Raw genomic sequence first — 72,089 nt, forward strand, 5'->3', positions numbered from 1 at the left:
AGAAAGACAACTATGTTAAATGATAGAAGATACATGAATGTATGCTTGATTAAATATTTCAAACAACACAGCCAAAGTCAAAATTTCACTTCATCAAATCAATATCACAGTCTTCTCAAAGATAACAACTGTTTTGGCCTTTAATTTTTCCAGATCTCTTTCTCTCTATATATATGTGTGTGTGTGTGTGTGTGTGTGCGCACGTGCGTGAGCGCACGCATGTGCACGCACGTATATATTAACAAGAAATAGCTTCATTTTTTAAAATATAAATAAGACCATAATATATAAAAGCAACTTGCTTTTTTTAAAGTTTATTTACAACATTGTGTTAGTTTCAGGTGTACAACAATGTGATTCAGTCATCATATAAATACATGTTCTCCTTCAGATTCTTTTCCATTATAAGTTATTACAAGATATTGAATATAGTTCACTGTGCTGTACAGTAGGTCCTTGTTGTTTATCTATTTTATATATAGTAGTGTGTACCTGCTAATCCCAAATTCCCAATTTATCTCCCCCCCATCCCCACCTCAGCTATCCCCTTTGGTAACCATAGGTTTGTTTTCTATGCCTGTGAGTCTGTTTCTGTTTTGCAAATAAGTTCATGTGTATCATTCTTTTAGATTCCACAAATAAGTGATATCATATATTTGTCTTTCTCTTACTTCACTAAATACGATAATCTCTAGGTCCATCCATGTTGCCGTAAATGGCATTATTTCATTCTTTTTTATGGCTGGGTAATATTCCATCATATATATGTGTATCTATATACCACCTCTTCTTTATCCATTCATCTGTCAGTGGACACAAGTGGCTCCCATGTCTTGGCTATTGTAAATAATGCTGCAATGAACATTAGGGTGCATGTATCTTTTTAAATTAGGGACTGCTGGATCATATGGTATCTGTTTTTAGTTTTTAAGGAGCCTCCATAGTGACTGTATCAATTTACCTTCCCACCAACAGTGTAGGAGGGTTCCCTTTTCTCCACACCCTCTCTAGCATTTATTGTAGACTTCTTGATCATGGCCACTCTGACCGGTGTGAGGAGATACCTCATTGCAGTTTTGATTTGCAATTCTCTAATAATTAGCAATCCTGAGCATCTTTTCATGTGCCTATTGGACATCTGAATGTCTTCTCTGGAGAAATGTCTATTTAGGTTTTCTGCCCATTTTTTGATTGGGATTTCATTTTTATTCTTTTTAATTGAGCTGTATGAGCTGTTTGTATATTATGGAAATTAAGCCCTTCTCAGTCACATTGTTTGCAAATATTTTCTCCTGGTCCACAGATTGTCTTTTTGTTTCGTTTATGGTTTCCTTTGCTATGCAAAGTTTGATTAGGTCCCATTTGTTTGTTTTTGCTTTTATTTCTTTTTCCTCGGGAGACTGACCTAAGAAAACACTGCTATGACTTATGTCAGAGAGTGTTTTGCCTATGCTCTCTTCTAGGAGTTATATGGTGTCTTACATTTAAGTCTTTAAGCCATTTTGAATTTATTTTTGTGTACGGTATGAGGGCATGTTCTAACTTCACTGATTACATGCAGCTGTCCAGCTTTCCCAACACCACTTGCTGAAGAGACTGTCTTTTCTCCATTGTATATTCTCACCTCCTTTGTCGAAGATTAATTGCCCATAGGTGTTTGGGTTTATTTCTGGACTCTCTATTCTGTTCCATTGAGCTATGTGTCTGTTTTTGTACCAATACAATGCTGTTTTGATTACTGTAGCTTTGTAGTATTGTCTGAAGTCTGGAAGGGTTAGGCCTCTAGCTTTGTTCTTTTTTCTCAGGATTGCTTTCACAATTCTGGGTCTTTTGTGGTTCCCTGTAAATTTTAGGATTATCTGTTCTAGCTCTGTGAAAAATGTCATGGGTAATCTGATAGAGATCACATTAAATCTGTAGATTGCTTTGGGTAGTATGGCCATTTTTACAATATTAATTCTTTGCAATTTGCCTTTTTACCTTATCAAGGTATCATGGAGATATATCTATGGTTGTATATAGAGCTCTACCTCATTCTTTTCACTTGCTACATAGCAGCATTTAGGTTCTTGCTACATTTAAGTTCTTCAAATATTTTGCTAGTACAAACCATACTACAATGAACATCCTCACAAATGAGAAGTTTTCCAGGATAGAGGATCTCAGAATATATTCATTAAGTGCATAATTTATTGAATGTCTCCTACTTGATGGTCAAAAAGGAATAAACTATCTCTGCATGATTTAGCAAACTAACTACATTTGATGGCTCTTTCTTTGTTATGAATTTTCTTATGTTGTTTGAGGCTTGAATTCTGAGGAAAAGCCTTCCCACATTCATTACATTCATAAGGTTTTTCTCCTGTATGGATTTTCTGATGTTCAGCAAGGCCAGAGCTATGCCTGAAGGATTTCCCACATTTCTTACAGCAATGGGGCTTTTCTCCAGTAAGAATTCTCTGATGTTCAGTAAGGGCTGAGTTCTTGCTAAAGGCTTTCCCACAGTCATTACATTGATGTAATGGGGTTTATTGATGGGGTTTATTTCCACTATGAGTTTTCTGATGTCCAGCAAAGGATGAGCTATACCTGATTTTCCACATTTACTACAGAGATAAGGTTTCTCTCCTGTATGCATTCTTTGATGACTAACATGACTTGAGCTCTTCCTAAATAAAGCATTTTCCACATTCATTACACTGACACTGTTTCTCACCAGTATGTATTCTCTGATGTTACAAGACAGCTGAGTTATCCCTGAAAGTTTTCCCACATTCATTATATTTAAATGGCTTCTCTCCACTATGTATTTTCACATAATGAGCAAGGCCTGAATTCTGAGCAAAGGCTTTCCCACAATCATTATATTTGTAGGGTTTCTAACCAGTATGAAGTCTCTGGTGACTTAAAAGAATAGAATTATTTCTGAAAATTTTCCACATTCATTGCATTTATGGAGTTTCTCTCTAGAATGAATTTTCTGATGATTAACAAATGTTGACTGCTTCTTGAGGAAATTTCCCACATTTAACACATTTGAAACATTTCTTGCCTATGTAAATTTTATGATGATTTAAAAGGGATGAGCTGCTCATAAAGGCTATCCCACATTCTTTACATTTATGGGGTTTCTCAGCAGTACGATTTCTCTGGTGGCTAATACAGGAGGAATTATATTTGAAGACTGTCCCACATTCCTTGCATTTATAGTGTGTCTTCTCTATGCAACTTCTGCCTTCCCAATCCAGGCCTCTTTCCATCATGACACTTTTTGTTTGTTCTCCCAAATCAGATCTCTCAGAAGTATTTTGCTGTAGGGCTGACATCTTTGTTTCAAATATGTACTCCTGAACTGAAAAAAAATTTTTTAATTCAAATGTTCTCTATGTTGAAATACTGAAAATGAGAGCTGCACGTGGATAAGAATAACATTCTATTCTATACAACTAAAGGTTATGTAAAATTAATTCATCCCACTTGTGATTCTTGCTAAGAAAAGATGGCAAGACTAAAGATGGGAGAAGTAAATAGGATCTAAGGAAATAGAAGTTATAAATATTGTGTTTGAAGAATGCAAGGAGCATCTAATAAGTTGGTAAGTTAGGAAGGTAACACAGGCAACACCAAAAAAGAAAAAAAGATAAAAATTTGAGGATAAACACAACTTTGGGGAGAAAACCAAGTATCACAAAGCAAGCCAGGATTACTAGGACAGACTCCTATAGGGTGGTACATTTGAGAACATTGTAATATAACACTGTACATCTCCAAGAATTTGAGAATAACATTCCTCTGTGAGAATTTAGCAGAGAACCAACATTTAATGGCTCAGAGATAAAGATATATACATACACACACATACACATGTATTTATATTTTTATTTTTATATACATTTATATTTATTAGCTTGAAGAGAAATTCCATTCATCAGATACTAGAGCTAAGACTTATGTTTTTAAATGCAAAATTGGAGGTGAAGTCTGGTAATAAACAGCCCAGATGCTTCAAATGGCCTTTGATGGGATATGTATTTAATGTGTAATGATTAAGCTAGAGAAAATTTCAAGATTCTGATTGTAAAGGTAAGTGGAAGCAAATCAGTCATATGAAGAGAAAGGCACCCTTATGGATTCATGTTCTGTGACAAAGGTAACTTTGCAGAGCACCGGTGAAAAGGAGACTACACTGGCATATTGGGGGGAGGGAGGAGTAAACATGAACCCTATCTCATACCATGCACAAAAATCAATTCTAACAGGATGGCAAATGTAAAAGACATTCAATAAAGCCTCTAAAAGTTAACACAGAAGAGTATCTTTATAAACTTGAGGAAAGGAAAGATTTATTAAACAGTACACAAAACATAATGACAATAAAGGAAAAGATTAATAAAATAGAGCTCATTAAAATTAAAACCCCTATTCATCAAAAGGCCACTGTTAGTGAAAAGCAAACCACAGAGAGAAGGGCAATACAACATATATAATCAACAAAGAGTTTTTTTTAGTAGACACTCCATAAAAGATGACATATAATGGCCAATACACATTTGAAATGTCCTCCTCCTCATTAGATATCAGGGATATGGATATTAAGACAAAATGAGGGACTTCCCTGGTAGCACAGTGGTTAAGAATCTGCCTGTCAATGCAGGGGACATGGGTTCAAGCCCGGGTCTGGGAAGATCTCACATGCTGTGAAGCAACTAAGCCCGTGCACCACAACTACTAAGCCTGTGCTCTAGAGCCTGCGAGCCACAACTACTGAAGCCTGCGCGCCTAGAGCCCATGCTCTGCAACAAGAGAAGCCACTGCCATGAGAAGCCCATGCACCGCAACAAAGAGTAGCCCCCGCTCTCTGCAACTAGAGAAAGCCCGCGCGCAGCAACAAAGACCCAACACAGCCATAAATAAATAAATAAATAAAAGTAAAATAAAATTCTAAAAAAAAAAGAAATACACTATGAGATACACGATACACCCAAAGAACAATTAACTTCAAAGGACTGACAATATTAAGTGTTGACAAGGATACGGAACAATGAGTACTCTCACACACTGATGATGGAAATATAAATAGGTACAAAACTTTGAAAAACTATTTGGCATTATGTACTAAAGCTGAATATATGCATATGCTATAAACTAGAAATCCCACCCCAAAAGAAATGTATCCACGTATGAACCAAGCAATAACATATATGAAACGTTCATACCATTTGTAATTCTCAAAAGCTAGAAACATCCCAAATATCCATCCAAAATATGAGATAATGAAATACTCTATTGCAGTAGTTTTAAAAGCCTGGTCTCCAGATCAGTCACAACAGCATCAACATCACCTAAGAACTTGTAGAGATTTTCAGTCCACATTTCAGACCTAATGAATAGGAAGTGCTGAGGGTGGGGCCTAGCAATTATGTTTAAACATGCATTCGAATGATCCACAGGAAGGACAATGCATGAAAATGAATGAATCTCACAAAATGTTATGCATAAAAAGCCACATCAAAAAAATATATAGTTCCATTCATATAAAGTTAAAAAAACAGGCCAAAATAAATACAGTTTTAGTTCAGGGGCAGGAGGAGAGTGTGGCTAATGATTGGAAGGGATCAGGTATGATTTAGTAGAGTACTGCCAGTGTTCTCTTTCTTGAGCTGAGTGCAGGTTACATGAATATTCATTTCAAAAATACCAATTTAGACCATATTTTTATAAAATCTACTCTTCTATATATGTGTTAAATTTTAAAAAGGTTTTAAGAAAGAAAAAGGAAGGTTAGCTTATGACTCTCTTAATATTTTGATCAGAGAAATCAAATTGCAAAATATCTAAAAAATTATGACAATAAAAACTACAATACAACCAAAACACTACACAAACAGAAGTTTACAGCTTTAAATATTTATATTACATAAATAAGAAGAAAAATCAATGAATTAATTAATCAACTATAAAAGGTTAGAAAAAGTAAATAAACCTAAGGGAAAAAAAAGAAAAAGGAGTTAAAGATTAAAATCAGAAAACAGTAACACTAGTAAATACATCTAAGAGTCTATAAAAAGTAAAACAAGCTAATGAAGGAGGGAAAATGGAAAAAAAAAACAAATAAATAATGTAAATCATAAGAAAGTAACCATGAACATATAGGATAAAAGTAACCGTAAATGTAAAGGATATATGTAGAATCATAAAAGTCTACTTTGTTCAATACTATGCAGATAAATTTAAAACTTTAATTACTGGATATTTTTTAGGAAAATGTAAATTACCAAAACTGTTTCAAGAGAGAGCAAAAATCTAGTTGGCCAAGTTACTATATAAGAGAGAATACTGCTAAAGAATTACCCCCCAATTCCTCTCCCCTGCTCCCTACCACACAAAACAAGTTAAAAAAAAAAAAAACACCCAAACCTTCAGGGAACCAGTTATCATGTGAATTAAATTATAACGAAGAATGAAAATAGGAAGGATCAAAAATTTTCACAAAAATTATTATAAAATTTAAATCAAAACTCAATGAAAATGGCCCAATGAAAAAGAAAAATATAAAAAATTTCTTGTAAGTATCAATGCAAAAACTTAAATAAAACATTAGCAAAGAGTATCATCTACTGACATGTTAAAAGAATAATGTAATATGCCATGACCAAGTGGGGTTCTACTAAGAATGCCAAGTCATTAAGAGAATTAAGAATAAAATGTACCATATTAACAACGAAAAGGGAAAAGACAGATGTCATCTCCATATATGTTGAAAAGGCATTTGATAAAATTCAATATCTATGCTGAATTTAAAAGAACAAAAATTTCTTAATAAAAGACATGGATTAAATACTTCCTTGTATAATAACATATATCTATCACAACCCAATACCAAAATTTAAACAGAAAGATTAAAGAATAAGGAAGACTGAGTTACTACTGTTACTCTATAAAGAATCTACACAAGCACTTAGGGGGGAAATGTTCAACATAGTAAAAACAAATGGAATTACTGAAAAGCATTAAAACACACACACACACACACACACACACACACACACACACACACAAAATTCCAGTTATAAAATAAGTCATGGCAACTCTAGCTAATAACACTGTAGTGCATATCTGTAAGTTGCTAAGACAGTAAACCTAACAACTTCTCATCACAAGAAAAATAATTTTTGTAACTATGTATGGTGACAGATGTTAACTAGACATATTATGGTGATCCTTTCCCAATATATTAAATCATTACATTGTACACCTGAAACTAATATAATGTTATATGTCTATTATATTTCAATTTTAAAAAAGAATAGTTTAGAGGTCTAAAGGAAAAAAAAAACAGTTTAAGCAAGATTATGCATCACTGGTATTTTCCATGAAACACAATTATAAAAGTTTTCCTGAAGATGATATAAGAAAAATGACAATTCACGTTTTAAAAGAAGGATACACATTTTAGGTGAGAGAAATATCCATGTTTAAAGATTCAGAACTGAACAATGACATGGAGAAAGTGACATACATAAATTTATGCAAAGTATACACAGAAAAAAATGAGAACCAAGAGCAAATGATAACAGAGAAAAGAAATAAAAGAAGACCAGAGGGAAAGGGAAGAAAGTGCTTCCCTATCAGTTTCTTTGCCAAAAATAGTAATCACCTGTCAGGAAAATATGCTTATAACTGGAATCTGCCACTGTCCCACTGTATGACCAGGGATATGGATATTAAAACTAGAAAGGGTTAAATAGCCATTCGTCTAGCTAACCATAGGAGAATTTGGAAGACACTGAGAATGGACAGAAGGTAGAAACAAAGTGTAGCCTGACAAGTGCCTGAAAATGGGGAGGGAAACAACACATAAAGAGACTGATTTCAGGGTGTGAAGTCAGAGGCCGGAGGCCCTTGTGAAAGGAGCAGGAGTAGAAAGAATGAGAAAAATGGCAAGTCATTTGACATGAGGATGACGTTAAAAAGAGGCAACTAGTGTCAACTGCCACAGCCCTTCTGCATGGACGTGGACTCTCTAAGATGAGCCTTCTGACCAAGAACTTCCTCCTCACTGTTCTGTGTGCTGAGCTCTGGACTCACTCACCTGTATAGGTACCTGATGGAACCCCTTATACTTCCATCCATGGCTCTTCCATCCAACTGGGTTATTAGCTTGGGTTTGGAAGAGAGAAGCCCTGTTCACAGAGAAAGAAAAGGAACATGACTGTGGTTATGAGCACAAGGAGTTATCCCAAATCTCAGTCTCAACTTGGGGGTCTACACAGAGCATGGATATGTCAGGAAGGCCTAGAGGGTGGTATCAAGGACATCCAAATCAGTCACAGAAATGAAGGAGTGGAAGTCAATTAGAAAACCAGGCCTCTTTGAGGACAGGAAACTCCTATTGTTGGTGGCAGATGAATGGTGACATGCAAAATTTAGAGAACTGGGCTAGACTGCACACAAAGCTGCCCATCTTAAACTCTGTATGGCTCTGACCTTTCTGACTGAAAGGAGCATGAACTCCAGCCTCTAAGCCCATGGTAAAAACAAACAAACAAACAAAAACCTCCCATTTTAAGAGTTTAAATACCCCCAAATCATTAACGCTGTGAAAATGCACAGTTGCCCAGCAGACCAATTTTGAGTTAAAGAGAAAATAATCCTTACCCACAAACACCAGATTCCCATAGTTCTCCAGTATCACATCCCTGTACAGGGCCCGCTGAGCAGCATCCGGGTGTCTCCCTTCAATCTGGGTAAAGGCCACAGCCACATCCCCAAATGTCAGTGATCCCTGCAAAATCAAACCCAATTCCGTTTACCCAGGAACCGTTGACTCCCTTGCCCCTGAGGTAGGGAGCCAGGAAGGCCTCACTGGAGAAGGAAGGCAGGACATTCAAAGTCAGCTTCCGATAGCTCAGATTGTTTATGAGGAGAAAAGTGGGACACAGTTAACGAAAGGACCAACGAGGAACGTATATGACATCCTTGGAAAGCAGACTTGTTTCAGAGGAACGAAATATTAAAAGATAAGAGGCTGCAAAGTGAAGTGATTCGTGACCCCTCATACTTCAATCACACTGCCCTCCTCGTGTTCTTCCAATATGCCTATCATGCTCGTTCCTCCAGGCCTGGTGTTTGCTCATCCCTCACTTAGTAGGGATGAAGTGAAATTGCTTAAATGTCACTTCGTCAGAAAGTTCTTTAATCTTCTCCCATCTTCTACTACTTTCTATCCCATGACCCACTTTATTTTTTTTTTTCCACAGGGTTTCTCACTGCCAGGCAGGAGAGGTTTAGATTTATGGTCAGTACACTCTATAATGAGAGCTCCAGGAGGGCAGGGACCACTTGGGTCACTGCTATCTCCCCAGCCTAAAACACTGCCTGACACATGGGCATGTTCAAGGATGTGTCATTCAACAAATGAATAGAAACACTGAAAGACATGCAAAATGATACTGGCTTTATCCTAGAATTTACAGCGATAAATATGTATTTGTTAATTGCCATTCATAGCAATAACAACCTAATATGTACCAGGCACAGTGCTGAGCCCTAAGACATACAACATCTCTCTGTATTTCCACTAGAAATGTATAAAGTGTAAGGAACAGCACCAAGAAACGGAGGAGAGCTTAAGCAAGTTTAATTTGGGACCGCTCCTGGGTGAGATTCACTGGTCCGAGAGAAAGAGGCCAGAGAAGTTGCGCCCGGGGGAGGGTTTGGGCAGAATTTATAGGGGAAGAAGGGAAAGGGGTGTGGTGAATCCGGAAGGGCGCAGGTTATTCCTTATTTGGTGGTCTCTTCGGGTATCGTGGCAATATCTGGTGCCGGTTGCATCAGTCTTGGGACCGTTAGTTCCGCCCCTCGAAAGGCGGGAAGACTGGGCTGGGTGGAAAGTTCCCAGGTCAGTTCCTGGAAATGGGTGGTCCGGAAAATCCCCAGGTCAGTTCCTGGAACTGGGTGGTCCGGGAAGTCTCGGTCTGATGCAACCTGTGAGTCTGACTGCGTTCCCCTGCCTCAGGCCAGTTGGCCTTACATAAAGTATATCTATTTTACAGCTAAGAATACTAAGGCTCAGAGAGTTGAAAGAACTTGCTCAAGGTCACAAGCTGGTTGAGTACACAATATCAAAAAGGAGCTATAAAAAGTGGTAATGAAACTATGGAGCAAACTAGAAGAAATAGCTACGGCATATTAAAAGGAAAAAATGGGTAAGCCTAAAAAATACACATGCAAAGGTGTTTCAAATGAAATAATTTGATTCACTAAGGTGATAGGAATATGGGTAATCTTTAATTTTTAAAAATTTTTGTTACTCTTAGTTTGCATAATAAATACTCAACTATTTACTACTTCCTTCAAAATGTTCATTACCTCCTGTCAACTTCTCAAAGTCCTTCAAAACCCAGTTTTCTCCAGGATTAAGGCAAATTCCAACCTGGCATTCTAGACACTGAACGTTTCCAACTTTCTCTGGGGCTAGCTCATTCATGGTTCAGATGTAACAGCTTCACTCATGTTGCAGCGCCTTCCCCTAGTCACCCCAAACTCTCCAAATATGCAAATTTCATTTATTCTTCAGTAAGAACCGTAATGATCACCACCACTACCACCACCCCACCCTAAAGACTCCTCTGACCCCTGAAGGTCAAGAGAGCACTACCATGGCTGTGTCATGTGTATCATTCATGCTTAACGTAAAGCCTGTTACATCTTTTTATGCTACGTGTCTGTTTTTCCATTATCTCTGAGTTAGCAATGTCTTTGAGATAACAGCTGTACCTTATTACAAAGTATGTTTCACTTTCTAGCACTCTAGAAAGCATGGGTACCAACAATCTATTTGGTGAATGACTCTGTAATGGGTAGAGAGAAGGACATGAAGGGATGACAGTGGGGAGAGGGGCCCCGTCTCTGTAGAGCTACACCACTCCAGGATTGGCTCAGGCAGCTTGGTCCACATGTTAGACCCAAACGGTCTCCGAGGGATTCCAACTCGCCCAAGAACCGCCAAGAGTCGAGAGCCGTTGCAACACGAAGTATGGCTAACAGACCATATTACATCTCCAATTTGGGAAACTACCTGCCAGGTTAAACGCTGGGGCAGGTGAGGACTAAAATTACTCACAGTCAGTAGGGAGGTTTTATTCACTCATAGGGCGGGTATATTTCATAATGATTGGGTAAATGGGGTGACCTTTAAGCTTATTGGCTTATGCATTCTTGCCTCAGCTGTACTTGTTTGTTCATCAGTTTGCGGTTAGGGCATGTCCTGTATTTCAAGCCTATTTCTCAGAACTATTATTTCTTGAGCCCCCTTTTTCTCGGAACTGTTTTTGCCCAAAGGGATATTTCAGTATCTTACTCACCAGCTGGAAAGTCCAGAAAGGTTTGGGTATTGATAGGGAAATAGGGGTGTGGATATAGTTGGGGCCCTTCACATACACTGGTCAGAGCATTTTCCAAACAAGAGGCATAAACCCAACTTCATTCTGAAACAACAGAGATTTCTCAGGAAAAGGAAAAATCAAACTTACCTGGATCTGGGTTCTTGGTAGTCTTGGGGCCGTCTGTCCCGTGAACTGTTCTCCCAGGCAAGGACAAAGAATCTTGACTACGCCAACCTGGGAAGAAGAAAGGAAATATGAGGAAGTCCCTCCATGTTCGGTACTAGCTAGAACTCGCTCTCTGCACATTGAACGAGAACAGTCCGCCACCCTTCCTACTCCCCACAAAGGTCGAGAGGTGAAGGTGGTTGAGCTCAGGAAGAAAGGGCACGGAACGCCTGCCTGGAGTCCGGCCTTGCAGCAAGCTCCAGGCCAAGCTCTGACTGTGAGTCAGTCAGGCAGGCACCTTCGCCAAAACATGCGGAAAGTCTCGTCGGAGACTCAATCCCTGGGTCTCAGCGCAAGCCTTTAAACCTTCTGGGACAGCACGCCTCCTGGGGTTGGGGCCCCGCTCACATCTGCCCGCCCCTCCTAGCCCGCTCTTTCCTCAACTTGCCCCTCGGGGTAAGGAGGAGCTCACCAGGTCTTTGTGCCCCAGTCCGGCGGCGGCCGTTCACGACCTAGCTGGGAGGGTTGGGCCAGAAAGCCGCGCACGCTGAGGAGCCGTGACCACCCTCACTGTATTCACTGAAGAGACACAGGTGCAAGCCGAGCACGCCGGTGCCGCGCTCTACTCAAACGGAGGCGGGCGGGGACCGGAAACGGAAGTGACCGCGGAGGCCTCTGGGAAATGTAGTCTTGGATACAGTCCGGCGTCTTAGGTTCTTCATCCTATATGTGCACGTTGGCATCACCTGGAGAGACCGAAAAATTAATTGCGCCTTGGTCCCAACTCCACAGAATTTGCGTTAATGCTCTGGGTGTGGTCCCGGCATCGGACCACACCCAGAGCTCCCAAACGATTTTAATATTCAGCCAAGATTGGCACCCACTGCTAGAAACTGATTTGGATCTGAAAAACATGTTTTAGGTTACTTTGGGGAGCTATTTATGGTTTGTTCATTTGTTTGTTTCCAAGTAATCCTGTTTTACTTTCAAACAAAGAAAAAGCATGTTAGAAAAGTATAGCACCCAGAACATTAAAAATTAGTTTCTCACCATTAACTGACACAGAAGATGGAACAAGATTGAATCAGTTTTAACAAATGTATTATTAAAAAATTCTACTTATGGGCTTCCCTGGTGGCGCAGTGGTTGAGAGTCTGCCTGCCGATGCAGGGGACACGGGTTCGTGCCCCGGTCCGGGAAGATCCCATATGCCGCAGAGCGGCTGGGCCCGTGAGCCATGGCCGCTGAGCCTGCGCGTCCGGAGCCTGTGCTCCGCAACGGGAGAGGCCACAACAGTGAGAGGCCCGCGTACTGCAAAAAAAAAAAAAAAATTCTACTTATAAAATCCAGCAGTTTGACAGCTTAGGAAGGAAAAATATATCTTTCATTCAATTAGGACTTTTCATTTAAAAGAAAAGTCCTCTGAATGGAGCATTTATTCACCAACCAAACAATGATTAACCAATGCCCCAGTATGTGCCACTCACTTTTCTAGATGCTAAGGATAAAGCAGTTGTCAAGCACTCCCTCCTTCACCAAACTTTAGTCAGGATCCTGCGAATCCTCTTCTCCTCTAGACCTTGTCTTTGGCCTGCTGAATCCAATTTTAGTAAAGAATCCTGTGAAGCCAGTTCATCAAAAATTCTCCCACCCTTCGTATCTAATCAAGTTCCTTTCTACCTCCCCTTGATAACCTAACCAATTTCTTAGTAATTTTCCATTTACTCCCTCACCCTGCCAGTTGGCTATAAATCCCCACTTGTCCCTGTTGTACTGGGGGTAAGTTCAAGCTCTCTCTCTACTGCAGTAGGCTTGAATAGAGTCTTCTTTGCAGGTTTCAACAAGTGTCAGAATAATTTCTCTTTAACACAGTGAAAAAATAATGTTCCTCCCCTCAAAGACCTTACATTCAAATAGGGGGCAGGAAGAGAGAGATTAAACAAAAGCAAGGTAAGGAGATGGGAGGAGGATTCTTATTCAATACAGAGCTGTATGAACTGCCCTCTTTGATAAGAGATCATACAAGCAGAGTCCGAAGGAAGTAAGGTAACAAGAAGGAGTGTATCTGTGGGAAGTCTGGTCCAGGCAGAGGAAACAGTAGATGCAAAGCCACTACAGAGAGCGTGCTTGGTTTATTTGAGGAACAGAAACAGGTCAATGAGGTTGGAATACTAAAGACATAAGAAAAAACCAGATCATGTTTGTGATGACTAATTTCATGTGTCACCTTGACTGAGCTAAGGGATGCTCAGATAGCTTATAAAATATTATTTCTGGGGGCTTCCCTGGTGGCGCAGTGGTTGAGAGCCCGCCTCCCGATGCAGACCTATGAGGGTGTTTCCAGAAGAGATTAATATATGAATGGTGAACTGAGTAAAGCAGACTGCTCTCCTCAGTGTGGGTGGGCAACATCCAATCTACTGAGAGTCTGAATAGAATTTAAAAAGCAGAGGAAGGGAGATTGGTCTCTCCACTTGAGCTAAGACATCTATCTTCTCCTGCCCTCAGACCTTCAAATTTGGTCTCTCCACTTGAGCTAAGACATCCATCTTCTCCTGCCCTCAGACCTTCAGATGCTGGGACTTACGTCAGCATATCATTCCTCCCTTCTCAGGCCTTCGACCTCCAACTGGGAGTTATGCCATTGGCTCCCCTAATTCTCAGGCCATCAGATACAGACTGAACCACACCACTGGCTTTCCTAGTTCTCCAGCCTGCAGACATCAGATCATTGGACTTCTAAGTCTCCATAACCACAGGAGCCAATTAATAAATTAAATACACACAGTATTGGTTCTGTTTCTCTAGAGAACTCTGCTTAATACAATGTTGGTCCTTTCAGTCCTCTATAAAGACACTGGCTCTTATTTCAACTGAAATAAGAAGCCATCAGAATGTGGAGAAATCAGAATCCTCACTGGTTGTTAGTAGGGTCATAAAATAGTGCAGTCACTTTGGAAAATGCCTGGCAGTTCCTCAAAATGATAAATATGGAGTTACCATATCACTCCGCGATTCCATTCCTAGATACCTAACAAAGAACAATGAAAATATACATCCACACAAAAATTTGTATATAAGTGTACATAGCAGTGTTATTCATTAGAGCTAAAACTGGAAACAACACAAATGTACAACAACCGGTGAATGGATAAACAAAATATGGTATATCCAAACAACGGAATAATATTTGGCAATAAAGTTAATGAAGTACCGATACATGCTACATAATCAATGAACTTTGAAAATATAATCCTAAGTGAAAGAAGACAGTCACAAAATATAACATACTGTATGATTCGACTTATCTGAAATGTCCAAAATGTCAAATTCCATAGAGACAAAAATAGATAAATGGTTGCTAGCAGATGGAGGAAAGGAGGAATGGAGAGATACTATTGCTGGGTATGGAGCTTCTTTTGGGAGTAATGAAATGTTGTAAAATTAGATAATAATTATATTAGTTTCCTAGGGCTGCTGTAACAAAATGCCACAAACTTAAACAATAGAAATTAATTTTGTCACACTTTTGGAGGCCCAACGTGTCAGCAGGGTTGGTTCCTCCTCAGACTTTGGGTAGAAGCCTTCCTTGACTCTTCCTAGGTTCTGGCGGTTGCCATCAATCCTTGGCTTACATTCTCCCTGTGTGTCTCTGTCTTTATGTGGTACTTCCTCTTATAAGGACAGCTAGTTATATTGGATTAGAGCCCAACCTAACAACCTCATCTTAACTTGATTACATCTGCAACAACCCGACTTCAAATAAGGTCACATTTTGGAGTACTGGGGGTTAGAACGTCAACGTATGAAGGCGGGTGGGAACACAATTCAACTCATAAAATTTAGCTTTGTGTTTTGTTCCTTAATGTTTTGCCTTTAATACTCTGTAATGTATTCTTTACAGTTCACATCTTATGAGATAGTATCTAAGTTTGTCTCAAATGGATAGATAACTTTTCAGCACCATTCATTGAAAAGTCTTTTTGTTCCTCCACTAAATTGAAATGCCATCATTACCTTATGTCACACTATACAGTCTCCTAAACAAAAGTTGTGGGGATTTCTTAACCTGTGGTGTTTTCTAGAAGCAAAGGGCTCAGATAAAGTTCAACACTCTTACTATTAATAAGGAGTGGTTAAATATATTATAGTAAATCCATATGACAAAATACTAGGCAACCATTAAAAATATCAACATAGGGCTTCCCTGGTGGTGCAGTGGTTGAGAGTCCGCCTGCCGATGCAGGGGACGCGGGTTCGTGCCCCGGTCCGGGAAGATCCCATGTGCCGCAGAGTGGCTGGGCCCGTGAGCCATGGCCGCTGGGCCTGCACGTCGGGAGCCTGTGCTCCGCGGTGGGAGAGGCCACAACAGTGAGAGGCCCGCGTACCGAAAAAAAAAAAAAAAACTCTAAAAAAAAAATCAACATAGATATAGACATATGTTACATAAATGTGCTGACAAAATATTGTTGAGTGAAAAAATCAGTTTCCAAGACAGCCTGTATAGTTTAATTCCACATACTACCTCACATAATAATGAGAAATGCCAGAAAAGTACTCAGCAAAGATCTCCTGCAAGATGTGACTCAACCTATGCGAAGTCCTGTGATAAACCTTCTATTTGAATTATCTCTTTTAATCCTCAAAGCAACCCTATGAGGTAGGTACTATTACTATCCTCAATAGCAAAAACTTTTTGTTATAGAAATTTCAAATTATACACAACATAGAATAATACGAGCCACTATGTATCCATAACCTAGATTCAATAAATATCAAGATCCTGCCCATTTTCTTTTATCTATCAATCTCCCCTCCCTTTTGGTATTCTGGGAAAACTGGACAGCTACATGTAAAAGGACAAAATTAGAACACTCCCTAACACCTTATGCAAAAATAAACTCAAAATGGATTAAAGACCTAAATGTAAGGCCAGACACTATAAAACTCTTAGAGGAAACCATAGGCAGAACACTCTTTGACATAAATCACAGCAACATCTTTTTGACCCACCTCTTAGAGTAATGAAAATAAAAACAGAAATAAACAAATGGGACCTAATGAAACTTCAAAGCTTTTGCACAGCAAAGGAAACCATAAACAAGACAAAAAGACAACCCTCAGAATGGGAGAAAATATTTGCAAGTGAAACAACTGACAAAGGATCAATCTCCAAAATATACAAGCAGCTCATACAGCTCAATATCAAAAAAACAAACAATCCAATCAAAAAATGGGCAGAAGACCTAAACAGACATTTCTCCAAAGAAGACATGCATATGGCCAACAAACACATGAAAAGATGTTCAACATCACTAATCATTACAGAAATGCAAATCAAAACTATAATAAGGTATCACCTCACACCGGTCAGAATGGCTGGCCATCATCAAAAAATCTACAAACAGGGGCTTCCCTGATGGCGCAATGGTTAAGAATCCGCCTGCCAATGCAGGAGACCTGGGTTCGAGCCCTGGTCCGGTAAGATCCCACATGCCGCGGAGCAACTAAGCCCATGTGCCACAACTACTGAGCCTGTGCTCTAGAGCCTTTGAGCCACAGCTACTGAAGCCCGTGTGGCTAGAGCCTGTGCTCCGCAACAAGAGAAGCCACTGCAATGAGAAGCCCACGCACCGCAATGAAGCGTAGCCCCTGCTCGCCGCAACTAGAGAAAGCCTGCGCACAGCAACGAAGACCCAATGCAGCCAAAAATAAATAAATAAATTTATATATATTTTTTAAATCTACAAACAATAAATGCTGGAGAGGGTGTGGAGCAAAGGGAACCCTCCTGCACTGTTGGTGAGAATGTCAATTGATACAGCCACTATGGGAAACAGTATGGATGTTCCTTAAAAAACTAAAAATACAACTACCATATAACCCAACAATCCCACTACTGGGCATATACCCAGAGAAAACCATAATTCAAAAAACCACATGCACCCCAATATGCATAGCAACACTATTTATAATAGCCAGGACATGGAAGCAACCTAAATGTCCGTCAACAGAGGAATGGATAAAGATGTGGTACATATATACAATGGAATATTACTCAGCCATAAAAAGGAATGAAATTGGGTCATTTGTAAAGACATGGATGGACCTAGAGAGTATCATACAGAGTGAAGTCAGAAAGAGAAAAGCAAATATTGTATAATAACGCATATACTGGACTCTAGAAAAATGGTATAGATGATCTTATCTGCAAAGCAGAAATAGAGACACAGACATAGAGAACAAATGTATGGATACCAAGGGGAAAGGGGTGGGGCAGGAGGAATTGGGAGACTGGGATTGACACATATACATTATTGATACTATGTATAAAATAGACAACTGATGGAAACATACTATATAGCACAGGGAACTCTACCTAATGCACTGTGGTGACCTAAATGGGAGGCAAGTCCAAAAGGGAGGGGATTTCTGTATGTGTATGGCTGATTCATTTCGTTGTGCAGTGGAGGCTAACACAACATTGTAAAGCAACCATACTCCAATAGAAATTAATTTTTAAAAGTTTAAAATCTTTTTTTAATTTAAAAATTAAATAAAATTAAATAAAAATAAATTTCAAAATATACACAACATAGAATAATACAACAAGCTTCTAGGTATCCATAACCCAGATTCAACAAATATCAAGATTATGCCAATTTTCTTCTTTTTTTAAAATTTTATTTATTTTATTTTTGGCTGCTTTGGGTCTTTGTTGCTGCACACAGGCTTTATCTAGTTGCAGCTAGAGGGGGCTACTCTTTGTTGTGGTGTGCGGGCTTCTCATTGCGGCGGCTTCTCTTGTTGCAGAACACGGCTCTAGGCGCATGGGCTTCAGTAGTTGTGGCACGCAGGCTCAGTAGTTGTGGCTCACAGGCTCTAGAGTGCAGGCTCAGTAGTTGTGGCACACGGGCTTAGCTGCTCTGCAGCATGTGGGATCTTCCCAGACCAGGGATTGAACCCGTTCCCCTGCATTGGCAGGCGGATTCTTAACCACTGGGCCACCAGGGAAGTCCCGTGCCCATTTTCTTTTATCTATCAATCTCCCCTCCCTTTTGGTATTCTGGATTTTTTTTTTTTATTTGGACATGCCACGCAGCACATGGGATCTTAGTTCCCCAACTAGGGATCGAAGCCGCACCCCCTGCAGTGGAAGTGCAGAGTCTTAACCACTGGACCGCTGGTGAAGTCCTGGTTTTCTGGCTTATTTAATAATGAGGTATACACCTGACTCAAGGCATTTTATTTTATTTTTTACATTGTACCATTGTCACACTGTAAAAAAAATAAATACTTTGAGAGACTGAATATGCAAATGGACAACAGCAAGACCACATAAAAAACAATCTGCAGGGCTTCCCTGGTGGCGCAGTGGTTGAGAGTCCGCCTGCCGATGCAGGGGACGCGGGTTCGTGCCCCGGTCCGGGAGGATCCCACATGCCACGGAGCGGCTGGGCCTGTGAGCCATTGCCGCTGAGCCTGTGCATCCGGAGCCTGTGCTCCGCAACGGGAGAGGCCACAACAGTTAGAAGCCCGCGTACCAAAAAAAAAAAAAAAAAAACAATCTGCAGCAACCAGCCCAGAAAACCAACCCATTACCTACAGTAACTAGCCCACGAAATCAGCCTGCTGTAAGTCAGACTTGTAAGAAGTCAGGTCACCATCTCTAGCACAATCAGTCCAGGAAGCCAAACTATCCATCACCCCCAAAATGTCTGGTCTTGATTAATAACTGTGAGTATCCCTAATTTTTGTGCCCACTTCCAACTTAGGACCAACCAAAGAAAACCAAATATACTCCCCAACCAATCACATAAGATGCCCTCTTGTAGTCAGCCCCCTCTAGTTTCCTTTCGCCAACAACCTGCAAACAGGGTGTACCTGAAGCCATTTCCCTCTTTTACACTCTAAAGCCTTCCGACTCAGCTGCCTGCCTTTGAGTCTCTGCCAAAATGCAAATCATGGTGGCTGACTCCCTTGCCATTAGCTCCCTTGCCATTAGCAAGCTCTGAATAAACAGCCTTTGTTTATTCTCATTTGGTTGGTCATTTTCCCCACAAATTCTTTAATATCTAATATCCAGCCCATATTCAAATCTCCCTAAGTGCCTCACACATTTTTCTACCTGGTTTGTTTGAATCAGATAGGGGAGCACTTCAGGTTGGCCCTGGGTCCTTATGACATGATAGTAGTCATCTTTCACTCTCTGGAAGACAAGTTGTCTCAGGATAAAGCTATGCTTTGCCATGAAACAGCCATTTCTCCAGAGAGCCCTGGCTTCTTCAGTTTCCTGCAGTTTTGTGGATTCGTCCACAAACCGGAGCTTGTGGAGGAGCTTGTGGAACCTTAGCCATGTTTCAACAGTGTTCTCAGCTTCTTGCTGATGATTCCACTCAGAATGGGAAGCTAGGCTATTTGTTGGCAGTTTTGAGGTTCTGGGTTCCACGACCCTCACTATCTCAGCACAGCTGCTGAAACCTAGTGGTGGTTTGACCTGACCCATTCTGGAATTTGAGGGGAGACCCTGACTCTGGCTTTGTTAAAGATATTGTCCAGTGGGATGTTTCTCTGCTATACTGGTGACTCAGCCCATTTTTATGAGTGACTTGAGGAGATTCAAAAACTCTGCTGCCAGCAACATGGATGAACCCAGAGATTATCATACTAGGTGAAGTAAGTCAGAAAGACAAATACCATACGGTATCACTTACATGTGGAATCTAAAATATAACACACATGAACATATCTACAAAGCAAAAACAGACTCACAGACATAGAGAACAGATTTGTGTTTGCCAAGGGGGATGCAGGTTGGGGGAGGGATGGATTGGGAGTTTGGGGTTAGCAGATGCAAACTATTATATATAGAATGGAAAAACAACAAGGTCCTACTGTATAGCACAGGGAACTATATTCAGTATCCTGTGATAAACCATAATAGAAAAGAATATGAAAAAGAATATATATATATATGTTTACATATGTATAACTGAATCACTTTGCTGTACAGCAGAAATTAACAAAACTTTGTAAATTAACTATACTTCAATAAAATAAGATTTTAAAAAACTCTGCTGCCATAAGGATCTTTCCCTACTCCCCATTTTTTGTTGTTGTTGTTTTTGTTTGTTTGTTTGTTTTAGCAGATGAGGAAGGTTTAGAGAGGCTAAAAAATGTAGCCTCAGTTTGCTCACATGCAAAACAGTTAATAATCTCTGCTTGCTTACTTCCCAGGGCTGTTGTGAGAATTAACCGAGATAACGGAAATGAAAAGTCAGAGATTCAAGGAGAGGGACGCCGCAGACAGCAAGCGCAAGGGCAGACACACCTGGAGCAGGTGCAAAACATCCTCCGTGGTGCCTCGGTCTCCAAGGGCATGCCCCTAATGACTGCTGCCACCCGAACATCAATAATGAGAATGGTACAGCTAACTTATACTGCCCAGCACGGTGATAAGCACCATTCACACATTATTTTACGCAGTCCTCACCACAGCCTGAAAGGGGAGAGTATCGTAAGCCTAAAAGGGGAAAGTATCGTAAGCCTCATTTTATGGAGGAGGAATTCAGGGCTTAGTGACTCATACACTTGTTCACAAGGGTGCAGTTTTCTGTTGGCAGAACCTGTATTTAAACCCAGACTGTCTCATCCACAGCCCCTGCCTTCAGCTGCTCTGCTTTGGCTTCTGAAATGGAGAAGGTGGGAGTTTTCACTGAAGATGATGGAAAGACAGAGGACAGAGGACAGGATGAGCCAGAAGGGGCTGGTTAGGACTCTCCCTGTTGAAAGGTTTTGGGCAGCTAGCTGCAGAGCCTCTTTCTCTGAGGCAGGTGACTGAGTTGAAGGCAGGGCTTAGCACATCTTTTGGGTTAGCCTACAAGAGATCAATTACCCACTTAGAGTCTTTCAAGGAGTTCTTGGAAGCACACCCCTCCTCTAGGGTTGCCAGATAAAATGCAGCATGCCCAGTAACATCTGAATTTCAGGAAAACATTGCAGGGGACACATATTTTCTTAAAAACTATTCATTGTTTATCTGAAATTCAAATTTAGCTGGGCATACTGTATTTTCATTTGCTCAATCTGGCAACCCAACCCTCTTCACTCCATACAGATCTTTGTTTTAAAACATCTCTATTATCCTAATACAACATCTAAAAAGCCACAGTTTTTTGGTTTAAAGATTTCTAGATCTTTAGGGATATCCTACGATACATTTAACCTTGGACTGAGGGGACAACCTTTAAGTTGTTATCTACTCATTAGAGTCCTTAGTTGGCTATACCCAACATCTTTCAGAAAGTCAACGTGTGGAGTGTGAATAAAGGTGAGAAGCTCAGCAACAGCACACAATAAGGGAGAAGAGGATGGGAGAGAAGAGAGGATTCATAACACTGAAAACCACTGAAACCCTCCTCATCCCCAGTGCTAGTGGAGCCCTGCAGAGAAACATCGTTTCATGTGACAAGGTAGAAAGAATATACTCACTGAGTGGTTTCGAATGAGTAAGTGCAGGAATGATGCTGAGTTGCTCCTAGCAGCATGTGAACTATAATGATGAGTTTCTACAGCCCTGAGGCCATCTTTCCTGAAGTCCTAGCAGGGCAGCACCAAGAGCCCTTCATTACTGGGCAAGATTAACTTCCCTCCTCCCTCCCCTCCTGCTTGCCTGGGTGCACCTGAACAATTCTCTTCTCCTCTCTGGGCCTCAATCCTCAGTCTGAAAAGTGAAGGCAGCTGGATGAGACCCTGCTTATCACCCTCTCCATTTCCATGGCTTTTGAGGACATTTTGGCAACAGTATGGGTAATAGAGCTCGAGACATTCTTAGAACTCACAGAGATCTGGACGGAGGGAGCTGTGTGCCCCTGCTCCAGTCAGAAGCCAGCCTGGTTGCGGAAAGGGCTCAAATCTACATAGGAGCCCTGGACCCCCTTTTCCAGCTCCAACTATGGTTTCTCCAGCTTTCCTAGAAGTCCACTATGGCCAGAATTGCATCTGCCACCAACCAGCTTGGTCAGGTGCATTTCTGTGTCAGAGTGATCCCTAGTAGGCTGGACTGGGAGGCAGCGCCCAAGGGGGCCAACAGAAACTCCTTTCCTCATCTCTAACCTGCCCTGTTCCAATTGTGATTACCTTGAAAAGATGAAGAGACAGATGTGCTATAGTGAAAGTGACCCCAGTTCAATACCCAAGGTGCTGAGTTTGGATCCTGGCTCTGCCATTTACCAGAAGCAGGATCTTAGGCAAGTCACTGCCTCTCTCTCATTTTAAGAATAGTGAGGAAGAACCCTACTCCACAGTACTGTTCATCCGCAAGGATGAACTTTGGGCCATGAGCCCAGAGCAGGTCATCCAGGAGGAAATGGAAGTGCCTCCACCTTTCTTTCTGTGTGTCTCCCAAGGGCTCCCCAGATAAGACCTAAAGACTCAGGTGCTCCCTGACTAGTGTGCCACCAGATCCCAAGACCTTAACATGTAGAAGATGTAGGCCCCAAACGAAGACCTCCCAGGTTTTTATAGAATGAAAATTGATAATAGAGAAGAGAGATAGGAATGCCCTGATGTGTGGGAAAGGCGATAAGATTCAGGGTACAAATGGAGAGTTTTCTTAAATAGAAACTGGGGCTGTTCATTCAGAATAGAAAGTAGAGCATACAGACTCCATTGGAGAGAGGTGGGCAGATGAGCTTGTGTAAAGGTATAAAAGCTCTCTTTTCTCATAGAAAGCAAAAGTCATCAGCTGTGAGCGAGATGGAAGGAGTTGCTGGAGGCTTGAAGAAACAGGAGAAACTGTGAGATAGTCATTTCGGAGAATGGATGGACTAAGAAAATGTAATAGGATAGCTGGGCAGCATTAAGGGCCCACTTGACCTTAGCAGTCATAAATTGAAAGTGAGACCAATCATCAGAGCCATGTGTTTTTCTCAGGCCACATCTGCTACACAGGTACAGGTGTGGAACAGGCAGGGAGTGGGATTCAACTAGATTTGGTGTGTGATCAGGAGAATAAAACCAAGTAAGTTAGGGTCAAGAGACTGATCATAATGATAGGCCACTACCTCTAAACTGGGTGAGGTGGGAAGCGAGAACATGAAGGAGTGACAGTCAGAGCAAGAGTGATAGAATCAATGGATAGAGAAGCAGTAGGTCCTGGCGAGACAGTTTGTGTTCCCCAGACAAAAGGCAGAGGAGCCTCAGAGATATGTCTTAGGCCCCCCAAAAATGTCCATGTCCCAATCCCCAGAAACTGTGAATATTACCTTATAGGGCAAAAGGAACTTTGCAAATGTGATTCAAATAAAGGTCATGATGTTGAGAGATTATCTTGGATTAACCAGGTGGGCCTGATGTAATTGCATTAGTCCTTAATAGAGGGACACAGGAAAAGTCAGTGCCAGAAAAGGTAATGTGATGAGGGAAGCAGAGATTGGAGTCATGGGCTTTCAAGATGGAGGAAGAGGCCACAAGCCAAGGAATACAGGTTGTGAACGTACCTTGGAAAAGGCAAGGAAACAAATCCTCCTCTAGAGCCTCAAAAAGGAACCAGCGGTGCCCACATCTTGACTTTACTCCAGTGAAACTGATTTCAGACTTCTGATCTCCAGAACTGTAAGGGAATAAATTTGTGTTTGTTGTATGTCACTAAGTTTGTGGTAATTTATTACAGTAGCAGTTGGAAACTAATACACCAAGAAGGGGAAAGATACAGAGGAGAGGTCTAGGTAACAGCTCTTTCACCCCCAGGATAAATCTGCAGGGAAAGTATTCTGGAAAGACCTAGTGGCCCTGTGTTACTCAGTGAAGGGTGAATGCAAAAGCCAGTGGGGAGAATTTTGGTGCCACTTCCTTAAAGGCATTAGCAACTAAAAGGGTCTCGGTGAGCAAGGTTTCTATGTAAATCAGTGATACACAGTACTATCAAATTTTAAAAAGCAAACTGCAGGCCTGTATACACACAGCATGACCCCGTTTTTGTTTAAAAAGTGTATCTGTTTGTATAAACAGTTATGTCTATGTATGTTTAAGAAACAGTTCTGACTGCTGAGTGTCACAGGACTGATTCCCTCATCTCCTCAGTCTTTGTTTCAATATCCCCTGTTTAAAACTGCAAGGCAACGACTTCCCTCGTGGCGCAGTGGTTAAGAATCCACCTGCCAATGCAGGGGACACGGGTTCCAGCCCTGGTCCAGGAAGATCCCACATGCTGCGGAGCAACTAGCCCATGTGCCACAACTACTGAGCCAGTGAGCCACAACTACTGAGCCTGCGTGCCACAACTACTGAAGCTCGCGTGCCTAGAGCCGGTGTTCTGCAACAAGAGAAGCCACCGCAATGAGAAGCCCACGCACCACAACAAAGAGTAGCCCCTGCTCACGGCAACTACAGAAAGCCCGCGGGCAGCAACGAAGACCCAACACAGCCAAAAAGAAATAAAAATAAAATTGCAAAGCATATCCCAACCTACATACCCTAGCACCATCACCCTCAATGCCCTGACCCAACTCCACTTTTTCCATAACACATAACCTTGTAACACACTATACCTTTTATCATAATTACGTATTGCTCTAGTGGGAAATGCCACTAGAATTTAACATCCACAGTGATTTTTTTTGTTTAAGTGTCGTGAACAGTTCTTGGAACATAGCAGGACCTCAAATAATGTTTGCCAAATGAACTTCAGAGGTGAGAAGGGGACACTCATTCCAGAATATTTTTTAGGGTAATGCGAAATTACGCGTGATATTTACGTTCTTTTCCCCCAGGAGCACTTTACCTAAACAAAAAACATTTTAATGGGCATTTCTAATATAGTTCTTACGCGTTTGCAATAAAAACCAGGAGAACAACCTGACGGACCCAATCGCAGGCCTCACAAACTGTGAAAAGCACTCGGCTTTGGACGGAACCCTACCCTTGGACTCAGCGCCTCGCGAAGCCTCAGGGTCAACGCCGGAAGTTGGCGCGGCCCACCCTCTGCTTTCTGGGACTTGTAGTTCGGCGCTGTAGGCGGCGGAGCGGGGCCGTATAGCGAATCCTGTGCTTCCAGGTGTCGGATTCCACGTGGGAGGTGAGGTCTGTATGGCCGCTCGCGCAATCCGCGCGGCCTGCAGAGAAGCGTCTGGCTGTCGAGTTGTGGGAGTGCCGCGGGGGAGGCGCTGGGCCAAAGGGGCCCGGAAGGCTGGCGGGCGGCCGGGGGAGGGCGCTTATCTTGGCGGAGGTGCGAGCACGGGCCGCACGTGTGTCCGCTCGCCGCGGCCGCCGCAGCGTTCGCCGGTTCTGGCCGCGGTCACCTGAGACCAGGCGGCCCCTAGCGCTAAGCCGGCCGCGGCTCCGAGAGGCTCTCCTCTCGCCTGCCTGAGCTCCGGCCTTGGCCGGCCTGGGAGCTTCGCAGTTGGCCACACCGGCCTTTTCCGCGCCGGTGACTGGCCTTATTCGAAGGAGGATTTCGGTGGACGTTAGGGAACCGAGAGGGGCTCCTGTGAGAGATCGAAGTTTCCGTCCCCACAGGCCTGTCCTCGCTGAAAAGAGATTGCGTCAGAGCCCCCGCACCCCAGAAGCGAGTCAGGCCTTCAGGCGTCTCGGGCAGCCGAAATCTCTGCCGAGAGGCGACACACACATCCTACCGGAGAGCTCCTACTGCCCTAACTAGAGCGTTAGGGCAAAAATCGCAAAGCCTGGGGAAACGGGCACATCTTAGAGCTGCTGGGGCCAGTGGGATTTTCTTACCCCCATGGGTTTGCGGGGGAGGCTTGGCCTGTTTGGTCCAAAGCCTAGTGGAGAGATGCGAGGGAGGTGCAGCTTGGAAAGACAGAAAAGGCACCCCGGGAGAGGGTGTGTGAAGGTAGCAGGAGCTGATTAACTTTTTTCCTACAGTCTTGCTGGACTGCTTAGTCTGTGTCCTGCAAGGTGGACTTGATTTTCATGGTTTTTTCGCTTTCTCTAACTCTACTTTTCCAGGAATCTATCCTTCTTGAGAGGAGGAAATGACCAAGTTCCAGGTGAGTTGGGGTTTCTCTTTTCTGAGAATGTAAATAACCTTTCTTTCTTGGGAAGGACATCAGCATTAATTGAGTGCGTATCTGGTGTCAGGTCCTGTCTTGGTTGTGTGGTTTTTTTATTTATTGTCGGATTTCAGCGTGAGACATACATTATTTTATAAATATGGGTGTAGAAACATTAAGATACTAAGAGCATATAGCTATCATATGATGTCACTAGAGTCTGCACAGATAATCTGCTGACTTTAAATTCCACCTCAGTTTTCAGTGTACCACTCTGCTTCCATGAATTTGGCCCACTCCCCAGAGCACTGGGCTATGCTCTTTTATTGAAAGACTCCACACAGCATCTTTGTCTGGTCCTGTTTCTCAAAGCATGCCTTTTCCTGCCAGGCATTTCATGCACATTGAAAGTCATTCAAAGCTGTTACATGCTCAGTCCAGTGCCAAGTGGTCTCAGGAAAACAAACAGAATTATAAACTACGGTGCTGGGCTTCCCTGGCGCAGTGGTTGAGAGTCCGCCTGCCGATGCAGGGGACACGGGTTCGTGCCCCGGTCCAGGAAGATCCCATTTTCTTCATGAGCAGGTGATGTATATGAAAAAAGGTATGCACGTTACCAATAATCATTTATTAAACCTGAATGAGTTAAAGACATGAGAAAATTTGTTATGTAACAACACCGAAATTACCATATCACTCCCAGAAATGCTCCTCAACCAGGCTGTTCATCAGAATTATCTGTGTTCTTTTAAGAATTAAAGGTTCCTAGGCACCATTCCCCTAGACCTACTAAAAGAAGAATTTCACTTTTTTATCCCTTTGACCTTTTGTACATCCAAAGATTTATTGCATTTATTGTGAAATACTTCTCTACATGCTTGGCAAAAACAATCCTCACATCCATAGGAAAACAGCATGAACTCTTATAAAAATTGGTTTGTTTAGAGGACAGTAAGCTGCTTCAAGGTACTGAAAGCGTGACATCTCTGTGCCTTGAAAATAATTGAGAACGTCAGCAAAGATTGACATAAGTAAAACCCTGTGCTCTTTTTATGTTCCTTCTCTTCTTTCTCTTCCCTAATGAAGATTATTCACGGTGATGAAGTTGGGGATTGCTAGTATAGTGAAATTTTGAGATTCTGGCATATGTTAATAATTTTTTGAATTTAAAGAAAGGACTTCATTTCCACCAGTACTTACTGTTTTCTGTGTACCAGGAGTTGTCTTTGAGTCTGCTGAAAGGCAGGACTCCCATTTAACGCCCCCTCTCCCTCTGTGACCTTGGATAAGTCACTTCACAGTTATGAACCTTAGTTTTCTCATCTTTAAAATGAGAGTGCTGAGTTTGATGATCTCAAGTTTTATTTCATTATTTAAATTGAATGTGAATTTATAAATATTTACCATTTAGATTTTGAGTCAGTTGTGCTAGTTGCTGAGGATTTAAAGGTTAGTTGAGTGTTGCCTCTATCCCTGAGAATCTATCTTATAGCCAATTTGGGAGACAAATTTAATAGCTATAGTAGAGGTATATGCAAGATACTGTGAGATCTATGAGAAGGAGACATTTAACATATCCTTATGCTTCAGAAAGGAGGTTGTTGATTGTCCTGAAACTGAAGTGGATGGGACTATGGGAGAAATATAAGTCAGGGCAGGAGCAACATGTAAAGGGCTCTTCTAGACTAGAGCATGACATTCGGATGACTACAGGTAATCCAGGGTGATGACAGCTCCTGCCCATCACTGCCTTCTGGATCACTGTTTCCTGCCCCTAAGTAAATTGTTGGATCTAGCAGGGGTGGGCTCTGGAAAGGAAGTGCTAAGCTATGTAATACATGTAGTTTCGAGGAGTTTGACATTTACATTAGTACAGAAACTACTATCCTGTAGCCTTATACTTTGGTTGGCCTTCAGGATACTGAGTCCATTCTCCCACAGGAAGCACAAGTTCCACCTTGGAGTGACTGAATAGCTCCACTGGTACCTGAGGAGATATTCATTATTCAGATTCTTTCATTTCCAACTTTGTCTTGCTTTAGCAAGACCACTGTTTCCTCTTTTTCCTTTCCCCTGACACACTGAGTCCTCTAATTTGGTCCACTGTCATACCATTTCTCATCTTGGAATTTTCAGCCTACTACAAAGTTGGTAGTCCATCAACATATCCTTTCTGTTTTCAACATGGAATTCTCCCTACCACTTTATCTGTGGGGTCTTAAAAAATTAATAACTTTTGACTGTCCGATCCTTGGATTGAAACATGACAAAACTTGTATTTTGAAGATTTGGTAAAGAGTTATTGTGGCCTAGCTAAGAAATGAGGGCCTTTCCTAAAATAGTAGGAGCAGAGATAAGAAGAAGTAACATGCTGGAGGGAGATTTAGGAGATAGAATTGACAAGAAGTGGTTTGATTATGGTCAAGGTAGGAAGGGAGTCTTAGACATCTCAGATGACAAGGTGGAAGATGGATTAAAAAATAGAAGAAAGATCATTGATGGACTTGAATCTCAAAAGGGAAGGAAGGATTCCATCCAGAATGTGTAAGGAGAGGTTAGCCATGGACAGAAAGAAACCTGTTGTCTCTGAAAAGAAAAAGTCCAAAAGAGGAGTAGCTAATCTGCTGATACTCCCCAGCCGTGTTTTCCTAACAGGTGTGTTTACGCCTCTAAGGCCACAGCCTCTGCTTCTGCTTCTTCTTTGTCCCACCTTTGCACAGGGCCTTGCAGCCTTCTCTAGTCCAACCTCATCCCTCTTCCTCAGACACAGTGGAGACTGTGACCTTTAGAGGAGAGCCTGGGAGGAAACAGCTGCTTCTCCTTTGTTGACTAGTGGGGTAGAGTCGTTCCTGCGGGGGGACCTGGTTGTCCTCAGTTTCCTGAGGAGGGTGTGGGTGGTGCCCCTTCAGGCTGAGGCTTATGGTGTCAGCACTTCTGAAGGTTACTGGGTACTCCCCTGGCCCCAAGTTGAACCGCTGCTTTAGGCTTCACTGGCTCTCAGTTGTTTTGTGTATATTCCATCCTCTGCTTTTCAGAGTGTGGCCTGCAGACTGGTGCCAGGCAACAAACTGCTTGTTACCAGTCTATAAAGATATAAGGACAGGGCTTCCCTGGTGGCGCAGTGGTTGAGAGTCCGCCTGCCGATGCAGGGGACATGGGTTTGTGCCCCGGTCCGGGAAGATCCCACATGCCGCGGAGCGGCTGGGCCCGTGAGCCATGGCCGCTGAGCTTGCGCGTCCGGAGCCTGTGCTCCGCAACGCGAGAGGCCACAACAGTGAGAGGTCCACATACTGCAAAAAAAAAAAAGATATAAGGACAGAAATTGAGAGTTTTTTTTAATTTTATATCTGTTGAATCTAATTTTAAAAATTGGCATTGGTATTTTATATGTCTGCATTATTTTCTAGTAACTTTTTAGAAAATGTATTTTAAAAAATATGTGACATGTTAGAAAAATCTTAAAAGAAACTGGTCCTTCACCAGAGGTAGTTCAAGAAGTGTTGCTCCATCAATAGAACCTTGGAGGGAACCAGACTCACTGTGAGGTTAACTAAATAAGTACTTGGACTCTTTTTACATGCCAGGCCCTGCTTGAGGCCTTGGGGATGCAGCCATGAACAAATCAGGCAGCCTCTGTTCTTGGGGAACTTAGTAGGGAGAGACAGACTGTAAACAAGAAAAATGTATAGATTAGAAAATGAGATAAGGCATAAGTACAAAGATAATAAAACAGGGAGAAGTGATGGTTACTGGATGCACCCATGGATTAGTCAGTCAAGGAAATGCTTCTCTGAGGTGGCAGCGGTTCGACTGAGATCTGAATGATGTAGAGAAAGAACATTCTGGGCAGAGGGGATAGCCAGTGCAAAGGCCATAAGTGGGATGAGTTTGATGTGGTCACAGGGGCCAGGTGACTTGTGAGGGAGGAGGGACTCAGGCTGAGATTGGAGAATTGACAGGACCCCAGTCTGCAAGGCCTTGCAGGCCAAGATGAAGAGCCTGGATTTTACTCGGTGTCCATGGAAACGCCTTTGGGGAGTTTCATGCCTTGAGTGGTATGTGTTTTGAAAGATCACCCAGGCTGCTGTGTGGAAAATCCGTCACGTGGGGGAGCAAGAGATACAAATTTAGGAGGTTAGTGCAGGTGGAGAGTTAATGAAGGCTGGGACTTGTAATGATAACAGTGCAAGGTGAAAAGAAATGGGTAGCTTCAGATATGTTTCAGAGGCAGAGTTGAGAGGACTTGGTGATGGATAAAATATGAGGAAGTGAGAAGAGAATCAAAATGACTTCCAGGATTTTGGCTTGAGCAATTGGGTGTGTCGTGTGGCTCTTTACTAAAATGGGGACAACAAGGGAAGACCAGATACTGATGGAGATTGTTGGGAGCAAGAATTCTATTTGGGGCTTGGTGAGTCTTAAGTGCCTTTTAGCCATCCAAGTGTAGATGTAGGTGGGAAATTGGAGCCTGGAGTTGAGGAGAAAGGTTAGGGCTAGAGGTATATGGGAATACCTAAGGAGAATATTTTTTGGTTGTGTGTAAATGTGCTATTTTTATTTCTTCCAGGAATGGTCAACTACTTAGTTTAGAAGAAGAAAGGACATATGATTTATATGACTAGGGAAAAAATTGAGATCAGAAGTGTACTTTGGCTGAGAGGAAAAAAGAGGAAGGATCAAAGGATGGTGATCTTGATAAAGCAGATGTCATGGAGGAGGAAGAGGAGAAAAAATAGGAAGATGTTTTTAAGGTGTGAATTTTGAGATATTAATATTTCAAAAGAACAGTGGTCCAAATAGTGAAATGGCCCTAATTATGGTTGTTGAGGCAGAGATCATTGGCATTAAAGAGATTAAGAGGGACTTCCCTGGTGGCACCGTGGTTAAGAATCCGCCTGCTGATGCAGGGCACATGGTTTCGAGCCCTGGTCCGGGAAGATCCCACATGCCACGGAGCAGCTGGGCCCGTGAGCCATGGCCACTGAGCCTGCGCTCTAGAGCCTGTGAGCCACAACTACTGAAGCCTGCGTGCCTAGAGCCCATGCTCTGCAACAAGAGAAGCCACCGCAATGGGTAGCCCGCACACTGCAATGAAGAGAAGCCCCCGCTCGTTGCAACTAGAGAATGCCTGCCTGCAGCAACGAAGACCCAATGCAGCCAAAAAAAAAAAGAGAGAGAGAGAGAGAGAGATTAAGAAATGTGAGGTTAGCGTGTTGGGTAATTTGTTCTCATGAGTGTTGAGGTTGTCAGGATAACAGTAGGAATGGGGCAGAAAGGCCAACTCAGCAGTGACCATGATATGACACTGATAAGGAGAGATTCAGTAGTTGGATAGCTTGAGCTTGGGTGAGTTGTGGGCAGGAGGGGAAGTATTGGGAAGGAAGTAGCAAAGAAGATGAGAAAGGAAAGGTTTTCCATCCAAACTTGGATCACCCTGATCCTTGAACTGCACACTTCCTCTGTACCCTTCTCCCCTCTTCCAGTGCTCCCAACCTCACCTTCCTTCTGGGGCATTTGTGCAGATGGTTGTCAGTTGAGGAGGAATGTGCTTAATCTTTTAGGAACCAGTAACCTTCAAGGATGTCTCTGTGGATTTCACCGAGGAGGAGTGGGGTTGCTGGACCCTGCTCAGAGGAAGCTGCACACAGCTGTGATGCTGGAAAACTACAGTCACTTGGTCTCAGTGGGTAAGAACATGAACCTGGACACCAGTGCACTGCAGTCTCTGTTTCTTCAATTTTAAATATCATTTGGGCTTGGGCCCCGGGAGCTGTAATTCAGGAATCAGTTTCCTAATTTCTTTTTGGCAGAAAAGGATGTTTCTGATTATTCTAAGCAGCTAAATAACTTTACTTGGTAAGAATTGGAGAATGGTAACCTTACTGAATTGTCCAAGAAACCATACCTGGTCCATCACTTATAAGCCAGAGTTTGGGACTGAATTTTTTTTTTTTTTTTTTTTCCCCACACAGTCACCCAATCCCTGTGTGTTTCTCAGATGTGCTCTCTCAGTTGGAGCAAGTTGAAGATCATTATATAATGGAGAATTCTCCATGCCCATTACCTTTAGTTCCTGGTGTAAAGCCTCTAAACTCCCGACCTGGCTTTCAAGGCCCTTCATGCCCTACTTTTACCTATAGAGCATTATTCTCTGCTGCCCCAATGTCACCCTCCTTTCCAGCTAAGCCTGTTTCCCTGAGGTCCTCTATGCTTCCTTGTCCTGGGACCTTTGATTACCATGCTCTGGTTTCTGGTTACTTTTGTCCGTTAAGATTTTATTTGAACTCCATTACCTGTGTGAAATCTTTGACTACCCCTCCCTTTCGACCTCCTTCTTTTCTCAGAACTTTCAATTTATATCTCACACAGCCTCAGACCTGATTATTTTATATGCTTTTATTTTAACCATTGGATCTGCAAGTCTGATTTATTTTCTTGTTTCCAGCCAGGTTTCTGGAGGGAAAGCAACGTATCTAATACTTCTGCTGCTATATGTACATAGTCAAGATTTAAAAATTGACTGCTGTAGAGTTTAGCAGCAAAGAAATATGTCTTACAGTCTTGTAAAAGAGACATTATGGTAAACACAGTATGTTACTGTAAATAAATTCAATAAGTCCTATGAAGCACAGAGAATTATGCTCTGAGAGAATGAAGGCATGGGATGGGACAAGGGTGAAGTATGTATTGTTGAGAGTTTCAAGGCAAGCTTCTGAAGTGATATTTAAACTGAGTTCCAAAGGATTAATGGGCATTAGACAGGTGACTGGGTAGGGGAAGAATATTCCAGGCAAGAGAATAGTGTGAGGGAAGACCCGAAGACCTAAAAGAAGGAGTGTGGCTAGAATACGGCGAGCATCTGGGAAGAATAGAGTGTGGCCTGGCTCATTCATGGCATTAAAGGCATGGATAAAAAATGTGAATTTGTGTTGAGTTCAGTGAGAAGCCATTAGAACAATGAAATGGTATGAACTGATTTACCCAGGATCACTGGGACTGCTTTATAGACTGGTTTGCAGAGAGGCAAAAGTGAAGTAGGATCTATGCTTACAGTTTCAAGCTCTGCTCTAGGTTTTCCTTTTTCTTTGATATAAAATTGAACATAGTTTTCCAACATTTTTTTATGCAAGTAAGATATAAAAATCACAAAATTCAAAGAACACAGATGAAGATTATGAAGTAAAATCACTAATAATAGCTTGTGTATCCACTTTTTCTGTGTTATCCATGTATGCATTTTACAAATACGTGTTAAAATTTTATGAGGTTATACTGTATGTATTTTTCAACTGGGTGTTTTACATCATATGTCTTAGAGATCTTTGTTACATCATATTAACTCCCTGTGAAAGGACCCCTTTTCTCATTACATCAGCATTGTCTTCTACTATTACATACTCATTCTTGATAATATTTAAATATTTTAAAACAGTTATCACAAGATTTCACTACTGCTTATAAAACCTACCATTAATACAGTTCCTCCTCCACTGATTTTCATAGACCTGTCATTTCTGCAGCTGTTCCCAAGTATTGTACAGCAGGGATGTTGAAGCAGTGTCCTTTGGCCATTTAATAACTTCAGCCCACTCCCTGATTTAACTGCTCCAAACTGCACAGCTTTTCTCAGTGTTATTTTTTTCCTTTTTCTTTTTGCCACTACTTTTAAACTTTGCAAACTGTGCACAAAAAGTAATACATTCACCTAGGTAAAACAAATCCTATTGAAAGGCTTATAATACAAACGAGTTTCCCTGCTCTGCTGCTCTTCATGCCACAGAGTGGCTTCTCAAAGCACTCAGTTTGAATCCTTTCACTTGTTCTTTATGGTGTTTGCCTTCATATTTACAAATATGCTCATGCAGCTACTTATTTTCCTTTTTTTAAAGAATAAATGCACTCACATGGTTAAGAAAAGAAGCATTAAAATATGCACAATGTTACTTGCAGTTATGCCTAAAAAAGCCGGGAAAAAATGTACACTGAGGATTTTGGACAAGCTGGAGAAGGGCAGAAAACAAATTATAGATGAGTAGCAAAGAAAAGATTTGCAAATGTACTAAATGTTTTTAAATGATTAAAGTTATACTATAAAAACAAATTAAAAGGTGCACAGTGAAAACTCTTTCATGTCCCTGACTCCACTCTACCCAGGTTCTGGTCATTTGCTGTCACAAACTGTCTGCAGTGACCTAAATCTTGAGCAAGTATCACTTCACAGCTGTGCCAGGAAATCTGAAGAATAAAACCCCCAAGCTAGACTGCTGAGTGCATGCATTTGTGACTTTGATACATAATTGTTAAAATGTCCTTCTGGGGGGGAGGGTGATACCAATTTACACTTACAAGCTGTGTCACCACGCTTTGGGTTTTTTCCAGTGTTAACAGGTAGAAAATGGCACCTCATTATAGTTTTAATTTGAATTTATTATATTATGGTATACTGCAATTTTTTTCAGTTTATCAATATTTGATATTTTGTATTGACTTCTTTATGTCATAGATGAAGATTTAGCTCTTTTACATTATTTCTCCCAACATGCCCATCTTTCCAACAATTTGTCAGTCGCATCAGTGATTAATGCTTAGTTGCTTTGTCTTCATAATTCTTGTTCCTGCAGAGTCAAATAGTATAATATGATTACAGTTCCTTTTTTTTTGTTTGTTTTTTCCCTTTCCTAAAACTAATACTTGCTTTTTAAAATATATTTTATTTGGGGTTTTTTCCTTTCCATTCTTTACAGAGTTTTGGTTGATTTGGTTAAGTATTGTTTTCTTTTATATATCAACGATTGATTCATCTTGTCTGTTTTCTTGACTTCTTTGCTCACTGCTATTTATTGTATATCATCTTATTGTTAAAGTAATTTAAAAATTTTTTGCAACAGTACATTGCTGAATAATTGTTTCAGTAATTGTTTAAATCCTTTCTTATCTGACAAAGTGTCTGTTCCTCCCACTGAAATGTTTGATTGGCTGGGTATAGAATGGAATGCTAATTTCACAATCACTTTACCTCCAAAATTAGAAGATATTGCTCAGTTGACTTGAGGTATACAATATTGCTGTTTAGTAGTTCATTGTCAATATAATTCTCATTTATATTTGCACATAACCTGGCTTTTCTGTCTGGATGCTTTTAGCATTTTCTGGGTTTGTTTAGGGTTTTTTTCCTTGACGTCCTGAGGTTTCACATTTAGTGACCTCTGAATCTTGAATTCTAGAAAACATTTTTTTCCTGTTAGTTCTTTGATCATTTCTTTCCCTTCATTCTACCTCCACTATATTCATCGAACTCTTACAAGATGGGCTTTTAACTTTTAATCTTTGCATCTGTCTACCCTTTACTCTTCATTCCAGGAGTACCCCTCAATCTTCCACCTTAGCCAGATGTTCATTTTGCTCTTCAGCCCATCTAGATGGCAGGCCTTAGAATCAGACTGCCTGACACCTGGTAGCTATGACACAAGTTACTTGATCATTTCAACCTTGGTTTCTTCTGGTGTAGAATGGGTGTCCTAATAGTTCCTCTCACATAAGATCATGCAACCAGTATCTGAGTGCTTCAAATGAGCATAGTAGATCTTAAATATTATGATTATCATCTTTTTCAATCCTTTCATTAATTTAGAAGAATTCTGATTATCCTTCATAGCAATGTGTTTATATTTTATTATTAATTGTCCCGGTTTTTTTTTTCATGTTTTTTTGCGGTACGCGGGCCTCTCACTGTTGTGGCCTCTCCCGTTGTGGAGCACAGGCTCCAGACACGCAGGCTCAGCAGACATGGCCTACGGGCCCAGCCGCTCTGCAGCATTCCCAGACCGGGGCACGAACCTGTGTCCCCTGCATCCCCACTGCGCCACCAGGGAAGCCCGATTGTCCCATTTTTTTAAGATGTGATATCCCCTCAGATTTCTCTGGGATTTTAATTATGAACCTTTTAAATTCTGTTTCCTCTGTTTGTTGAGTTTGTGTATCTCTTTATTGATGTTAGTTTTCTGCATTTTTTTTTGTCTCCTTATGTTTTCTCAATTGTCTTTTTTTCCCCCCCTCCCCAAAAGTCTTATGTTCGCAGTATGATACTGGAGTGTACATCCTCAGCTGATGCTCAACCCTTTTTGGTGCATGCGTGTTCTACTTACAGGGGACACATCTTCTGACTGGGCTTGGGATGGATCTAATAAGAATCCAGATGGTGAGTGATGTAGACCCTTTTTTTTTGATGTTACCTGTTCAGGCCAGTAAGTTATCTGGGACATGCCCTGCTTCAGTCTCCAGCTCTGGGGTGTCCTCCTTGTCAGAAATTTCACTTCACAGGTTTTCTTGAGGCTTTATCCTGGGTACATGTGGAGTCAGTTGTTTCTTTTTGTACCTCAATCCTGTCATTGTACAGGTTTGGCATTACTTCTGCTTCCCTCTTCAGCCCAAATAATACTATTAGGAGTCCTTGTTTGGCGGACAATTATTTTGTTTTTGAAGCTTTATACGAGGCCGCTACCCTTAGCCTCCCAATATTTCATTTTTTGTGGGGAAGAGGGTCATTGGGAGAGTGGTGCTGCAGCAACTAGTTGAGCCATTAGAAATGCTTAACATGATTTGATAAACCTCTTTCCAGAATAAACCTCTCTTACTTCATAATTGTTGATTCTGAGCTTGGAATTTCTAGGACTTCTTGAGAATTTCTCCTACTTCTTTAGGAGGCTTTTTCTGTACATAATTTGAGCTGTGCATTTGTTTTTTTCCTACTTTCTCCATTAGACCTCATCCATCTACACTCTATCACTAGGAGTTCCCCAGCCTTCTAGTGATGACAACCTTTCTTTTTTTCCCAGGACTATTGTGGTTTTGTTTTTGTTTTTTTGTCATTTCAGTGTAATATGAGGATCTTCATGCTAATTGTTTTGAGTAACATACATACCACAGATCTTCCTTGACTTACAATGGGGTTACATTCCCATAATCCCATTGTAAATTGCAAATAGTGTTAAGTCAAAAATGCATTTAATACACCTAATCTACTAGCTTAGCCCAACCTACCTTAATCATGCTCAGAACACTTAAATTAGCCTACAGTTGGGCAAAATCATCTAACACAAAGCCTATTTTATAATAGTGTTGAATATCTCCTGAAGTTTATTGCATACTATACTGAAAATGAAAAACAGAATGGTTATAGGCATATTGCTTGGAGCTGTGGCTGCTGCCATTGCCCAGCATCATGAGAGAGTATTGTCCAGCATATTGCTAGCCCAGGAAAAGATCAAAATTCAAAGTACTGTTTGTACTAAATGCACATCGCTTTCACACCACCATAAAGTCGAAAAATCCTAAGTCAAGCCATCGTAAGTCAGGGACCATCTACAGTAAGTCTAAAATCTGTATTCCTAGCACAGTTCTCTCCCAGGAGTTCCACACCCATGTATCTCACTGCTTACTGAACAGTGCAAGAATGTTCCACCAACACCACAAATTAAACAAGTCAGATTCTGAGTTTGTTATCTGTCACCCTTCCCCACTCCAGCCTTGGAGATTGATTCCCTATGTTATGGTATAGTAACCCCATACCTAAGTCACTCAAGGAACTTGAGGATCATGCTTGGTGCCTCCTTTCCCTTTTGAGTTTAATCAGTCATCATGTGATTTAGAATGAATCTCTCCCTTTCTCTCTTAGAATGAATCTCTCCCTTTCTCTCTGTAACTATCCTCCTTATCACTTTTCTTCTGATTCACTACAGCAGCGCTCTCTCTCTCTCTCTCTGCCTTAAAGTCTTGCTCATTTTTGATGGTGTTTATAATCATAGTCAGTCGTTTCATTCCCAGTTGTAATCCTTTAATAGCTTTACATCTCGGAGGAGTCTCTGAGTACACACCAAGCCCTTTGAACATGTCATATTTTCTCTCCGCATTTCACTTTATTTTTTTCCTTACATTTGCTCCCAGAAATCTTCCCCAAGGTTTGAGCTGAATGCCCCTACTCTGTGCTCCTGTGACTTGCTGCGCATGCATCTACGGTAGCACTTACATGGTATTATTGTTGACCTATTGGTTCTTCTTCCCAGTAGACTGTAGTGTGTCAAGCAAAAGGATTTCTATTTTCTTCTTTGTATCCCCAGCACCTATTAGATTACCAATTAAATGCAAATTTAATTAAAATAAAATGAAGTAAAGTGAAATGAAATGTGGCAAGGATGTGGGATCCATAGCCATCTGCAGGGCTGGGGTATGAATACTTTTATTGGCTTTACTTAAAAGCAGAGACAAGATTTCTGTCTTGTGTACCCACGCCCTCTCCCTTCCTGACATTAACCCAAAGGACATGACTATACGGACAAGACTGAACTTTTTGCTAGCTACCTTAGGCACTGCAGTTCTGAAATCTTGAAATCTACCCTTTGTCTGTTATCATTGAATTCTCTTTGTTCCCTAGGAGACTTGAATGAAAATTCTGTGGAGAATCAACAGAAAGGACTTAGGTTATCTCTTGCCTGAATAGCTTTCCTCCTGGCAAATATTGGAAGAGATGTCCAGTACAATAACTGGGAGTCAGGATTAAATTGTGAATCTTCAGTGTACAGGAACACTGAACTAGATGTTCCCCCTTGTCAAAAGTGGGGAGAAGCATCTTCTCATATTTCCAAAAACAAAAGCAGTTTGGTGACTCTTCAGAGTGATGATTTAAAAAACATGGAAAGTGAAGAATATTTGTCTTTGAAAGTCCCAAGCCAAATGGCCACACAGGACTCAGTGACGTTCTGTAAGAGTGAGCCCCAAGATCCTCAGGAAAGCAAAAGTCTGTTTGTAACTGAAGAAAGCACTGAGAGGAAAATCTCAGAGAGCAAAAGTCCTCCCATCGACCATTGTTCAGAGAACCTTCAAAATAAACTTGTGTCTGATGTAAAAGAAGTGGTCTCGCCCTCATTCAGAGGTGAGACAATATGCCAGATTGGCCAGTCGAAAGAATCCTTGGACCCCTTTGACTGTAAACACAAGGACATTTGTGGTTGGAAGTCATGGGTGATCAGTCGTAGTCATCAGAGAGCTCATACAGAGGAGAAGCCCTGCACCCATTATGACTGTGGGAAAATACGTACCACCAGCCCAGGTGGTCACCCAGGTGAGAAAATCCACACTGCTGAGAAACTATACAGATGTAGTCAGTGTGGTAGGGACTTCAGTGAGCGCTCAGAGCTAGTCCTTCATCAGAGGGACCACACAGAAGAAAAGCCCTACAGATGTGATCAGTGCGGTAAGGGCTTTACGAGAAGCTCAAGTCTCCTTATCCACCGCGAAGTCCATGCAGAAGAGAAGCCTTATAAGTGCGACAAGTGTGGGAAGGGCTTCACGAGGAGTTCAAGTCTGCTCATTCATCACTCAGTCCACACAGGCGAGAAGCCTTACAAATGTGACAAGTGCGGGAAGGGCTTTACTCAGAGCTCCAAACTGCACATCCACCAGCGAGTGCACACTGGAGAGAAGCCCTATGAGTGCGGGGAGTGTGGTATGAGCTTCAGTCAGCGCTCCAACCTGCACATCCACCAGCGCATCCATACGGGGGAGAGGCCCTACAAGTGTGGAGAGTGTGGGAAGGGCTTCAGTCAGAGTTCAAACCTTCACATCCACCGATGCTCACACACGGGGGAGAAGCCTTACCAGTGCTATGAGTGTGGGAAGGGCTTCAGCCAGAGCTCAGACCTCCGCATCCACCTCAGAGTCCACACTGGGGAGAAGCCCTATCACTGCGGCAAGTGTGGGAAGGGATTCAGCCAGAGCTCCAAACTCCTCATCCACCAGAGAGTCCACACTGGAGAGAAGCCCTACGAGTGCAGCAAGTGTGGGAAGGGCTTCAGCCAGAGCTCCAACCTCCACATCCACCAGCGGGTCCACAGGAAAGATCCCCATTAAATGAGGTCTTCAATCGCATGCTTGTACTCTAAAGACTTAAATATTTTTAACATCACTCTTAGTTTTATATTCTCAGGATATAGTAAGAGTTATTCCGATAACTTCCCTCACTGGAAAATCATTTAAAGTATTTAACTACCAAGCACTTTGTTATGCTACACAGTGAATTGATTGCCCTTGTTCCTCAGATGGGTAGAGTGAAAATGTCTATACTGTGCTGTTCAGTCAATGTTACTAGAACTACATACCCTACCCAGCATTTTTAAGTGCAAGAACCTTATATTTCTCCAAGCAGAACATGTTTCCTTTGTTCACATTCTCTGAGAAACTGGAACTTTGGCTTCTCTTCAAATCACGTGCCTTGTGTTTTCCTATTTCCTTCCAGCCCTGAGTAGCCCTCTCTAAATTCTGGTTATACAATATGTTAGTTTTAGGTTGAGGGGGTGGTTGGAGGTATAATGGGCATGGAAATCTGTTATTGCACACACGTACTACAGCCTGTGGCCTCACAAGAACGTGGAGAAGAGCTACTCGTGCAGTACACCCCACACACTACAGGATGTGGGAGCCCTCCCCCTCCTCCCCACAAGGCAACTGCTCAAGAATGTAAGTAGTTCTTTTTCCTGGGTGCAGTTAAGTCTGTTGGGGTGCTTCCAGGTCTTGCCATCTCAGATGACACCCCCACCAAATTAAAGCCAAGTAGGGTACCTACACCATGTTGAAACATGTTAAATGAAGTTGAAATATATTTAAATGTATTTAATTTGTCTCTCAACACTGAACCTCTCTTATTTCCTTAAATTTCTTCACCATCCATGTTCTGAACCAAACAAAGGAGTCAGGAGAGAGAGTTCTGATATTTTTCTCTTCAGACTCAACTTGTTTTAATATTTGATATACCCCCAAAAAGTCATTTGTTTTTGCAGCATTGTTATTGAACCAGACTTTGGTCTGCTTGCCCATGCACAATAAAGCCAATCTACTTACACTGGGTTGTGAAGGAAGTGCACCATTTATTGCAGGGCACCAAACAAGGGGTCCAAGCAGCTAGTGCTCAAAAGGCCTAAACTCCCTGATGGCTTTCAGGGAAAGATTTTAAAAGGGTGAGGAAGGGGGGACTGGGGTGCATGATCAGCTCGTGGACGTTCTTCTGATTGGTTGGTGGTGAGTTAATCGAGAGTCAACATTGTCAACCTTCTGTTTCCATCCTGTCTGGGGTCTAATTGCTTGTGGGCAGCATACTTCTTCCACCTGGTGGCAGATTCAGTGTCTGCAAAACAGCTCAAAGGACATTGCTCAGAATATTATCTATAGCCCTTCAGGAGGAACTATAGGTCCTTGACTTTATTTAATGGCTAAACTATTGTTATTTTGTCTTGCTTGACTGTTTTCCTTTCTTTCTGCATTTTCTCACTTCTCTGATTAAATTTACTCTTTGGAACTCTGGGAAGGCTTGGAGAGTATGTTTGGGATGACCAGGCTTAAAATATGCACAAATAATTCACTTGGGGTGTGGAGCTAGGACACCGCAAAGGGTTAAGCTAAAACAAGAAGTTAAAACAAGAAGCTTGTGCAACAGTTGAGAGAAACGTGATTGGAAATACATAACTAGAGTGGAAGTTACTATACAATGGACTCCTAATTGCAGCCCTGATTTTCTAAACAATGACTGATGATTCCCCAAGCAGTGCTCAGGAGGCTGCCCAGTCACCTATATTTCAGTTATCCACCAATGACTAATATCCATACATGAAGAATGGTGGGGGGGATATGGATGCAATATTTATTACCTTGAGAAGGTGGGGTTGTAACTGGTTTATCCTCATCAAAGGTAACCTGAAGCAGTTAACTGGACATAGATAACAGGGAAGTGACATGTTAGGGGAAATGTAGTTAATCTCAAAGAAGGAATGGAGGAGGGCCACAGATTGAGACTTGCCTTCCTTCAAGAGATAGTCCCAGAATATTTGACTCCAACTCAGAGCAGCCCACATGGAATGGTTAGGGTGGTGACCCAGCATCTGCCCTTCAGCATTGTATAATACACTCACTTGTTTGGATACCGTAAGATGGCATCACAAGTGATGTGATTCTGCTTCAGTGACCTCTAGAATGATGAATGCCTCCCAGTTTCTCCTGCCTTCATAAGATTATATCTGAGCATCTGTTCTGGATTTGACTCGTTTATCATATATGTCTTCTAATTGGCTGATGTATATAATCTATCTGGGACTTGGAGTCAAATAAGATCACAAGAATCCATGTGCACTGAGACCAGAGGGTAGATTTGAAGTCCAAGTTTCAAACGCGTATAAATTAGCCTGTTTTTCCAAGTCTCCTTTTATACGTACCTTAAGTTATCAATGTTTTCAATTATGGTTAGCTTTTACTGTTCTCTTTTAAGCATTACCTTCCTTAATACAACTGAAGTGTGATCAGAGTCCTTGGGAAGCATTTCACTGATTGTAGTAAGGCAGTCTGGGGGAAAAAATTAGTTAGAAAAAGAGACTTTTGCATGAAAATGCAGGAAGAACAACAGGGGATGTGTCACATTTCATCAGATCTTAAAGATGCCAATGGATTGACGAAGAGAAAACAGTTTGTTAATTTTTAAGACACACACACCCCAGTTTCAGAGATGTGAACATGAAAAAAAAAGGATATGTTGCAAAATGGTTCCTTTTCAGAATTCAAGGGTTGCCCTAGGATTGATCCTTTACCAGTACTTGACTTGAACAAAGAGCTTTGGAAATTCAGTAATTGTATTCAATTGATAATTCTAACACTAACTTAGCAAAGAATCTAGGTTACAGATTACTTGTTGAGTACTTGAGACAAGATTTTACAATTCTTAAAATTCTTACCGGGCTTCCCTGGTGGCGCAGTGGTTGAGAGTCCGCGGGCCAATGCAGGGGACATGGGTTCGTGCCCCAGTCCGGGAGGATCCCACGTGCCGTGGAGCGGCTGGGCCCGTGTGAGCCATGGCCGCTGAGCCTGCGCGTCCAGAGCCTGTGCTATGCAACGGGAGAGGCCACAACAGTGAGAGGCCCGCGTACCGCAAAAAAACATGAAAAAATAAAAATTCTTACCTATTCGGTAGGTGCTATTTACTTTCTGTGTGGATCATTTAAGATCTTAAGGTCAAAATACTGGTGAATATGTGATCACTACTTGTAGTCACACTTCTAAATTATAACCTTTTAAATTCTTCCTGTCTCATCCCCCACCATGATAGCCAGAGTTAGGGGATAAAATACGGATGTTCACTTTTGCAGCTCCATGACCTTTCTCACTGTACTTTCATTGAAAAGAAAGGCACATAACAGCATGGAGGGCAAGGCTGAACCATAGGTAATGAGGACCAGGAAAAGTCCAAAGCAACATGCCCGAAGTAGTTGCAAGAGTAAAACTGACATTGAGTTGGTACCTGAGAGCAGGTGATACCAACAAGTAGATTCAAGAGGTAGAGCTGGGAAAAGCTAAGACAGGGAGTGTGTGGCAACTGATCGGCAGGGGCTACGAAAATCATTCAGGGTTTAGTCAGCTAAGCAAAATGCTTAAGGGGAAAGGACTAGAAAGTGTGCTTTTGTTAAACATCTCTCTGGAGAGCATTAAAATCCTAGAAAGTTTTTACATTTATAATACCACAGCAATAAAGAGAACAAATGAAAAACCACCAGTAAATAGGAGGTCTCAATAAAAATTTGAAATATGGAAGGAGGACAGCTACTGTATCAGAGCAGAAACAGAGACCATTTATACTACCTGCATTAAGGACAAGAAGGAACCAGCTTGGCTCCAGACTCAGAAATGCTTAATACTGCGGAGGACAGCAGTGAGACATGAAGGGAAAGCAGTGAAATTAGTGGCCAGTCGTATACGGGACATTCCCCTCATTCCATACACACTTGCCCTCCTCCGCAACCCCTGTGCATTGTCAACCAGGGACTTACCCTCCAGCAAGAGATGGGAAATTTCTTCTCTGTAGAAATGGCCCTGTTGAATGGCCCCTAGAGACCTGTATTTTGACTTTTGTGAATCCAACAGCAAAGCAGTTATCTTCTAGCTCCAATACATTTATAACAGGGCTTCAAAATTCATGAAATAAAAACATGAAATAGGTGTAGGCAGTTTATCAATTATAGATATTTCAACACTCTCAGGTAATTGATAGCACAAATGGACAGAAAATGACTATCAACTAACTCAACATTTATAGAATACTCCAACAATACTCCAATAATACACATTCTTTTCAAGTGCACATAATACGGGCTATAAAACAAGTTTCAAACGATTTAAAAGAATGGAAATCATACAAGGTATATTCTAGCACCAGAACAGAATTAAATTAGAAATTGCTAACAGAAAGATACCTGGAGAGTCACGAAACATTTGGAAATTAATGGCTCCTAAATGTGCCATGGGGTAAAGAGGAGGTAACAGTGAAAATCTGAAAATATTTTGAACTGAATGAATATATAAAACTTTGTGGGATGCAGCTAAAGCAGCATGGAATTTTATTAATAATTATGTCAATAAATTCAGCAACTTAGTTGAAATAGAAAAAGTCCTTGAAAGGTACAACTACCCAAGTTCACTCAAGAAGAAAGAGAAAACCTGAATAGCCCTATTTAAACGATTTGTAGCTGACCACTTTCCCACAAAAACAAGTACAGGCCAGATGGCACAAGTGAATTCTACCAAACATTTACGGAAGACCTAGTAACAACTGTACACCAACTCTTCTAGGAATAAACATTTTCCAACTTATTTTACGAGTCAACATTACCCACATACCAAAGCCAGACAAAGACATCACAAGAAAAGAAAATCATAGATCAATTACTCTCATGAACATAGATGCAAAAATTCTTTTAAAAAATAGCAAATTGAAACTTCTAATCTATAAAAGATGGTAATGCATCGTGCCCAAATAGGATTTATCCTAGAAATGCAAGGTTGCCTTAGCATTCAAAATCAATGTATTTCATTATATTAACATACTAAAAAAGAAAAACCATCTTTATAATGTAGAAAAAGCATTTGAAAAAATTCAACACATTCATGATTTAAAACTGTCAATTAATTAGGAATTAAAGGAATCACCCTCAATCTAATAAAGGGCATTTATGGAAGAACATATATCTGACATCATATTTTATGGTGAAATAAAGAGCAGTTTCCTCCTAAGACTGGGAACAAGACAAAGATGTCTACTCACCACTTGTAGTCAACGTTGTCCCAGATGTTTAGCCTGTGCAACAAGGCAATAAAAAGAAAAGACCCCCACCCTCCGCACACCTTGTGCTGCCGTCCCAGTGTTACCAAATCAGGTCTGGATGTTTGCTGCTCAGAAATCAATACTCAAGAGAGACAAATGTTGGTAGAAAGGAAAGTTGCTTTTAATCAGAATGCTGGGGAGATGGTGGACTCCCCAAAAACCACCTCCCAAGATTCTGCTCAGCCATGAGAAGTTCTTAAAGGGAAAAGGTAAGTAATCTCAGTTAATCCTTGAGATAGGAGGTCAGAGGCATCGCCATCCCCCATTGCATGCAGGCTTGTCATGCAGGCTTGTTGACTTCTTACGATCTTTCTTTCAATACTGTCTTGTTCACACAGTTCGTTCGCAAGATTACTGAAGGGGAAGCTAGGGAAGAGATCGGGTCATGTGTTAATTACTTATTCATTTCTACTTCTTTGATCTATGGAAAGAACCAACAGATTAGGCAAGGTATTATGTGATCAATAGGGCCAGAGATGAGTAGAGCATGGGGGCACCTGGTTTAAGGTTAGTGACAAGACAAAAGCGGCCTCCGGCAGAGAGCTCTTTCTGGCAAAGAGCTTTTTCCTGCCAAAAGCTGCTTACTAACCCCCACTTGTTAGAACATCATTCCATTTTTATTGGATTATGGTCAAAGGTCTGTCTTCTGTAACTTCATGCTGACATAGGGCACCATATTCTTAGAGTGGAAGATGTCGACATGGGTCTGTAGTATGTCTTTACTGACAATTGTAGTTGACCATTTACATATACGGGCAGAACAAGCTACAATTATTTTGATGCCCACAAAGATACAGATTATTATGAGCAACAGTGTTAATCCCGTTCTCTTAAGGCCAAGTTCTTGAAATTGTGCTAGCCATAGATCTAGTACCTTTTCGTAAATAAGAGGCAGGGGATATGGAGGGGCCTTTGTCCTTGGCAGGGGGATAGGGGTGGGTGCAGGGTTCTGCTCAGTTCCACCAGTGCGTGCTGCGCACCGGCAGGAGCTAGGTTTGAGGCAACTAGGCTGCGCCTGAGGTTCTGGGCAAGCAGACAGGGCCATGGCCTTGCTGGCTCCAGAAGGGGCACAGAGACCTAGACACAGGAAGGGAGAATGCATGAGTCAGTGGAGACAGAGATTGGAGTTATGCAGCTGTAAGCCAAGGAACACCAAGGATGGAGAGCCACCACCAGAAGCTGAGAGAAAGGCATGGAAGAGATTCTCCCCGTGAGCCTTCAGAGACTGCATGGCCCTGCTGACATCTTGATTTCGGACTTCTAATCACCAGAACTGGAAGAATAATTCCTATTATTTTAACCCACCCAGTTCGTGGTACTTTGTTACTGCAGCCCTGGAAAACGAATATACAGACCTTCAAAAGTGGCCCTGAGACAACTGACTTTTCCATTATAAACATGAAAAGCAAAACTTCAGTCTTTTGGAAGAATATCTTTGCAACCTCAGTCTAGAAAAGAATTTCTTAAACAAAGAGCAAAAAGACCTAAGAAAAGATTGTTATATTTGCATCAAAACTTAAAACTTCTATACAGTATAATATAGCATAAATAAAATTAAAAGATAAGCCACAGTCTAGGAGAAGGTATTTGTAACCTAATGTAGTCAACAAATAAATATACAAGTTATATAAACAAATCCTGGAAATGAAAGAACAGATGATCCAATTAAATATATGTATATCTCCAAGCTCATGGTATTGTTGCCTGTATTTCAATTATCTGAATGCTGCAGCATATGTTATTTTTCTATCTCTAAAATATAGAGACTCTTTTGAAAAACATAATTATAATACCGGAGAAACTAATAACCCCTGAATATCATGAAATATCTGTGGTCATAGATAACACAGTCAACAGATGCCACAGCCAATGGTGGATACATAAACCTACACGTGATAAAATTGCACAGAACTAAATATACCTACACATAAATGAGTACAAATAAAATTGAGAAATTCTGAACTAATTGGTGGATTATATCAATAATGTAATTATCCTGGCTGATATTTGTACTATATTTTTACAAGATGTTACCATTGGGGGAAACTGGGTACAGGGTACATGAGGTCTCTCTGTATTACTTCTTACAACTGCATCTTACAATCTATAATTATCTCAATAAAAATTTCAATTAAAACCAAAAATTACATAGGTATTAAGTATGGGACAACTTATACACTTCATATTCATATTAAAATTATGAAATAAAAACTTTATGAGTTATTAAGCAAATATACATATACTTCCTACTACAATGCTGCATTCCAATAAGCAAACCTATCGTGAAAAGTTTCTCTACATAGCATACTTATATTCTGCAAAAGGCCTCCTTTTTTTTTTTTTTTTTTTTTTTTTTTTTTTTTTTTACCACCAGGGAAGCCCAGGCCTCCTTTTTAAACTTCTTTTGACACTGTAACATCTTCAAAATATTAATAAAGTTATCAAATATTATTTGTTACTCAATGAAATGTCACTTCTAGGCAAAAAGATTTCTCATATATACTGGGTCCCCCACCTCAGTCCCAGGTTGTTTCTGCTATGCAATGAGTCCAACAAGAGGGTGAAGGTTTCAGGATGTTGACAGGGGTTTCTTCTTAGTGCTCTCTGCTGTTTACTGAAATCGAGATGCTGGTGAAATGTTCCATTACACCTGTACTGTTTCTCTGTAGTGTGTTCTCTGATGTGTTGTGAGGAATGACTCTGGTAGAAGGTTTTCCCACATTGGTTACATTCATAGGGTTTCTGCCCTGTGTGGGTTCTCTGATGTACTGTGAGGGATGACTTATGGTAGAAAGTTTTCCCACACTCATTACATTTATAAGGCTTCTCTCCTGTGTGTGTTCTCTGATGTTCCCTCAGTTTCGACTTCACAGAGAAGAATTTTCCACATTTGTGACATCCACAGGGTTTCTCTCCTGTGTGAGTCCTCTGATGATTAATGAAGTTTGGCTTCTGGGAGAAATTCCTTACATTCATAGAGTTTCTCCCCGGTATGTATTCCCTTAGGTACTGTGAGAGCTGACCTATCACTGAAGGCTTTCTGACATTCATTACACTCATAGGGTTTCTCCCCTCTGTATGTTCGCTGATGTACATGGAGATTTGACTTCTCACAGAAATTTTTTCCACATTCATTACATTCATAGGGTTTCTCCCCTGTGTGTGTTCTCTGATGTACTGTGAGGCCTGACCTATACCCAAAGGTTTTCCCACATTTGGTGCATTCATAGCATTTCTCCCCTCTGTGTATCCTCTGATGTAGGATGAGAGATGACTTATGGCTGAAGGTTTTCCCACATTCACTACATTCATAGAGTTTTTCTCTTACATCTGTTTTCTGATATGTAGGAAGCTTTGGCTTCTTGTAAAATGCAGTAGCACACTGATTAATTTTATAGACTTCTTTCCCTATATGTGTTTCTTGATGCTGCAAGAAATTTGGGTTCTTGCAGAATACTTCCCAATCTTCATAACAGTTAAAGGTTTTCTCTCCTTTATAAATTCGCTGAAGGAGTGACTTCTTTCTGAAACTATTCACTTTCAATACACTCACAGTATCTCTTCCCCATGATAACTCCATAGTGCTTATTTAAAGTTGACTTCTCACCAACAGACCACCTCCCACAATCATTCAATTCATAGTGATTCTCCCTTGTATGAGTTCCCTGATGAACAGTGAATGTTGGTCTATCAGAAAAGGCTTTGACATGTTCATTACCTCCATAGGGCTTCTCCCATGAGCTTGCTCCCTTATAGGTAATGAAAGTTGCCCCCTCATTGAAGGCTTTCCCACATTCACTATATTCAGAAGAAAGCTTCAGAGTTTGAGTATCTTGATGCTGAAATTTGTCCTTATTTTGACTAATGGCTTTTCCAGTTCTATCATATTCTAAAGATTTCTCTCTAGAATGACCTGTGCTTTGTACAGAGGAGTAATTTCCCATGTGTATTAAACTCATCAAGCTGCCTTACAAAGGAGTGTCTATTACTAATGATTAATTCTGAAAGAGAATCCAAATTCATTCCCTATGAGTCATATTTACCAGGTATTTTTCTTGATAAAATAGAGTTTGTACACAGAGAAAATGCTTTTCCTAATACACTATTTCTCTCTTTAGTCAGTGTTCTGTTGTTGACAAAATCAACTTTCCACCAATGCTGGTCTTCCTTTTCCTGGCTCTTCTCCATCAGGTCAACTATGCAGAAGTATAGAAATGAAAATAATTTGCCATAGTTTATACATGTTAATATATTTCTTATGAAGAGAAGACATATTCATATGTCTTATTCTAGCCCAGTCATTTGCGATGAAAGTAATCTCAAGAGCATACTGCTTTGCTCCTCTAGGTTTGAAAAATAAATAAATAACTTGCAGTAGTGAAAAATGGGGAATCTGGCAACAAAATGCAATAATTTGACACTTCAAAAACATTTATTGTGGTGATCATTTTGCAATATATACAAATATCAAATCATTACATTGTACACTTGACACTAAAATGTTGTATGCCAATTATACCTCAATTTGTTTTAACTGTGACATTCAAAAATAGAGAATTTGAAATAAACACAAGCAATAAATTTAAAATGTTTGAATGACTGCTTAATCTTGGGGTAGGGAACTTCACAGGTAATAGAATCAGCCCAACAACTCAACAAATATTAAGTAGAATCACAAGGAAAATTAATAGACAATGATGGTAAGGGGAGATATCAAGGAACAATTAGACTCGGAACAATTAAATCAGGGCCTAGTCATTATCAAAGCAAGAGCCTCACTAATGTACATGATTATAACCTCATCCTCCTCTTTTCTATTCCACATAACACCACCAAATTAAAATTTCAGAAAGTACTCATTTTCATTAGAGTTAAAAGGAAAACTATTGCCTAGGCTATATTTGCATTCTCATGGGGATTCACAATGAATAGTAGTGCCTAAATGAAGTATACATTCAGGCTATTCTTACAACAGGATCAGAGGCACATCTTTATTCATCTAGCATATCATCTAAAACTTACAGTCTGGGGACTTCCCTGGTGGTGCAGTGGCTAAGAATCTGCCTGCCAATGCAGGGGACACAGGTTTGAGCCCTGGTCCAGGAAGATCCCACATGCTGCGGAGCAACTAAGCCTGTGCACCACAACTACTGAGTCTACGCTCTAGAGCCTGCAAGCCACAACTACTGAAGCCTGCGTGCCGCAACTACTGAAGCCCACGTGCCTAGAGCCTGTGCTCCACAACAAAAGAAGCCACCGCAATGAGAAGGCCGTGTACCACAACGAAGAGTGGCCCCCACTCTCCACACCTAGAGAAAGCCCGCGTGCAGCAACGAAGACCCAATGCAGCCAAAAATAAATTAAATAAATAAATAAAATTGATTTTAAAAAAACCTTACAGTCTGAATTTCACTTATACAATCAATTATCCACTGTTATTAGAGTCTAGAGTACTTTTCCCTATCTCTTTACACTCATCTTCTGATTTGTCTAATAATTGTGGAAAGTATTCTTATGTCAATTTTCTGCCCTTTGCAACTAAAGGCAGAAAATAAAAATTCTAAATTCTCAACTATATTCAATGAAATCTAAAGAAAGAAAGAAAGAACAAATAAGGGGGACTTCCCTGGCGGTGCTGCAGTTAAGAATCCATCTGTCAATGCAGGGGACATGGGTTCGATCCCTGGTCTGGGAAGATCCCACGTGCCATGGAGCAACTGAGCCCATGCGCCACAACTACTGAGCCCACAAGCCACAACTACTGAAGTCTGCATGCCTAGAGCCCGTGCTCTGCAACAAGAGAAGCCCGTGCACCTGCTAGCTGCGACTAGAGAAAGCCCACATGTAGCAACAAAGACCCAACGCAGCCAAAAAATAAATAAATAAAAATTTAAAAAGAAACAACAAGTAAGGTCTCCAGATTGCTTTCATCCCTTCCTTCATTACAGCTGAAGCAATACTTCATAGAACTGAATAAGAAAACTGAAGGATGATATAATGGTGAGGATTTACTTCACTATTGCATTATCCTTCCAAGAAATTCCATCATTCATTTTCTTATATTTTAGTGTATTTTAGCACTATTGAACATAACTGATGAGTAATGCTGGAATAATTGCCAGGGGGATGAAGTAGCAAAACATTTCAAAATACTTTAAAATAAGATCACAACAATCCCTTATTTCTTAGATTTATAAATGGGACCAAGTCACCCATGTGGAAACTGCAAGATAAAATGAGTTTTATTCCATTTAAAAATATAAGTAAATTTTCTCTTTGTTCATTCAAGTTAAAATTTTATTTTAATTTATAAGAAATTATGAAAGTCATAAAACAACAACCCTTGCAAATAATTAGAACTGCTTCAAAAAGAAATTCAAAAACAAAAATTGGGTACACTGGATCCCTGATGGTATACCAAGGGTTAATATTCTATTTTGTTTAATATTTGAAGTATATCACTATTCCTTTCTACATTCCAATAATGGAATACAGTCCATTATTTCTTTTTATATTTCATATGTACTTTTCAAACACCATATACCTATATTTGTAAAAAATCCAGATTGACAATATCTGTCTTTTAACAAGAGGGTTTAGTCCTTTTGAATGTATTGTAATTACTAAAATATCTAGGTTGGTTTCCTTCATTTCACTTACAGTTTCCACTTATTCTAATTTTTATTTGCTTTTCCCCTCTCATTGTTCTTTTTTGGTCTGATCTAATATATATATTTTTTTTCTTTTCTATTTTCTTACCTTCAAAAGTTTAGAAGTTATACATTACTTTCTGCTAGCATTTACTCATTAAATTTTACCATTCATATTTAACTCAACAACACTTCTAAAAAATAAAAGGATTTTAGAACACCAGTCTGGTCAACTGATAAATTATTTACATGCTACTGTTTTTCAATATTTTATTTTTGTTGTTTTTATACTCAACAGAACATTGCTACTACAGATCTTCCTTGCCTTACAATGAGGTTATGTCCCCATAAACCTATTGTAACTTGGCAATATCAAAAGTCAAAAATGCATAATCTACTGAACATCATAGCTTAGACTAGCCTACGTTAAACGTGCCCAGAACATTTACATTAGCCTAGAGTTGGGCAAAATCATCTAATGCAAAGCCTATTTTATAATAGCGTTGAATATCTCATGCAGTTCACTGAATACTGTACTAACAGTTGTATGGGTACAGGATGGTTGTAAGGTTGTTTATCCTCGTGGTCATGTGGCTGACCGGAAGCTACGGCTCACTGCTGCTACCCAGCATCACAAGAGAGTATCTTACCACCACATATCGCTGGCCCAGGGAAAAGATCAAAATTCAAAGTACAATTTCCAGTGAATGGGTATTGCTTTTGAACAAATGAAGTCAAAAAATCATGAGTTGAATCACTGTAATTTGGGGATCATCTGTAATTTATACAGATAATATTTGTATAAACATACCCATATCTTTACTTGTTTCCTCCCAGAACTGCTTCTCTTCAAGTTCCCCTGTCTGAGTTAAAGGTACTACCAGACATCTAGTGCCTCAGGAAAAAAAACCTTTCAGTTTTTCTCTTGATTATTCTTTTTCTCATACCCATAATCCAATCTAACAACATATCCTGTTTTGGCTACAACTTCAAAATATATCAAGAATCCAATCATGTCACTTTACTTTCTATTTCCAAGCCGGTATTAAGGCACCACAATCCCTCACATGGAGAACTGCTAACTGCTCTCCTTGACTTTACTCATCCCTCCTCCCCACCCCCTCTGTCAACATTTCCACTGTGGAGCAGCCAGGGGTATACATGAAGCAAATCAGCACATGTGCTCCTTTGCTCAAAACCTTCCAATGACTCCATCTCAATTAGAATTAAGGAGCTTTCGGGACTTCCCTGGTGGTCCAGTGGTAAAGAATCCACCTTCCAATGCAGGGGATGCGGGTTCAATCCCTGGTCAGGGAACTAAGATCCCACATGCCGTGGGGCAACATGCCACAGTGTGCCCGCGTACCACAACTACTGAGCTCATGCACCTCAACTAGAGCCTGCGTGCTGCAAACTACAGAGCCCATGCACTCTGGAACCTGCACGCCACAACTACAGAGGCCATGCGTCCTGGAGCGTGCAAGCCACAACTAGAGAAGAGAAAACCCACCGCCACAACTAGAGAGAGGCCTGTGCACAACAACAAAGAGCCCACACACCACAATGAAAGATCCCACACGCCTCAATGAAAGAGCCCACATGCCTCAATGAAGATGCTGCGTGCCACAAATAAGACCTGATGCAGCAAAATAATAATAATTAAATAAATAATAAATAAATCTTTAAAAAAAAAAGAATTAAGGAGCTTTCGATACCCAGTAAAGCCAAATACTGGCACCAACCACCTCTCTGATATCATCTCTAACTCTCTGATCTCTATTCATCCTGGCAAATGCTATCCTGTTCTGCAGACACTAAACACTCCGGCCTCAAGTTCATGGCACAGGGTATACCATCTGGCTGGAATATTCAAAATCCACTGGCCCCCTCCATTCAGATCTGTGTTAATTATAATATTGATCTTAAAGAGGCTCTTTCCTGATCACTTTCATAAAGAGCACCACATTTCATTCTCTTTTGCCACTAAAATGCAGTCATTATATTGTTAGCAGTTGCAACCCCAGCACACAGACAAACCTGGCATATGGTAGATGTCAAATTAATACTTAGTGAATTAATACATAATATATGATTAAAAGACGACAAATGAAATTGATGTAGAAAGAACAACAAATATTTAAAATGAGAGAGGCAAGGATTGGATTTTTGGAAGAAAACCCAAAAAGAAACCATTTAGCTCTTATCCGCCAGGGTGATATATGCATCTGAGGCACGAAGGCCAATTATTCTTGGTCACTTCCAAAGTTCTATTAACTCTAAAAAAAATTTCCTAAAAAATCTCAAACATGCCAACATCTGAACTAACTCCCTGGGATCCAGTTTCTCCCAGGATACAGTAACGTCTATGCTAACTCACCTGGGTGGCTCTGACTTTGGGACTCTTCCTCTAACATCCATGGCTCTTCTTGATCCAATTTGAAAATCACCTCTGGTTTGGTAACACAATACCTTGTGAATGGAAAATGACACAGGACTTGGACCAGGTGGCCTGAGGTTCAGGACCTTTAAAGGAGGACAAAGTTAGCCTGCACGAAAATAAATCCACTGGAACATTTCACTGGGGAAGAGAACACAAGTGTTCTTTGTAGTGCCCGAAAGGGATCACCTTTGACTCCTGAATTTCAAATCTATAAATTATTAATCTCTACAAAGAAACCACCTATATCAGCAGCTAAAAAGGAAACAAATATTGTTTGGAGTTGCAAATTATACAATCCCTACCCACTGAGATGAGGTGGCTATAGTTCTCCAGCATCACGTCCCTGTCCAGGGTCCTCTGAGCAGGGTCCAGGTGCTGCCACTCCTCCTGAGTGAAGCCCACAGTCACATCCTCAAATGACACTGGCCCCTGAAACAGCACATCTGTGTTCAATCTACAGTGACCAGAACTGGATAGCATGCAATATGTTGGGGATCTAACACCTGGTCATGTTCACAATTAATAGTTGAAGAGAAAATGCAATGTAGGATCCCTTCTCTCAGTACTATATGTTGTGGGAAAATGAGGAATCATGGTATAAGGTCTTGCCAGTGTATTAATTTCTTAATTCATACAAAGAGCATAGGAGTTCCTGCCAGTGTTCCAGGAACTGTCCCAATTTCTGGGAATACAAAGAAAAATAAAAGGTTAATCCTGCTCTCAAGGAGTGTATAATCAGGTCAGAAAACATATTTAAACATAAATACCTGCAACAAATTTTATAGAAGCAATGATAAAAAGTCTCTGAAAGGTAAATGGGTAGTTGCAAAGGGGGAAGAAATGTTAAGTTTTATTTTGTATTATCAGGTTGAGTTTTATTGAGGAGTAGAGTATTAAGTCTTGACACATGAATCACATATTCTTTATAAATATGGGCCAACGACACAAAAAAAGGCATGGAAGCATTAAAAAATACTTGATAAATTTGAAAACACATGGCTCAAAAAAAAAAAGAATACTTGATAAGTTAATGGAACTATACAGTAGGAGAAAAGGGTTTGAGATGTATTAAGATAAAGCCTCACAGACATAATTAAGAGCAAGATTATAAGCAAGATTACAAGTTATTGTGGATATGTCCTCCAGCCTAAGGGTTTCAAAACATTTGATCATTTACCCCTTAATTAAAGTTTGAGCACTCATCCAGCATGGCTATTTATATCTTTATATGTACATGAAATCTCATTCTTATTTTAAAACACAAATATCTGAACACCAATATGCTAATAATTCCTTCCCACATTCCAATAGCTTTTCTTGGGTACTCCCTGGGGCAGTGTTCTCAAAGTGTGGGCCATAAGTCAACAACATCAGCATCAGCTGGGAGCTTGTTAGAAATGCAAAATTCTCAAGCCCCATTCCAGACCTACTATGATAGCCAGTGTCCAAGATGGTCATCACCTCCTCCCCCAATGCCCTTGTACAATCCTCTCGCACATTAAATAGGGCTGACCTTTGTAACCAACAGAATGTTGCAGAAATAACAGAGTATGACCAATGAGGCCAAGTCACAGAAGAACACTGCTGCTTCCACTTTGTTCCTTCATGGATCACTTTCTCTGGGTAAAGCCAGCGGCCATATCATGAGGACACTCAAGCAGCCCTATGGAGAAGTCTACATGGGGAAAAAATGAGGCCTCCTGTCAAACATCAATACTAATTTGCTAGCCATGTGAGTGAGCCATCACAGAAGCAAATCCTCCAGCCCCAGTCAAGCCTTCAGATGGCTGCAGCCTCATGAGACCCCTACGTGAGACAATAAGTGTTTCTTGTTGCCTTTAAGCTGCGAAATATTGCGGTGCTTTCTTATGCAGCATTAGATTAAGGCATCTAAAGAAACAGATACTCTGGGCACGGGACTTAGTGAACAGTGTTTTAATAAGCCCTCTAGGTATGAGACACCAAAGCTGAAAAACCAGTGATCTAGGGAAGTCAAAAACAAGGACACTAAAGGAATTTGAAGGCTCTGGCACCTACAGCTACAACAAACATTAAACACAGCCCAACTCCTAGCCAGACTAACACAAATCCTCACACTAAAAATTTATTTACCTCAGTTCTATCACCAGATAAATGTCCAGCTCTCAAAAAACAATTGCAATACATACCAAAAAGTAATAAAAAACACACGAAGAAGAGACAAAGTAATAATCAGAACCAGACTCAGATACAACACAAATGTTGGAATTATCAGACAGGGAGTGTAAAATAATGATAATTAACATGTTAAAGAGTTGAATGAAAAAAATCAGACAACATTCAAGTATAAATGAGTCATATAAACAGAGAAATGGAAATTCTAGAAAAAAATCTAAAGTAAATGCTCCAAGTCAAAACCACAGTAATAGAAACAAGGAATGCCTCTGATGGACTCATCACACAACAGGCCAAGGAAAGAACCAATGAACTTGAAAATAGGTCAAGAAAAACTTCACAGACTGAAATGTGAAAAGAAAACGAATGAAAAAACAGAACATCCAAGAACTGTGGCACAACATTAAAAGGCATAATATATGCATAACTAGAATACCAGAAGAAGAAGGAACAGAGCAGAAGAAATACCTGAGTAGTAATAACCAAACATTCAAAAATTAATGACAAATCCAGGAAACTCAGAGAATATCAAGCAAGATAAATGTCCCCAAAACCACATCTCAACCTGTCTTACTCAAACTGCAGAAAAACAAATACAAAAGATCTTGAAAAAAGCAAAGAAGGGGTGGGGGTGGTATTGGGCCCCAGGGCTTGGTGGAATGTGAACCTTACCTACAAAGGAACAACGATAAGAATTACAACCGACTTCTCAGAATCCAAGCCAGAATCCAATGCAAGCAAGGAGAGAATGGAGTGAAATATCTAAAGTTGAAGGAAGAAAACCACCAACCCAGAATTAATGAAAAGACACACTGAGGCATACATTTATATAATTCTGAATGACAAGGATAAACTCTTAAGAGCTTCTAGATGAAAGAACAGCTGACTCACAAAGTAAAGAAAAGCATCCTAGCTTCGGACTTCTCCTCTGCAGGGGTGAAAGCAAAAAGACAATGAGATTATGAGAAAAGAATTTCAATCCAGGAATATTATACATAAATAAATTGTCTTTCATACGACAGGCCCAAAACCAGATGTGTTCAAATGAGCAGGGCCTCGAGGAATAAATCACCCCTGTAATCTCTGCAGAGAAAACACTAAGGAGGTACTAACAAGCTGCCAAGCAAGTCTCAAGCAAGGGGAAGGAGTGAGAAACAATAGACCTTGTTATTGAAACATGGTTACAACTAGATGGATAATATTAACATGATTTGAAATGTATAACATAATATTAAAGAAGACCTCCTGAAACAGAAGAGACTCTCCGTAAGAACAGAGCCAGTAATATACTGATAAATTATTAAAATGGGGCTTCCCTGGTGGCACAGTGGTTGAGAGTCCGCCTGCCGATGCAGGGGACACGGGTTCATGCCCCGGTCCGGGAAGATGCCACATGCCGCGGAGCGGCTAGGCCCATGAGCCATGGCCCCTGAGCCTGCGCATCCGGAGCGTGTGCTCCGCAACGGGAGAGGCCACAACAGTGAGAGGCCCGTGTACCGTTAAAAAAAAAAAAAAATTATTATTAAAATGGAGCCTGGGTGTGGGGAGGAGTAATGGGTGGATTAAAACTTTCGAAGGTCATCTAAGAGGGGCTGGAGGAAGAGGAGTAGCAATCACTACACCATGGAGCAGCAGAAGAGCAACAAAATAATCTGATATGTTAGTAGATATGGCTCAGTTATAATATTTAGGTGTGGGTTGGTAGCTATGAGAACTAAAAATCAGAAAACTACCAAATTAACAGAGAAGAAAAATGAAGCAATGACAAATTTGAATATACCAGAAAAAGTAAAGATTCTAAAGAAGTATAATTAATAGTATAAATTATGATATATATTGCATTATGTTATACTCAAAAATAATATGTAGTAAACTAAGACAGATATATAAAACCAAATATACAAATTATCACAGAAAATGGGAATGAATATATTTCTTATGCAAGACTAACATGCCATATTAGTCTTAAAAAAAAACCCAAATGTTGCCATTTGTTGTTTACAAAAAATAAATCTAAAACAAAGTGATAAAGAATGGTTGAAAAAGAAGGAATGGACAAAATACTACAAGAAAACGCAAATAAAAGGAAGCAAGCATGGTCTTTTTTATATCAGATTAAGCAGAATTTGCAGCCTTAAACTTCAACGGGGCAAAGGCAGATACCATGTAATGATAAATGGTAAAAATTAATCAAGGTTTAAGTCAAATCTGTATATGTCCAAATAGATAAAAGAAAAACTGCTACAGTTACAAGATAATTTGGTTAAAGAAAACAAACCACGATCACGGTAAGAGGCAGTATATCTCTATCAACAAGAAAGGACTATCAAATGGAGTTTGTTGAACTCACGTGTTCAGGTAATTACTAATGATAGTTAAAATTCAGTTACTTAGAAAAATGTCTTTCATACAATATTTTAAATACATACTATCTCATACTCAGGACAAACCTATAACATAGATACTATTTTTCCCATTTAACAGATAAGAAAATTGAGGCAGAAAGAGGTTCCCTAACTTCCCAAGGTCACCCTAAATTTGAACTAGGTCATCTGAAAATAAAGCACCACTTATAATCGTTATGTTATGCTGTGCTTTCAGAGACAATATTGCTAAACCCTACAAATCAGAGGTTTTACAAGCTACTTTGTCTGATTATGACCTATAAAACCAAAATTTTAAAAACTCACTAAAAAGTCATTAACTCATAAAATAAGACATTCTCCAAATTAAAAACTTTAGATCAAAGAAAAGTAACCAACATCCAAATTACTACTGTCCTAGAAAGAAACAAAGGGGGAAATTCATTACATGAAAACTTACGACCTAAAACTAAAGCTGTCACAGAGAAAAATTGTCTTTAACTTATTTTTTAAATAAAGACTGAAAATAATTATGAACTTTATGTTTAGCTAAAAGAAATATGAAAAATAAAAAACAAATCAAAAAAGTATGAAAACATAAGGATAAAATCTTAAGTGAATAAAATTAAAATAAAGCCAAAATAAATGAGGAACACTAAATTAAACCAAAAGCATTTTTTTTCAGTATGTCTCATACATAAAATGGGCAAAACTGGGGTTGGGGGGAAAGAAAACTAACATAAAACTTTAAGACAATTTAATTTAGCAAACAATTTTTTGGTTGTCGTGCCTAAAAATTTTTACAAGAGGGGGAGGAAATATACCGGATATAATGTTTTGGGGGGTTTTTTTGTTTGTTTGTTTGTTTTTTAGAAGATGTTGGGAGTAGGAGTTTATTCATTAATTTATTTTTGCTGTGTTGGGTCTTCGTTTCTGTGCGAGGGCTTTCTCTAGTTGTGGCAAGCGGGGGCCACTCTTCATCGCGGTGCGCGGGCCTCTCACTATCATGGCCTCTCTTGTTGCGGAGCACAGGCTCCAGATGCGCAGGCTCAGTAATTGTGGCTCACGGGCCCAGTTGCTCTGCGGCATGTGGGATCTTCCCAGACCAGGGCTCAAACCCATGTCCCCTGCATTAGCAGGCAGATTCTCAACCACTGTGCCACCAGGGAAGCCCCAGATATAATGTTTTTAATTCAAAAGGGGAAAAAGGTACGTTCAAAATAAAAACTATAAAGGGATATTACTTTTTATTACAAAGCTCCTCCAATCAAAAGAAAAATACATCAGTGACAAGAAAAAGTCCCAGAATTGAGTCAAATATAGGTACAATGCCTACTTGTAAAAAAAAAAAATTACACCTCACACTGTATAAAAATATATATTTGAATGAATAAGTATAAAACACGAAACAAAAGACAAGGAAGCACCCAAGTAATAACATATTAAGTCTGTTACAAAAAGGTAGAAAATCTTAGATTGGATTAAAAAGATTGAGCTACATGGTGCTTACAAAGGAAACACCTAAAACAAAACGGCACATGAAAGTTCATTCATTCATTCACTTAGCGACTTTTCAATACTTATTATGCACTTAGACTACAACAGTGAAAAACAATGATGTCCCCCTCCAGTCTTCAGGAGAGTTATATTCGTTCAGGAAGGTAAAAACAGACAATAAACAGCATAGTAATAATGAAATTGTAGTGTTGGATGAGAAGTGTTTTGGAAGAGTGTGTTGGAGCAGTGCCTTAATACACAATACATAGTGTATTAAGGTAAGGGGGATGGGAACGCTGGGGGTTAGTGTAGCAATTTTAAGGTGGAAGTTTGTGTAGAGTAAAGCAAAATGTGAGAAACCCTTGGTGTGATTGTGCTTTGCCCTGGGACAAAAAGCACCTGCTCCCAGCTGGGGATAACAAATGACAAACTGGGAAGAAGCAACTACAACTTACATCATGTTCTAAAAAATAATTTCCCTAATATAAAGAAATTAAATCTATAATTTAAAAACTTTCCATAAAGAAAATCCAGGCCCTATATAAATTCACTGGTGAATTTTTACAAACAACTAAGTAATAAATAATACCAATCTTCAACAAACACTTCCAGGGAATAGACAATGAGGAAATACTTAACATGTTTCTTTGAGGCCATATACAATTGATACAAAACATGACAAAAACATTATTAAAAAGGTAAATAAAAGTCTCTCTCATGAAGAAAGACAAAAATCCTAAACAACTTGTCATGAAATACATTCAAAGATGACAGAATATCAAGACCAAGTGGGAATTTTTCCTGGAAAAATAGGCTGGTTTAACACTTGAAAATCAAAACATTAATAGAATTACATCAATCAGTATGTTAATATCAATCCATTAAAAGAATAAAGGAGAAAACCATACAATCAACTCAATAATTAAATTCAACACCATTGGATGATAAAAACTTTCAGCAAACCACGAGTAGAATGAAACTTCCCCAAGAACATCTACCAAAAATGTTACAGCAAGTATCATCCTAAATGATAAAATATCGAAACGCTTCCCTTGAGACTGGGATGAAAACAAGTATGTACTATTCTATTCCATGGTAGCTCCTAGCCACAGCAATAAAGAAAAAGAAATTAAAGTTTTTAAATGGGACAAAAAGTAAGAAATATCCATATAACATAATTGTGTGGAAGGAAACTCCAAAATAATCTACAGATAAAATATTAGAGTTAATAAATGGTAAGGTCACTGAAAACAAGATCAATATACAAAAATTGACTATATATACTAGCAACGCCAAAATAGGGAGAAAATTTTTCAACTACCTAAGAATAAATCTAACAAAAGAAGTAAAACGTGTACACATGGAAATTATCAAACATTCCTGAGAAAAGTTAAAGGAGACCTAAGTAAATGAAGAGAAATGCCATGTTCATGAGTTGAAAATTCAAGTCAATATTAACATAACCTAACTCCCAAATCAATCTATAGATCCAATGCAATACCAAATTCCAGCAGATTCCCAGGGAAGGGTGGGAAGGTGGGCAGGGCATTGACAAGATGATTTTAAAGTTTATACAGAAATACAAGGAACTGGGACTTCCCTGGGGGCGCAGTGGATAAGACTCTGTGCTCCCAATGCCAGGGGCTTGGGTTCATTCCCTGGTCAGGGAACTAGATCCCACATGCATGCTGCAACTAAGAGTTTGCATGCCACAACTAAGGAGCCCATGTGCCAGAATTAAGGAGGTGGCGAGCCGCAACTAAGGAGCCCGCCTGCCACAACTAAGACCCAGTGCAACCAAAGTAATTAATTAAAGAAAAAAAAATACAAAGGACTTAAAGTAGTTACGGTAAATCTTGAAGAACAAAAGTGGACAACTTATATCCACAGATATGAATACTTTTTATAACGCTAAAATAATAAGGCAGGGCAGTACTGGCATAGGGTAGACAAAGAGGCAACTGCAACAGAAATAAGAATCAAAAAAGAGATACACACATATGGTCACCTGATTTCTAACAGACACCACTGCAATTCTGTGGGGAAAGGAAGGTCTTTTCAATAAATGGTACTGTGGGAACTGACTAGCCACAGCTCAAAAAAAGATATGTATATGTATCTAATAATTCAAAATAGATGATAGACTTAAATGTGAAAGCTAAAACAATTCTAATTTTTAGATGAGAATATAAGAGAATTCCTTTATGACTTCGGGATGGGCAAAAATTTTTTTAAACAGGACACAAAGAGCACTAACCATTAAAGAAAATATTGATAAACTGGACTTAATTAAAATTCAGAACAAGTCTCAAACTTAAAGAAGATATCTGTAGTACACATATCTGACAAAGGACTCATATCTAGAAATATAAACATCCAAGTTAATACAGCACAGAAAAACTATCAATTTTTTTAACAAACAAAACAAATACACGCTTTAAAGAAAAAGATATGAAAATGGTTAGAAAACATGAAAAGATCCTCAGCATGATCAGCAATCTGAGAAATGCAAATTAAAACCACAATGAGATACCATTACACTCACCCACCAAATACTAAAAAAGAAAAAAGAAAAAGAAAACCTCACAAACAATACCAAATGCTAACAAGGCGATGGCACAAGAGAACTTCTCACATACCGCTGGCGGGAGTATCAAGCAGTACAACTACTTTGTAAAATCCGTTTGGCTGAATCTATCAAGGTTAAACATATGTATGCATGCTATGACCCATCAATTCCACTCCTAGGTTTCTATCCCTCAGATTCAAGTGCACATGTGTACAAAAGCCAGAATTGTAAACAACCCAAATATCCTTTCAGAACTGGTATATTCATACCATGGGAAAAAAACCAAACTACTGCTACACATGGATGACCTCAAACATAATGTTGAGTAAAAGTCAGACGTAACAGATTATATATTACATGACTCTATTTGTATGAAGTTTAAAATGAGACAAAACTAATATATGATAACAGAAATCAAAATAATAATTACCTTTGAATGAGTGGGCAAGTACAGTCTTGGAAAGAAAAGAAGACTTCTGCGGTACAGAAAATGGCCTTTATCTTGAGCTGGGTGATAGCTATCCAGCTGTAGCACGTATGAAAAATTCATCAAGTTGTACCCCGAGGATTTGTGTGCACTTTATTTCAATTTCAAAAAAAGAAAGAAATATTAACAACTTGAATGTAACAAGATTTGATCACTGACTGGATATGCGGGTAGCAGGTAAAGGACAGCACTTAGAAATAGATACTGGGTTTTTCACCGGGATGATGGACTGGCTGGTGATAACATTCGATGGGAAATAAAGGAGAAAGTGGGGGGAGCTGTTAATAACAACTTTCCTTTTGGATTGTAGAGTATGACGGGCCTTTAGAAGAGCTATACAGAGATGTCCAGCAGAGAGTTGGCCATTTGGGTCTAAGGTAGGGGAGAGGTCTGGGCTGGAGAGCCAGAAAAGCATCCCAGCAAATGATGCATCCTCAGACAGGAAAACAGATCACTCAGCAAGACCAGGAGAGTGAGGACAACAGGGGACCAATAATGGACACCTTGGGAGAAGCAGTAATAAGAGGCAAGAAGAGGAAGAAGACTCCATTGAGAAAAGAAATCACCACAGAGGAAGAGACCAGAAACCAATCAACACTTTCTAGAAGGGACTGAACATGAGTGTCAACTGGATAGAATGCTCAATTAAGGCAAATACTATAAGATCAATGACATTTGTCATAATAAGGTCACCAGTGTTCCTTACCAGACAGACCCAACAAGTGATGCAGTTTGTAACGTAAAAGGGCACTGGGGAAGCATGTGCCAGAAAATACAACTTTAATCTATCTGCTGCACAATCTATACATAATATTAGAGAAGATTATCTGAAGGTGACATAATCCATTCTTTCTTGCAGATATCCCTGGCTCTATGCCCGGATCAAGCAGGACCAGGAGGAAGAGGTCTACAAGACCACGGTGAGAAGCCCCTGGAAACCTCAATTGACTGAGTTCTCCTTTGGCACAAAGTGTCCTGCTTCCCCTGAGGAGCAATTACAAGCAGCTGGCTGCACCCATTTCCCATAGTCACTGAAAGATTATTTACTATGATACCTACAGTAAGATTAGGAAAGGAACATTTTCTTTAGAATTCTTAATGCCTCATGAGGAATTCACATGATGATTTCTTTAAGGGCCAATGCAAATCATGTAACAAAGAACATCTGTATTTTTTCTATGACTATCAGAAAAATCAGACAAATTCGGTCAATGATAGCATAGAATAGCTAGTAATAGCATATAACCTGCATATAACTGCATAGTACTTCATCCTGATACTGATGTGTTCCTATTATCCCTGAAGTTGACTTTCATCTATTTCTATATTTCCATTCTAACCTACTAACCCTAAAAAATCTCATGTAAGACACTGTAAACAAAGGAGGGAAAAAATAAACAAACCACCTGAGATCTGTTCATTTTCTGTGGATCGAGGAAACACGTAGTGAACTACAAAGTTGGGCTGGAGGAAGAAAGACTAGATCACAAGAGATCTGATCTGCCTTGCATCTCCTGGATCCTCCTACCTATAAGCTCCACACACTAGCAGGATAAAATGTCCTCCTGTAGAACATCTTTTGGTCCTGAACTACCTTGGCAGTAGTTTCTCAGTCTTTTAATAGAAACTGGGTTTGACTTAACTATGTCGGAAAATCTGACTATTGGCTAGGTTGCTACGAATGGGATGACCTGGTCATTCATCCTCTTGGGCTCAGTGGTTTTCATCTTTCATCCTAGGCAGAAACAAGTAGTCCAGGAAGCTCTTTCCTTCACTACTTCCTGTGTCTGTGAAGTCAGGATGGAGGAAGCATCCATGTCTCTCAATGTCACAGGTGATAAAGGGCATAGGGTGAGGCCCCCTCAGGCACTGGAAAGAATAGAGAATCTGAAAGAAGTCAAAGGCTGTTAGGAAGGTCTGAGATAAGTTTTCTTAGTGGTAGGTGGTATTTCTCTCCCCCAGACTATATAATTTCCTGGGCAGACTTGCCCCTTGCCTTAGCCCAGCTCCCTCTCCTGAAACCTGGCTCACACCTCAGGTTCTCACAGTCTGACGGGTGGCTTGCAGAGCACAAGGATCACATGGTGCATGGAGCAAGCGGCTGTGCAAATCTAGGGTCTGCTCTTTCTTGGCCTTGATCCTCCTCTGTTCTGCAGCCCTGGTGGAAGGTCTCCACTCATATGAGCCATCTTCCAGGTGGGATTCCTCTTTACCTCACAAGATCGGCTTTGTTCCTAGGAATCAGGACCTGAACCTAAGGGACAAAATCATTTTAGTTGGAACCTATATGAGCGCCCCAAATCTTGGAACACCCTGTGCCCCCAAATCTTGGGTGGGTCCTTCAGTAAACTCAAATCAGAACCATTGAAAACACACAGGCTGGACAGTTCATACCAGCCCCAGAACTAACCATTATGAACTATGATCCCAGACCCCCGAAGAGACACCAAGAATCCCAGAAATACAAGTGCCCCATGAGAAAAGAGTCCACATTATACTTGACAGCGATGTCCTTTGGCTCAGTGCAGGGACGGGTACAACGTTTAGGCAAAATTGTTTTTTTAGGGAGGAAGCAGATGTGAATGTGCCTCCTCTGCCGGCTCTGAGGTCTTGAGGCACTCGCTAGCCACTGAGTCAGTTTCCGTGCCTAATACAGTGGGAGGGCGAGGAGTCCCTGCCATCCTCACCGAGTGCGCTGCGGCCTCAGAACAGTGGCCGCCAACACTACGGCGCCCTCTCTGGGGACCCGCAGGCGCGGGTAAGCGTACAAGGACCGGACTCGAACAAGCCACTGCAGCAGTAGCTGCCGCTGGCCGGGATAGGGCCTGAACCCCGCCCCTCCCTCAAGCTCTGCCGCCTTTCGCACCGGCCCAGCGCCAACCGCGCTCCAGTGCCCGCCGCACCCCGACTGAGGCTGCGCGCAGGGCGGCGCATGCGCCAGAGGGCCTGTCGACCCTGAAGGTGTTACCCCCGACCGGCCTTGCGGCTGGAGCCCCGCCCCGGAGCTGGGGGTGGGACCTGAGCCACTTTGATCGCAGCCTGGGAGCCGGTGTGAGGCGGTTGCTGCGCTAGCCCAGACGGTGACGCGGGTGGAAGGGAAGACCAGAGAAGAGACCCGCAGTGCAAACTTTGAAAACAAACCTGGTGGTAGCAGGGCTTCTCCCAGGAAGGCACAGCAGCCCAGTGCTGGTGGCATTGGCGGTAGTAGTAATCATGATAAAGTGTGATGATGCCAGCTTCTCAAAATTACTTGTGAGAAATGGAATATTGCCTGCCATGTCAGTAAACAAAGGATGTCATAGTCATCAACGATTGCAGCCACCTCCGAGGGTGAGCCGGTGAGCCCTGAGGGAACTTAGAAAGGAAACAATACCTGCCATCTAGCAGCCATCGGACTGCAGCCACTCCCCACAGTGAGACCTGAGGAAACTCGAAAACACAGGATACTGGCCCCAGATCGCTGAGGTGCGTATCAAAGGAATGGTTTCAGTGAGCCCAGACTCTTGCATCTTCCCATACGTAGAAAAGCGCTAAATTCCTTAACTTGAGATACCTAGTTTTTAAAATTATTATTATTATTAACGATAATCTTTTGTTCCGACTACCTGCCCTTTGTTGCAAAACTCCTATATATCCTGGCTTGCCCCTCGCCTCCTCAGAGCAGTTTTCTCAGGGTTACTTGAGATGCTGCCTCTCCGGCTTGAAGTCCTAAGAATGTCAGCCTCATAAAACATAACTCTCAACTTTTAGGTTGTGCATTCTTTTTCAGTTGACACTTGCAATACACAAAATTGTTAGATGAGTAAAAATACAAACTGAAAAAAACTGGTTATCACACACAGCCTCATCTACCTTAGATAACATACACAACTATTTGACGTTTTACACAAATGGGATATTCAAGCAATATTTCAGTAAACGATATAAACATTTTCTTGGTCAATATATTTCCCAGTTCTTCCTTATCAAAAATTTCAAACAAATAGAAAATTTGAAAGATTCAGTGAGCAGACATATCTAGAGTCAATAGCTGATTTTGCCATATTTGCTTTATGTAGATGTCTTTACTTGTGATGAAACTTCAGCCCTGAGTGTCATCATGTATCTTCTAAGAGTAAGGACATTCTCCTACGTAATCACAATACCATTATCACATCTATAAAATTTAACCATAAAAAGCATCTAATATTCAAGTCCATGGACTTCCCTGGTGGCACAGTGGTTAAGAATCTGCCTGCCAACGCAAGGGACACGAGCCCTGGTTTGGGAAGATCCACATGCCGCGGAGCAACTAAGCCCGTGAGCCACAACTACTGAAGCCTGCGCACCCTAGAGCCTGTGCACCACAACTACTGAGCCCATGTGCTGCAACTACTGAGCAAACATGCCACAACTACTGAAGGCCATGAACCTAGAGCCCGTGCTCTGCAACAAGAGAAGCCACCACAATGAGAAGCCCATGCACCACAATGAAGAGTAGACCCCGCTCGCCACAACTAGAGAAAGCCTGCACGCAGCAATAAAGACCCAATGCAGCAAAAATAAAAAAAAGCATCTTTGTTTTACTCTCGCTGTCTTTAGGATTCTCTAACTTTCAACATTTCAATTATGATGTCTTGGTGTGGATCTCTTTGGATTCATCTTGTTTGGGACTGTAATTCCTGTACCTGGACATTTTTTCCTTCTTCAGGTTTGGGAAGTTTTCAGCCATAATTTCATCAAATATATTTTCAACCTCTTTCTCTTCTCCTTCTGCAACCCCTATAATGTGAATGTTTGTATTCTTGATGTTGTCCCAGAGGTCTCTTGAAATATCCTCATTTTAAAAAGTTTTTCTTTTTGCTGTTCTGATTTGATTTCCTGTATTCTATCTTCCAGATTGCTTATGCATTATTCTTTATCACTTAATCTCCTGTTAATTCCTTCTAATGTATTTTTGTTTCAGTTATTCTTCAGTTCTGACTGGTTCTTTTTCATGTTTCATAGTTCTTTGAATTTCTCACTGTGTTCCTCTATTCTTTTCCCAAGTTTTTTGTGTGTGTGTGTGTTTTCTGTTTCATGTGTGTGTGTGTTTTATTGTTGTTTTTTGTTTTACTATTGCTTTGAACTCTTTATCAGGTAAATTATGTTTCATTCCCCTGCCCCGGGGTTTTTCCCCCCCCTGTTCATTTGAAATATATAACTCTGTCTTCTCATTTTGACTTTCTCTATTTGTCTCTATGAAATTAGGTGAAACTGTAACCTATTATGGTCTTGTAGGCATGTCCTTCTGTGGGAGCCTCCTTATGCAGTCTGTGTTAGCCCAGTGGCTTTGGTGGGAGCAGTCTTCTCCTGGGGTGTGCTGATGGCAGCTGCTTTGATGGGAGGTGTGGCTAGTGTCCAAGGGAATAGAGCAGGAGTCAGATGTGAGCTGGGACTTGTCCCAGGCTTAGTGGTGGTTGTCACCCTATTGGGAAGTCCAAGGGGCTTGAGCAGGAGCCCTAAGGAAGGTAAGTTTCTTCCTGGTATGATGGCAGTCTCTGCCTTGGTTAGGGGTGGTGTTGGGGCTGAGGGGTTGGAACAGCACTTCTGAGCTGGCTTTGCTTTTTCTCCAGTGCACGCACACATGCGTGACGGCAATGGCAGGCTCCACCTTGGTCAGAGGTGGGGTCAGGGCCCAAGGGGTTGGAACCCCACCTCTAGGCTGGCTTGCTCTTTCCCTAGTACATTCGCACACGTGCAATTGTGGTGGCAGTCTTTGCTTTGGTCAGAGGTGAGGTTGCGGCCAAGGTGTTGGAGTTTCACTTCTGAGCTGGCTATCCTTTTTTCCCAGTGCATACATGTGTGTTGGCAATGGCAGTCTCCACCTTAATGGGGAATGATGCCAGTTCAGGCGGGACTGGAGTGGGATCCTGGTGCAGACTGGAGTGTACCCTGGGGTGTCCTGGCAGGCTGGCCAGAGCACCAGTTTTCAATCTGCTGGTCTGTGCTGCGACTGGGAGCCAATCTGTGTGTGCTCTTCAAGAGTGGAGTCTCAGTTTCTTACAGCCCTCCAGTAAGCCCCAGTGGTTTTCAAACCAACTAAGAGGGCTGTCTTCCTAGTGCCAGACCCCAGGACTGGGATGCTTCATATGGGGTGTGAATTCCTTGCTCCTTAGAAACGATCCCAAGCCTGTGACATCCCAATCTTCTGGATCACCAGCTACGGATGCGGATCCTGGCTAGGATGCTTCTCCTCCCTACCAGACTCTGTGTACAACAGCCTTGGTTGTACAAGAGCTGTTCTGCTAGTCTTCAGGTCTCCTTCACGAAGAATTGCTCTATACATAGTTGTATTTTTGATGTGTTCATTGGGCTAGGTGAGTTCAAGGTCTTCCTACTCCATCTTGATCCCACCCTGTCTCCAGATCAAACAGATAATTTAAATAGAATCTTAGAGTTGGGTATAACCAATCAACTTTTTAATGTGAAGGCTGATGGTTGGTAGTCTCTATAGTAAAAAGTCACTGTGTCAGAACTGTATAATTGACCCTGAACATAATGGGTTTGAACTCTGTGAGTCTAACTTATATGCAGATTTTTTTCAACAGTAAATACTACAGTACTACATAATCAACGGTTGGTTGAATCCACAGATGCAGAACTGCGTATGTAGAGGAACCGTGTATACAGAGGGCCAACTATAAGTTATACATGGATTTTTGACCACATCCCTAACTCCTGCACTGTTCAAAGGTCAACTATACTGCCTTCCTTATTCTCCTCTTATACATAACTTGTGGGGGTGGAGAAATGAAATTGGATAAATCTAAAATTAATACGGGCAAAAAAGTAAATTCAATTATTTTCTTGCACATCACATGTAAATCAGACACCATTATGTAATGATGATTTAAATGAAATTAGGGTGTTTTGGGGTTCTTTTGGCAGTACGCAGGCCTCTCACTGTTGTGGCCTCTCCCGTTGCGGAGCACATGCTCTGGACGCGCAGGCTCAGCAGCCATGGCTCGTGGGCCCAGCCACTCCGCAGCATGTGGGATCTTACCGGACCGGGGCACGAACCCGCGTCCCCTGCGTCGGCAGGCGGACTCTCAACCACTGTGCCACCAGGAAAGCCCTAGGGTGATTTTTAAATGTTTAGCTTATTTAAAATTCTTGTTTAGGGTCAATTTTAAGTATGTAGCTTCTTAGCCAGTAAAAAAAAAATTTTTTAAGTATTTTTTAATGTGCTAGAAAATAGTTTGTTTCATGTATTTTTCATTAAATATAATCAATGATTTAATCAATTACCAAAAGTACTTTATTTGTGAACAATGAGAGACTGATACTAGCTTTGTATAGTTTTACTTTCTGTTTGGAAAGTTTTACAAATTCAAAGTAATAAATATGTTCATTTCTTATTCTTCCCAAAGGTTCAATTTTTTAAAAAAGTATTTAAAAAACAAAAGTATTACTGCTTTAAAATTTCAAAACATACAGTCTGTGCTTATAACATTTTCAAATTTGTCTGTAAGAGGTTGGAGCTTTGAAAAGAAGAAGGGAGAGGGGCTGTGAGGAGAGGAAAGTTACGAGAGTATTCTTGAGAGAATTCTTATAGTAAAAAGATTGATAAAATTACGAGAAATAATGGACACTTATTACTTAACTATATAAGAACTTCTTGCTGCTTTAGCACAACCTGGTGGTGATTAATTTTAGGTATAGTAAATGTCAGAAAAATCAATAAAGTTTTCTAGTTACTTTAACTCTACTTGTAGTAATATCATTTTAATTCAGAAATTTAAATATACACATTCATAGCCAACTATTTAAAAAAAGAAAGTGGAATTTCCAAAAAAGGAGTTAGCCAAAAGCAACAGCAAAATTATATGATTACAGTAGGCTGAATCTGTATCATAATATCCCTTAAACATCAGAAAGTAAAATAATTACACACATACCCATCATCAATTTATTTCAAAAAATTTAATACTGGTACTCTAATGAACAAAAGTATAAACATCTCTTTATGACCAACTGCTCAGAAAAGCATAAACACTGCTTTCATTTCCTCAGCATCTTTTCCCTGGCACTATTCTTTAGCTCTTACAGCAATTACTTTGTTGGGTCAATTTAAGAGAAGTCTAAAAAGTAAGGTGTTATATGACTGGTCACTGGTTATTGATATAAGCTCTTATTCTTTATAACAATAGAATATT

At 40.6% G+C, this 72,089-nt stretch overlaps 4 protein-coding genes across 4 annotated transcripts in view; 1 reads left to right on the plus strand and 3 right to left on the minus strand.

The window, feature by feature from the left end:
• Nucleotides 1-2,017: 2,017 nt before the first annotated feature.
• On the minus strand, nucleotides 2,018-25,597 carry ZNF485 (zinc finger protein 485). Its single transcript, XM_024739055.1, is given in 11 exon segments — nucleotides 2,018-2,593; nucleotides 2,596-2,674; nucleotides 2,676-2,932; nucleotides 2,935-3,016; nucleotides 3,018-3,352; nucleotides 8,093-8,183; nucleotides 8,659-8,785; nucleotides 11,535-11,621; nucleotides 12,025-12,298; nucleotides 24,053-24,165; nucleotides 25,474-25,597. Coding segments are annotated over 5 exon segments (1,068 nt in total). The 5' UTR covers nucleotides 3,327-3,352; nucleotides 8,093-8,183; nucleotides 8,659-8,785; nucleotides 11,535-11,621; nucleotides 12,025-12,298; nucleotides 24,053-24,165; nucleotides 25,474-25,597; the 3' UTR covers nucleotides 2,018-2,252.
• Nucleotides 25,536-41,464, plus strand: ZNF239 (zinc finger protein 239). Its single transcript, XM_024739054.1, is given in 6 exon segments — nucleotides 25,536-25,629; nucleotides 26,520-26,560; nucleotides 32,125-32,250; nucleotides 38,994-39,027; nucleotides 39,029-39,126; nucleotides 39,129-41,464. Coding segments are annotated over 4 exon segments (1,506 nt in total). The 5' UTR covers nucleotides 25,536-25,629; nucleotides 26,520-26,560; nucleotides 32,125-32,216; the 3' UTR covers nucleotides 40,469-41,464.
• A 6,680-nt stretch (nucleotides 41,465-48,144) lies between these two features.
• On the minus strand, nucleotides 48,145-55,322 carry LOC112395734 (zinc finger protein 33B-like). The gene is given in 5 exon segments (XM_024739085.1): nucleotides 48,145-48,687; nucleotides 48,761-49,217; nucleotides 49,291-49,664; nucleotides 49,666-49,948; nucleotides 55,127-55,322. Coding segments are annotated over 5 exon segments (1,752 nt in total). The 3' UTR covers nucleotides 48,145-48,245.
• Nucleotides 55,323-71,637: 16,315 nt separating this feature from the next.
• Nucleotides 71,638-72,089, minus strand: part of TFAM (transcription factor A, mitochondrial) — a 16,285-nt gene continuing 15,833 nt past the window's right edge. Inside the window, exon 7 of the mRNA XM_024739100.1 lies at nucleotides 71,638-72,089. This exon is cut by the window's right edge and continues 2,493 nt beyond it. The gene's annotated coding sequence lies outside the window, so the exon portion shown is untranslated.

The sequence above is a fragment of the Neophocaena asiaeorientalis genome, unplaced genomic scaffold, assembly GCF_003031525.2.
Source record: "Neophocaena asiaeorientalis asiaeorientalis breed wild unplaced genomic scaffold, Neophocaena_asiaeorientalis_V1.1 scaffold202, whole genome shotgun sequence".
NCBI classification, from domain to species: domain Eukaryota; kingdom Metazoa; phylum Chordata; class Mammalia; order Artiodactyla; family Phocoenidae; genus Neophocaena; species Neophocaena asiaeorientalis.